Below are 69560 nucleotides of genomic sequence, written 5' to 3' on the forward strand. Positions count from 1 at the left end.
AAAAAGGAGGACCTGAGAGGAAACAGGCATACAACTTCTAAACATGTTTGAAATGTTAAAAATGATTATCTCTTACACACACACACACACACACACACACACACACACACACACACACACTTGTCCGTGTCTCGGTTATATATTCTCTTCTTCAGATTCTGTTCAGAGGCTCTGGGCCTCTGCCCTGAACATCGAAAGGAGGGGCTGTGTGGGTACTGGGTGGAGGCTGCTTGGCACTGGCTGTCCCTGTAAGCCTTCGGACTAGACCTCCAGCACAAGGCTGTCTATGACAACCTCCTGCAATCATGACTCAACTCTTATAATTATAGATGCTGATTATAAGATTATAATTGTAGATTTATATACTGAGGTCATCGCTCCATTATCCAAGCCATTGTGCCATGAAGTTACTAAAGGAGCCATCTATCTCTTCCTACATTTTTGGCTAGTTCGTTGGTGAGAGAGAACATCAAGACCCTGGAGAACCATGGTGACATCCCATAGGGAACAACACTGTTGGGAATGAACGAGAAGCACTGCCTTCCTCACACAGACTCTGCCTTTCCCAGCTAATATCTTGTTAATCCTGAGCCATTTCCTTAGCATTAAGTTGCTAACCTATTCCCTGTGGTCACCTCTTCAACAGATTGCCCGACACTAAACGCCATTGCATTGCCCACGGGAGTCAGTCGTTCTTCCCACCCAGAGAAGCATGAGATGCAACTATAAAGGACTGGAAACAACATGGCTCTTTGCTCCAGCCCCTCAGCCTTGCAAGAGGAACATCACACAGTGCATGTTATTTGAACTGAAAGACCACCCCAAGGGAAGGGGACTATTTAAGTATTGGGTCGTCCAGTTGCATATAAATAATAACCATGTTTTATCAAGTGTATAGACTGAGTATTTTTATCCATTCCAATCAGGCATTTGTGTCTCTGCATCCTATTTCAGTTGTAAAGGTCTGTCTTAAGTCTTGGACTTGTGGGGCTGGAGAGATGGCTCAGCGGTTAAGAGCTCCAACTGCTCTTCCAGAGGTCCTGAGTTCAATTCCCAGCAACCACAAGGTGGCTCACAACCATCTGTAATGAGATCTGGTGTGTCTGAAGACAGCTACAGTGTACTTGTATAAAAAAAAAAGTCTTGGGCTTCCATGATGGCTAGCTGGGGACATTGGTCAATGGCAGATAATTTGGGGGTCTAAGTGATGGGAAATTAGGAACAGGTTTGGACTTGAGTAAGGACATGACTTAAAGATTTGTTAGTTGGGGGCTGGAGAGATGGCTCAGCGGTTAAGAGCACCGACTGCTCTTCCCGAGGTCCTGAGTTCAATTCCCAGCAACCACATGGTGGCTCACAACCATCTGTAATGGGGTTGGGTGTGTCTGAAGACAGCTACAGTGTACTCGTATACATTAAATAAATAAATAAATCTTTAAAAAAAAAAAAAAAAGATTTGTTAGTTGGGGTTGGGGATTTGGCTCAGTGGTAGAGTGCTTGCCTAGGAAGCGCAAGGCCCTGGGTTCGGTCCCCAGCTCCGAAAAAAAGAATTAAAAAAAAAAAAAAAAGATTTGTTAGAAGTGATCTGGGGCAGGTGATCTCTCCTTTACCTGTTTTAGAGTAGGTTTCCCTATGGGCTCTACTCCTCTTACATCTGCCCAAGTCCCTAAGGTCTGAATATTGAGGATTCTTGACGCGGGACTTACTGTTATGATGCATTATGGGTGACAGTGTCAATGCTGACCTTTTGGAGTGGTGGGTGTGTTCATTATCTGTAACTCTTCCATTAGGTCTTTCATAGCACATGCGGAGGGTGGGTTGTAAGTCCATCCCTAATCCTGAGTGGTCTACTGAGTGTCATTCCAGTCACTATGGGCTCACAGCACTGTGTTTTATTTGGTTTCCTGAGTTCTGAAGAAACAAAGGTACTTACTTAACCATCCCAGAGAGCTATCTTTCACTTTACGTGTTCCCACAGGGCATCACCAAGCATGCATCAAACTGGATAGACAGAAGTATGTTGGCTGTGGTTACATGGTTAATAGTATTAATAGTAAAAAATACGATCTGTTGGGGCTGGAGAGATGGCTCAGCTGTTAACAGCACTGACTGCTTTTCCAGAGGTCCTGAGTTCAAATCTCAGCAACCACATGGTGGCTCACAACCATCTGTAATGAGATCTGATGACCTCTTCTGGGCACATCTGAAGACAGCGACGGTGTACTTATATACAATAAATAAATGAATCTTAAAAAAAAAAAATGCTATCCATTGCCTGCATTAGAAGCAAGAGTGTCACTAAAGTCTTTTTAAAGTGAGCCTGTGACAAGAAATTAATAGGTTTGCCTTTTGAAGTATCCAGAGTTATAAATAGTCTCAGATAGTTAGGGCTGCAAGAGAGGAACAGGAACATGTGACCTACATGACTATGGCAAACGCGACACCTAGGCACAGGACTGCGTGTTGAGACGTCACAGGATGAGAATGTAGGGTAGCTAAGTAAGGGGTGTTGAATATTTCCTGAGGATTGGTCTTTTTTTTTTTTTAAGATTTATTCATTTATTATATATAAGTACACTGTAGCTGTCTTCAGATACACCAGAAGAGGGCATCGGATCTCTTTACAGATGGTTGTGAGCCACCATGTGGTTGCTGGGATTTGAACTCAGGACCTCTGGAAGAGTAGTCGGGTGCTCTTAACCGTTGAGCCGTCTCTCTAGCCCCTGAGGGTTGGTCTTAAAGACAGCTCTGGTGCTTCCTGAACGTTCAGATGAGTTTGGCCAGACTTGGTAGACATCTCTTTGACTGCAGGTCACTTCTTGGTCTGAGTGTATGTTCCTAGACCCTTTGGGCAGTGTGTGGCTTAGTCAGGTCCTACACAGAGGGTTTGATTTCCTTCTCTCCAGAATTTGATCAGTACACAGTTACCCAGCTTGTGCTTTGGGCAGGAAACTTGAATGGTGGTGCCTGGGCTAATAGCCCCTGCTACCCAAGAGAGTATAGAGTAGAAGACAGCCCAAGGTGATGGTCCCTGAGAAACTGGCTCTTGGCTTTAAAGGTTGTGGACCTCCGGTAGGATTCAGAGGGATAAATGGTAGACCATCTAGTGTGGTGACAGGTCCATGTCCCTTCAAGAGCCAGTCCTAATTTTTAGGAGGGCAATGGGGAGACATTTTGTCAGGGTAATTTTGTTTCAAGTATTGGTTTGGCCCGATGCTTTTTAGAGCTTGATTCATCCTTTCTCTTTGTGGCGGTCTCAATAAGAATGTCCTCCGGTTGGTGCCCAAGGTACTGAGAGCCGGGCGTAGGCGTTTAAGAAAAAACACATACTCGGGTCATTCATGTCAGGAGAATGCAAAATCTTTTGCTTTATTTACCAAATATATACCCCAAGTACACGGGGTGGAAAATTCCAGGAAGCACAGTGGGAAAAAAAGGCTTACATCCTCAGGAACAAAGAAAGAGGAACAAAAGACAGGAACCAATTATCACCCAGGTGTACCTCTCAAGTGTGTCTCTTCAGGGCCAGGGCGTTCCTTTGTTAGGAACAAAAGGCTTCTATGTGCATCAGCAGGGCTTCAGCAGGGGTCAAACACTGTAGGGGACCCAGGAGGATCCGACATCCCCCATAAACCCATATGTTTGAATGTTTAGTCAGAGAGAGTGGCACTCTTTGAGAAGGATTAGGGGGTGTGGCTTTGTTGATGGAAGTGTGTCACTGGGTGAGCTTACAGATGAGGATGTAGCTCTCAACTACCGCTCCAGTGCCACGTCTGCCTGCGTGCTGCCATGCTCCGCCGTGATAACCGACTAAACCTCTGACACTGTAAACAAGTTAGTGCTTTCTCTTACAAGAGTTGTCTTGGCTGTGGCTTTATCTTTGCAACAATAGAACAGCAACTAAGACTGTCCTCAATCAGAGGAGAGGAGGGTCCCAGGGAGTATGGTGGCCCCAAAGCATTTCAAGGGCCTGGGTGAATCTTCTGACCAAGGCTGTGGTCCAATGGCTCTTGTCTGAGTCGCTTATTCCAAACCTAGAATTTACTTTCTAGGCGTATTTTGGTTACATTATCAAGAGCGGCCCCAGATATAGTAGAGAAATAACCTCATCCTAGTAAGTTAAGTGATCGGCTATTACAACATCTCAACTGTGCTGCTTTCGGCATTTCCATATGGACAGTGGCCTACGCACTCTGAAGAAGGCTTCACCCCTGGGTTCCCCTCCAGAAGGTTGAGGTGTTGCAGCTTGCTTAATTAGTTTTGAACAACTAAAGCATCCTTGCTATGGTCTAAAGGCTAAATACCCATGAATTCTAAGGTGGCGTCGCACACATGGGGGTCTTAAGTGACTATGTACATGATGTAATAATTCACATACATGGGGCTTAAGCTGCATCTTCTGTCTGGGTAAAAGGCGTTTCCTGTCTTTTCTCTTTTTTTTTTTTTTAAGTTTTTTTCTTTTTTTTCGGAGCTGGGGACCAACCAGGCCTTGCGTTTGCTAGGCAAGCGCTCTACCACTGAGCTAAATCCCCAACCCCTAAGTTTTTGTTTTTGTTTTTTTTTTTTTAAGAATTATTTATTTTATGTCTGTGGGTATACTGTAGACACTTCAGACAAACCAGAGAGGGCATCAGATCCCAATATAGATGGTTGTGAGCCACCATGTGGGTGCTGGGAATTGAACTCAGGACCTCTGGGAGAGCAGACCACTCTTAACCGCTGAACCCTCTCTCCACCTCCCACCCCAGAAAAAAAAAAAGTCCATGGAGCCAGGACTTACAGGCAGTTGTGGGTGCTGGAAATTGAGCTTGTGTTTTCTGCAAGAGCAGTAAGTGTTCTTAACCACCGAGCCATCTCTCTAAAAACCCCTCCCCCATCCTTTGGAGGGCCTCCCTTGTTTTACCATTGCCCCCTTAGCAAAGTCAGCTGCCAGATTCTTCCTCTTGATTTCAGGAGTTTGTTCCTCAGGGAGCCCAGGGTCATGCCTTGCTGCAATTTCTTTAGGCAGCATTAAGACCCAGAGGTCCTGTGCTGGAGAGATGGCTCAGCAGTTAAGAGCGCTGACTGCTCTTCCAGAGGTCCTGAGTTCAATTCCCAGCACTGGTGGCTCACAACCATCTGTAATGAGATCAGATGCCCTCTTCTGGTGTGTCTGAAGACAGCTACAGTGTACTCATATAAATAAAACGAATAAATCTAAAAAGAAAAGAAGATATCTATAGTCTGAGTGGTAAGTTCCTGTGGACAAGACAGCCTTCCTGTCAGTTATACCCTGTGAGTCCAGATCTCACCAAACCTGTGCTACACCAAAGGTTTATTTAGAATCAGAGTCAAAGCCCAGTTTAAAGCACACAGTTACCTGGCACTCTCCTTACATTGTATGTGTGTGTTATGTGTACTGTGTGTGTTGTGTGTAGTGTGTGTATTGTATGTTGTATGAATGCTTTGCCTTGCATGGATGTTTGTTCACCATGTGTGTGCCTGGACTCTGTGGCACTCAGAAGAAGAATACCAAATCCTCTGGATCAGAAGTTAAAGGTGGCTGTGAGGTATTGTGAGGGTGGCAGGAATTGAACCTGGGTCCTCTGCAAGAGGCTCTTAACCACTGAGCCATCTCTCTAGTCCCCACTCCAAGTCCAATCTGAAAGTGAGTTTCTCTTACGTCAGCTGGGACCTCATCTTGATATTCTATGCTGTCCAAACAATGCAATTAATATAGGTTAAGGCTGCACTCAGGGACTGGTCAGAATCAAGTAATCTCTATAATGATGGCTCTGTACCACAAGATCTGCGAGTCGGTGCCATCTCCCCACCCTTTGGTTTTTCACTTTGGCCTGTTAAAAGAATGGTGGCTGTCACCCACTGGATACATTTGGCCAGTCCAGAGTAATGGTGTGAGTACTTTGGGTGGTGTGCAAAGTACTTAGGTCGGTGTCGGTGTCCTCTGTTCTTGTGTCAGGACACCAAGTCCTGTCCTTTTATTAGTACTGATAAATAAATGAAATAGCCTTTCTAAGTACAGTAGGGCTAACACTAATACAAGGCAATAGGGCTGCTGCTGCCTCCTCCCCCTCCTCCTCCCCCTCCTCCCTTTCTTACTCCTCCTTCTCCCCCTTTTCCGTTTTTCCTTCCTCCTCTTCCTCCTTTTCCTCCTCCTCCTTTTCCTCTTCTTACTTTTGGTTTTTGAGACAGGATTTCTCTGTATAGCCCTGGCTATCTTAGAGCTTACTCTGTAGACCAGGATGGCCTTGAACTTAGAGATCCCTTTGCCTCTCCCGAGTGCTGAAATTAAAGGTGTGCACCCCCACCTGGCTTCAACAAGGATTCTTCGATGTTCTCTACTAACCTAGTTTCTCCTGGTTTCCAAGATGAGGCATCTGGTTCTTCTAGTTGTCTCTGACTTCATCACGTGAGTAGCACGTTCACAAACCCAATCCCTCCCTTTCTAGGAGACCTTTGCTAACATCAGTTGAAAAAGGGTCTCAGGTTGTTGGGGTCATATTTCTTGGTGACCCAGAATGGGAGATTCTCAATTTCCCTCTCATGTTTGACCACCTGAGGCCAGTGTTTGTTGAGTCTGACACAGGGTCTGTCGGAGTTGAAGGGTTTCAGACAATTGAGGAAGAGGAGAGGGAGCAGCAGTGGCTGCATCAGGGGGATCCAAGGTGTCAAGAATCCTGTCTGGGTTGGAGCGGGGTGGGGAACAAGCAAGCAATGGGGCTCATTTATACTCTCACATATCTGATCAGTTTCTATGGGAGTAGAGTTAGGGAACCTTTCCTCCAGCATTGAGCATACTGAGTTCCCTCTTGGGACACAGGGCATTTTTGAATGTACTTGCTCAATGAAAGGCTGGCAGGCCTAGTCCTCAGCTGAGCTGAAGTGGGGCTAAAATACTGAGGGTTTGAAGATCGGCTCTTGGGTCCAGGAACAGCAGCAGCAGGAGACTTTTGACATTTGCTGTGCCTTGAGTGTGGGTGTTTTCTGCTCAGTATTTAAGCACACACGAGCTTCAAAGAGCTACTCGGGGAAGTTGTACTCCGCCATTCCCTAGTTTCAGTCACCCATTCCTATGGAGGTTTCTTACACTCTCGTAGTTGATGACAGGTTTCTTGTACCCCAATTCTGAATGCTTGGTCTCTAACTGATGCCTTATGGGGCACTTTTCTGTGTTTGGCGCTTTTTTTTTTTTTTTTTAAAGACCTGTTTATTATATATGAGTACACTGTAGCTGTCTCCAGACACACCAGAAGAGGGCATCAGATCCCATTACAGATGGTTGTGAGCCACCATGTGGTTGCTGGGATTTGAACTCAGGACCCCTGGAAGAGCAATCAGTGCTCCTAAACACTGAGCCATCTCTCCAGCCCATATTTGGTGTTTCTTAGCAATGGCCATGTTGGCATAAAGTATGAGGTCCAAAGGGACAGCCAGGAGGCTGGAGTCACCAGGACACCCATGGGACTTCAGGCTGGGCTCCACACTCAGCCTTCAGGATGACCCAGCCACCATGGAGCACTACAGTCTCTCTTACTTTGTTCTATGCACAGAGTTTAAGTCACTACAGCTCTTGCTCGTGTCCTTCCTTGCACGGTTGAGAACCTGGTTCTCGTCTCCTTAAAAGAGTAAAATGTAGGGGCGGGAGGGGTGGCTCAGTGGTTAAGAACACTGGTTGTTCTTCCAGAGGTCCTGAGTTCAATTCCCAGGAACCACATGGTGGCTCACAACGGTCTGTAATGGGGATCTGATTGATAAACAAATTAAATAGCTTATGCTGGACGTGGTGGCTCACACTTTTAATTCTAGCACTTAGGAAGCAGAGGCAGGTGGATCTCTATGAGTTCCAGGCCAGCTTGCTCTACACAGCAATTTCCAAAGATCCTACCAGGATCTTTGGAAATCTTTTTTGATCCTACTCAAAAAAGAGTAAGTAAGTGGTGTGTGCTCGAATGCCTGTAGAAATCAGAAGAGAGTGTTGGATTCCTTGAATATGGAATTCTGGGTGGTTGTGGGTCACTGTGTGGGTGCTGAAAATCAAACCCATGTCCTCTAGAAGAGCAGCAAGCTCTTAAACTCTGGGCCGTCTTTCTAGATTTCAGTCTTGGGATTGTTTCTTCACTAGCCGGGGAGTACTAAAGACTCCAATTATCACTCAGCAGGGCTGTGATGCACACTTGATCCCCGCACTCACGTGGCAGAGGCAGGCAGATCTCCATGAGTTCAAGGTCGAGCCTAGTCTACAGAGTGAGTTCCAGGATAGCTGAGGCTAAATAGAGAAACCCTATCTTGAAAAAACAAAAACCACCTTGCCCCCGAAAGAAAGAAATTACCACTCAAATCAGGGGTCACAGCTCAGCAAGAGAAACGTCACTCGTGGGCGAAAGAGTAAGTATCTCCCAAAAGCTGGAAGACAAAAGCATACCCTCGAAACCGGCTATGGCTGCCCCTCACTGACTGAGACTCGGCCTCACAATATTAGCCAAGTTGAAAACTGTCAGTAAAGGAGAGAGACAAGGTACAAGGAGAGAGTGGTATGTTAAGTTAACCATTCCAGGAAGTTGTGTCAGGGAATCAGGGTGTCAGACATACGGACATTCCAAGAAGTAGATTACATCTGAGGGAACAAACACGCAGTCCTTGACTCGAGAGCCAAGGGGGAGGACCTGAGAGGAACCAGGCGCACGACTACTAAACTTGTTTGATAGAAAAGATTAAGTCGCTCACACCACTGGGGGATGTTCCGGGGGGGCCGGGGGGGGGGGGGGGGGGGGGGGGGGGGGGGGGGGGGGGGGTTGGGGGGGGGACGGGCAGGCCCCCCCCCCCCCGCTCTTCCCTGCGCCTGCGCGCGCTGCTTCTGTCTCCAAGGGAAGACCTGGAGGTGGAGACAGTCCAGAGACGAGCCAGCCCTGGACTTCACATTCATCTGTACCTGGGAACAGAGATACCCAGAGTCAGGGCTATCTGTACCTGGGTTCAGAAGTCAGCCCGGAGGCTGGCATGACTTGGGACTTGATGGCTTTGTTCCCTTTGCCCTGACTGTGCGCCTTGGTTGGAGGGAGTTATTAGCTGTCTTCAGACCTAGTGGATGCTGGGTGGATGCAAAGAGCTGGGTACCCAGCTCCTCCTGACCCCAGACATCGGGACTGACTCTCTGTTGGCACTGCCTGATGGGGCCGGCCTCACTTGAGCCCTGTGTGCCTAGGGTTATATGACTGTCTGTGTGCTGTAGACCACAGCTGGGAATACAAAGACAGTCCCATGCTCTACATGGTGTGAGTGGTCGACGTCAGATAAGACAGTTCACACTCCCTACATTGTGTGAGCAGTCAAGATCACATAAGACACATGGGGTACACTGGGGCACAGCAGGTGTAATCCTGTTCTCAGGGAAGAGGCCCAGGGCTCTTCAGGAACCCTAACAAGATTGCCTTGCAGAAGTAGCTTGAGTTCTGAGATTCTGCAGGAAGGCATCTGCCTAACGGTGTCTGAAGTTTGGGGTCTTCACTTGGCCTCTGACCCCATTCTCACCCTAGAGATCTTACAAGAGGTTCTTCTGTCCACAGGTGATGCATGACTTGGGGTGAAGGGGTTTAGCTAGCCTGGAAGCAAAGCAGAACCACATAGGCATGCCCTTGTTCCAGAATGGTTCTTGGATGCCCCCCAGTGGCGACTCGGAACAGTACAGGGGGATGTGAGGCGACCTTTCAGGATGGTGCCTGCAGTGAGCATTTTCCTCTCCTTGGGGGCTTGAGGATAAAGAAACTCACTGTGGCTCCTCCAGTGGGGGTACTCACTTCTTTGTTTTGGGGGTCTTGAATTTTGTGCATTGAATTATTTTATAGAAAAGGTCACCCAGATCTCATGGGCCCTGAAGGTGGGGTTGCAATTCTATACTGGGGTGCTGGAGAGGTGGAGACAGATGAAACCCTGGGATTCACTGGCTAAATCAGCTGATACAGACTAATGAGAGACTGTCTCAACAACACCCAGAACTGACCTCTGGCCTCCCATCTGTGAGTGTTCGTGTGTGTGTGTGTGTGTGTGTGTGTGTGTGTGAGTATGTGTAGGCCAGAGTGTGTGTGTATGGGTTGGAGATGTGTGTGGGAGTGTGTACAGGCCAGAGGTGTGTGTGTGTATGTGTGTGTGTGTGTGTGTGTGTGTGTGTATGTTATATATAGGCCAGAGGTGTGTGTGTGTATGTGTGTGTGTGTGTATGTGTATGGTATATGCATATGTATAGGCCAGAGGTATGTGTATGTGAGAGTGTACACAGGCCATGTGTGTGTGTGTGTATACAGATCAGAGGTCAGTGTTTTTTTCCAACCCTTTTGAGACAAAGCCTCCTGCTGGACCCAGAATGTGCTGATCACTAGATTACTAGATTGGCTGGCCAGCAAACTGCAGGAACTCTGTCTCTGCCTCTGGGTCCTTGGCATTACAGATATGTGTGTGCATTGTCATTCCTGGCTTCTAGGGATTGACACAGGCCCTCACGCTTGTGCAAAAAGCATTTTGCTGATCTTCCTGGTGTCACCTTCCACCCTCACCAGTTAATTAATGAGACAGGATCTCACTATGCAGGCCTGTTTGGCCTGGAACTCACTATATAAACTAGACAGGCCTTGAACTCACAAAGATCCACTTGCACCTGATCGCTGAGGGCTGGGATTAAAGATATGTGTCACCACTCCTGGCTTCCTTTTTTTTTTTTTTCGGAGCTGGGGACCGAGCCCAGGGCCTTGTGCTTGCTAGGCAAGCGCTCTACCACTGAGCTAAATCCCCAACCCCTAGTCTGGGAAACTTAAGTGAGATGCTGTCTCAAAATGAAAAGCAAAGTAGGGGCTGTGGGTGGGTGGAGAGCTATCCCAGGTTAAGAGAGCTTCCCAGAGGACCTGCTTGTAACTCCAGCTCCAGGGGAGTCAGCTCCTTCTGGCCTCAGTGGGTTACAACACACACATACACACCACACTCACACACTCACACACGCGAAGCCCATCCCCCCATATCATATCCAGGTCACAGGTGTGCCCTCCTTTTCTGATGTAGTCAAGCTGATAACGGAGAGCAGTCATCACAATTTGGGCGAAGTTATGTAATCAATTATGAGATACTCATTTCTGTTTGCTTTTTGGAAACAGGGTCTCACCAGATACTCTGGTGTCCTAGAACTCCTTGTGTAGACGAGGCTGGCCTTGAACTATTCCGCCTCCAGAGAGCTGGGATCAGAGGCATACACCGACAATGTCTGGCCACTTGCAAGTTTGTTATTTTTTTTTTTTTTTTATCAAATTTGAAAATTTTTTTTTTTTTTTTTTTTTTCCGGAGCTGGGGACCGAACCCAGGGCCTTGCGCTTCCCAGGCAAGCGCTCTACCACTGAGCCAAATCCCCAACCCCTGAAAATTCTTTAGATACTGTTTATCCATATAGTTTTGTCTCCTGCCTCCTCTCCTCTGGGATTCAAATTACATATGCATTGTGTTCCTTTTAACAGGCTCTGACTTCCCTCAGGCTTTTTTTTTTTCCTTTCTTTTCTTTTTTTAAAGATTTGTTTTATGTAAATACACTGTCTTCAGACACACCAGAAGAGGGCATCGGATCCCATTACAGATGGTTGTGAGCCACCATGTGGTTGCTGGGAATTGAACTCAGGACCTCTGGAAGAGCAGTCAGTGCTCTTAACAGCTGAGCCCTCTCTCCAGCCCTCTCTCATGCTTTCTAATTTGATTTTTTTTTTTTTTGAGATAGGGTTTCACTCTATAGCCCAGGCTGTCCTTGAACTTGCAGCAATCCTTTTCTGTCTCAAAAACTGAAGTGCTGTGATTAGAGGCATGAACTGTCATGCTTTACTCATGCTTCTCTACCGTTTAAAGCTCACAGGTGAGGTTGGAGAGATGGCTCAGAGGTTAAGAGCACTGATTGCTCTTCCAGAGGTCCTGAGTTCAAATCCCAGCAACCACATGGTGGCTCAAAGCCATCTGTAATGGGATCTGATGCCCTCTTCTGGTGTCTGAGACAGCTACAGTGTACTCACATACATAAAAAGTCAATAAATCTTTTTCTGAGCTTTCTTACTCATTCAGATTTTTTTGAGACAAGGTCCTACTTTGCAGCCTAAGATCGAACTCTTGATCCTCCTGCCCACACCTCCCTAGTGTGGAGATGCAGGCATGCAGTGTCCTTCCTCTTCCAAAGGTCTGGAGCAGATGGTGTCTGCTAATTCTAGCATCTGAGTTGAGTTCTGGATCGATGTCTTTCTCTCACTGGTGACTGTATTCCTTTGCTGTTTAATCTGGCAGTCGTTGAGTGGACGCCAGATGATGTGAATTTTCGTTGTTATGGGCTTTTTACCTTTCTGAACTTTCTGTCCAGCACTATGTGTACTCAGCGTTTCTACTTGAATCCAGTCCCTGCTCTTTCTACGACTGCTGAATTTGCCGAGTGGAGTCTACTTCAGGTTTCTGGGTTTCCCTTTGGTCATGGTCTCCTTCCTGGCACACCTGCTGCTTCATCTCTGACCACTAAGGAGGCCAACTCAACATACACGGATGGAGCCAGACCAGCTGCAGATCTCAAAACTAAGACAAAGGGGTTGGAGATTTGGCTCAGTGGCAGAGCGCTTGCCTAGCAAGCGCAAGGCCCTGGGTTCGATCCCCAGCTCCGAAAAAAAAAACTAGGAAAAAAAAACCAAACAATCTTATTGCCTATACAAAAGGTCATTTTCCTAGAGTCAGTGGCTCTGGTGTTCTCACTTTTTTTTTTTTTTTTTAAGATTTATTTATTTATTATATATAAATACACTGTAGCTGTCTTCAGACACACCAGAAGAGGGCATCAGATCGCATTACAGATGGTTGTGAGCCACCATGTGGTTGCTGGGATTTGAACTCAGGACTTCTGGAAGAGCAGTTGGTACTCTTAACCTCTGAGCCATCTCTCCAGCCCCCGTGTTCTCACTTCTGACACACGATAAGGATCTAGCACAAACTCCAGACGCAATGCAGGAAAGGAGTCTGGACAGCTTGAACATGGCAAACATTGCTCTGGCAGCCTCCCCTCCCCCTTCCCTCTGCCTTGCTAAAACCCGACAGACTCCATTCCTAAAGCTAGCCACCATGGACTATCCCTTATTTGGCCACTTCCTTCTCTTGAGGCTGACTACCAAGGTCCGGCTATCAAAAGCTCGCTTTGGTTCACTTAACTATCCAATCAATATACACCACCGTGTCCTAGCCCATTCTAACACAGAACTCCCCCTTTTCACTTATTAAAAGTTACACCTGCAAGGTCATTTGTTGGTGTTTTTCTGTCCGAGTCAGAAAGCAGCCACTTTTAACTTTTCTTTCCCCCACTTAAAAAAGCATCTCTCGGGCTGGGGATTTAGCTCAGTGGTAGAGCGCTTGCCTAGGAAGCACAAGGCCCTGCGTTCGATCCCCAGCTCCGAAAAAAAAGAACCAAAAAAAAAAAAAAAAAAAAAAAAAAAAAGCATCTCTCTGTGAGAACAGGTGTTTGGGTGTGGTTTGTGCCTAATCTGAAAAAGAACCTCTGCTGCGCGGGGAATCTTAATGCATACATGACTACTTGCTTTCCAGGTTTGTGGAGGGCCAAACCCGTGACAGTCCTGGAAGGTGATCACCAACTCAGGGTGCAGGGAGATTCTCCCCAAGACTATGTAACTGGGTGTATACAAATAGATGACATCGGGCATACAGTTCTACAGTAGCCTCATCAACAAGGGGCTTACTGCACACTCTGGTGACTACGGTCTGGGAGCTTTCTTTTTTGGGGGGCAGGAACTATGTAGACTAGAATGGCCTCAGATATCACCTGCCTCGGCAGCCCGAATGCTGAGATTAAAGGCGTGCACTCTCAGGCCAGACTCACTTCCCTAGGCTTGTGGACCGCGTGGTGGCTGGAACCAGACGAGAAGGGGAAGGTCTGGGGAGAGGAGCGGAGCCTGGGGTGAGGAGGGGCAGGACAGCAAGGACGCAGTTCAGTTCTCAGGATGGGTAGGGGGTTCTTGAAGAAAATGAAGGTGCAGCGGAAGGCCAGCGGTCCAGCTCATTTGACACGACATCAGTTTCCCCTTCCAAGGATTGTGCTTCCGTCCCGGCCTCCCCCCGCAGTCCACGCTCGGCTGTTCCTCTCCGAGGCTCTGGCGGCGGCTTCCCGGAAGCGCCCAGATCTGTGCTGTCCGCGTTCCAGCACAACTACCTGGCTTCCTCTGACACCATTCCTATACCCGAGGGCGGCCGGCGGACAGGACAAGTGCAGCCCAAACGGACGAGGGCGGAGGGGCGAGACTCCGCGGTGGAGGCGGGGCCTGAGGAAAGAGGCGTGACCTGGCTGGAGACGGAGCCAGGACTCTATGTGCTTTGTGCAGAGCTGCCAGGGCTTCTTTGTACCGGAAGCGGAAATAAAGGCTCGCAAATAGGCCTCCGGGATGGTGGATACAGTCAGCGTGACCCGGAAGCATTTCCTGACGAACCGCCCCTCCTGCCCATTAGTGCTGTGGAGGAGCGAGCTACTTCCTTTCTGTGTTCTCCGTAGACCCGTGAGCAGGTAGGCCGCGCGGCGGGCTGTGGGCGCGAACTGGACCGGGCCGGGTGCGGTTGGGGAGGTCGTGGTCGTATGGCCGGGAGCGCTCGGTACTTGGGTCTGGCTGGGGCTCGGAGTGCGGCCTGACTAACCTTATGACCCGCGTGGTGACTCTAGGGACGGCCTCGGTATGCAGAACGACGCCGGCGAGTTTGTGGACCTGTACGTGCCGCGGAAATGGTGAGCTGCGGCCCCATCTTGACTGTGCCCACTTTTTCCTACTCCCTTTCATCTACTGTTCTTTCGCGACTTATTACACGGACTGTACTTTTCTTTACTCAGCTCCGCGAGCAACCGCATCATTGCTGCCAAGGACCACGCGTCCATCCAGATGAATGTGGCCGAGGTGAGCCAGGAACCCGACGATGAGGGGGAAGGAATAACGAGGCAATTAAGCCTCTGAGTGCCTGGTTCTCGCGTTGGTGTTTTCTAAGATCGAGGGTAGACCGACAGCGTGGGGTGGGGTCGACTCTCCCAACCTTTTTGTCTTTTCAGGTTGACAGGAGTACAGGCCGATTTAATGGTCAGTTTAAAACCTACGGCATCTGCGGGGCCATTCGCAGGATGGTGAGTTTTACCACATGGACCTCTCTGCCTTTTAGTACTGTTGATGTAAATATTTGCACTATTATGGTGGTGGTGCCCCTCTCTAGGGCACAGATTTGGGTCTAATTGTGCGTGCTCTGCCCTGCTAAGCAGGGAGCCAGCTCTGGGGATACTCAGGTATTTATTTTTAATTTTAAAGGGCGAGTCAGATGATTCTATTCTCCGATTGGCTAAGGCTGATGGAATTGTCTCAAAGTAAGTGGGGGAAAATGTCACAATCGGGTTGAGTGGCTTGGGACTTCCCAGGAGATACAACTTTTAATACTGCTTTTTTCCCTTTGTTAGGAACTTTTGAGCCAGAAGAAATCGGGAATAATTTGTTATAAATAAAAGTGATAATAAGTACCTGTGACAGCAAAGTCTGCTTTTACTATGTTTTTATCGTGACTAGGAAAGGAGACAAGCAAGGAAGTATGTTGCAAAAACAAGTTTTACTTTTAACAAAAACATTTAACACCTTCCATTCAGAACCTGCTGGACATACATAAGCAGCATTCTGAGGTCACACACACAGCTGTGCCTGTTGAGTGCTGAAGGTACAGCACCAGGTCTGTGGCATTGGGTCACAGTCCAGCTGGACACCGTGGGCACACCTCAGATTTCTGGACTTAGTCTAGGACAGACACTGTGTTTAGCCTGTCATTTGGTTTAAAGGTTGGCTTTGTTGTAACAGTGCTTATCATACCACATGTCAGCAGCTCTTAGCATTATTGAGGGCAAGGAGGGAAGGACTAACAGCACACCAGCTTGGTAAGATCATAAATATAGCTTAAATTATCACTGTTGCCAGCTTTAACATAACTAGAATAAGCTACCAGGATACCCCCAAGGATAGCCGACCAGTCAGCTGTATCTAAAGTTCATTTTAAGTAAGACATCACTGTCTGCAGATGGCACCCAGGTGCTCTAAGGACAGCATGCTTACACCAGCATAAGCATGGGCAGGGTAGAAGGCTAGAATTTACTATCCTTCAAGGTCTCTGTTTAAGCTACTAACATCCATTAGGTAGTTGAGTGGTGTCAGGCTTGAGAGGGTAAGCATTTCTGGGATGAGTGGCTGTGGAACCAAGCACTTGAGAGCAGTGGGACTGGCATCTGCCAGGCTGGTGACCAGTTGTAGGGAATAACAGGCCTGGGAAGGTGGAGGATGGCTCTTGTCTGGTGCCAGCAGGAAGACAGTGGCACAGTCAATACACAGGCAAGTTGGCCTGGATGGCATCTACTTGTGAGGAGTCACTGATGTGCTGTTAGGTGGCAGGGTCAGTACCTTCCTGCTTGAGGATCAAGTGTGGTGCAGAGTCAGCAGCAGGCCTTAATGGGCCGTCTTTTCTGTTATAGAAACCAAATCTCAAGTTAATACCTTTTCTCCATCATGATATTGCGCAGGAAAGTCAAGAGCCCGCAGTCAGCGGTTGTCTTAAATGGTCCAGTACCGCAGGGATAAGTGCTGGCCGGAGGCAGGGGTTGGGGTGGGTGGTGTTGGCCAAACACTGTATGTGGTGGCACAGGGGTTTCACAGTGGCAGATGCTTTAACAAGGTCCAGTGTGAGCAGACTGCCCTTTCCTGCATCTTGACAAAAAAAAAGTGCTGATGGGGGAGCTCTGCCTGGGTGGAGGCACCAGAGACAGAAGCCTGGCAATTCCAGTTCAGAAGGTCTGGACACCTAGGTCTCTACAGGAATGGTTTCATGGCTAGGCAAAATGAAAGCTGGACCTCAGGATTGACAACATAAACCAGGCTGGTCTCAGGCACATGAAAAGCAAACCAAGCCCCACGCTGTTCATTTGCTTCAGGAAAATCCTCAACAGGGCCTCAAGGTGAAGATGGGGTGCACTCCAAAATAAGAGCAGTGCCTCTTTCCAAGGGAAGCTAAGAGCTGCCCTGGGCTGAGGGGCAAGTGCAGTTACTAGAGGAAGGACAGGGACACTACTAGTCAGTGCTCTAGCCAAGCTACTCGCCTTCCTGCCAAAGCAGGCTCCCTGTGGGGTGCACTGTTCTGGGCTAGAACTGCTGGGTGAGGCGTCTGTAGTGAGGTAATACTTGGTTCTCCGGGAGGTACAGGGCCAGTTCCAAAGCCACAAGCACCGTGAATTCAAATCCAATGAGATCCTTCCTGTTGAACCGGAACCTTTCCTCCAGCTTCTGCAGTGAAGGAAGCAAAGGGTCGGTGGGTTAGCTCCATCTGTGGTCCCCATCTAAGGCTCAGCGCCTAGCACCCACCGGATTGCTCATGCTGTGCACACCTCGCACTCACGTCAATAAGCTGCTTCACTTCACTCTTGCGGAGGTCACTGCTGATCTTGGCAGCCAACAGAACACAGGCGCCAGCACACAGTTTGCGGTTCTGTTTGTTGAGCTTGCCCTGCAGTGCAAGCTTCTCAAAGTACACGTAGGCCATGGACACGGTCACAGGCTCCAAGCTGCACTCTTCAGAAAGGTTCCGCATCTCCCGTTTTAAACTGTGGGTGGGATGGGAGCCATGTCCCTGGGGTAAATCTATGCCACAAGACTGTGATGAAGCAGCAGCCACCCTTCTATGGCTATGCCATGGGCTAAAAGCCCAGAGCCAGGTTAGGTGGTTAGGGAGGGATTAAGGGCTGCCTAGCTGGACCTTACCTCCTAATTTTGCTCAATGTCAGTTTGATATGAGGGAACTTCTCCCTGAAGGTCTCGTTCATGTCCTTTTTGAGGTCTGCAGGCTTCACATACTCTATAACAGTGGTCTGTAACAGAAGTAGAGGTAGGTGGAGAGCAAGATGCTTGAGTAGATGCTCTGTAGCATGGGGCTTCAGAGAGGTGCCTGCATTGCTGAGGATAAAATGGCTGAGTTTGTCTGTTCTCAGTGGACAGGCCCAGCCTGCCAGACACTCAAGAGCTGACCCAGGAAATGTCTAGCTTGTTTGGTTGTCTTGCTTTGGCACACTGCCCTTGTCTGTGAGCCTGCCCACTACCTGTTGGTGCTAGGTGGGGACAAGGCACCCTGGGATGGCTGTTCTGAGTTTCTGGTGCTCATTCAAGTCCTTGAACCCTGGACTACTGGGCTGTGGAACTCACCATGTATGAGGCAAAGATGAGTACACGCTTGTGCTTCCCACACGGCCACTGTGGGTCATCCAGGAGGTTGGGGTTGTATTCTACTGCATCTCCCCCGTCGCTTCCTGTACGCAGAGGTAGCTACTGATACCCTAGATCCTGGTCAGAACCCACCTCACCCTCTCCCACTGCAGCCAATTAAGAGGCATGACAGCAAGGCTCCCAGGTCTGAAAGGGGCTCCAGATCAAAGGCCAGGGCTTGGGTATAAGAAGTGATGGCTGGACAGAGTCCCCTTCCCACACTGATCCTCTCTTCTGCCTGACTCAGGCAGAGCCTAGGGCCACATTATCTGGACTCCTTTCCTCTGAGAAGCATTACTGCAGAGGCATGAGTGTGGCTTATACTGCTGTCTGTCCCACCACTGTGCCTCACCCAGTGCTACTGCCTCCCTTGTGCCATGGTGAAGGCACCTGGGCTACCTAGTTCTGTGCCAGCTGGTGTTGACTTGGTAGGCACAGGTTTGTGTCTTGAACCTGGTGGAGCCCGGGGAATGCTGGGCCGAGGCTGGGGCAGCAAGCCATGGCTGTCATTCTTGTGTGTGACCAAGGCATTAGTGGGATACAGGAACTTCGCATAAGACACAACCTGGAAAACAATCACATCAGAGCTCAGTCCTGCTCCCCAGGCCAGAAAGTACACCAAGTTCTGCTTCCCTCTGCCCTCCTGAAGCCATGCTGCTACCCAGTGGGAGTGGGTACTCTCAGGTCAGAACACTAGCTTCCATTCCTAATCTGTGGTCTGCAGCCAGGCTAGTCTGTCTTGGAAGACTCTTGGCCTACTGGTCCAGAAGCAAGGCTATACGTGGAAAACCCAGGGGCAAACAGGTTACCCTCAGCTGGCAGTGGCCATGTATGGAGTACTCTTAAGCCCTTTCTTAGGGTGGCATGAACCAGCTAGTGACGGAAGTGGCTTGATGTGCAGCTCCCATCTGCCTAACTCTGCCGGCCATTGGCTGGCCACAGGGCTCTTGCCTTTCCATCTGCTCCCAGCTCAACGCCTTCCAATTCAAAGACCATCTCAGAAGAGACAGAAACGCCGCCGCCGCCAGATGGGTGCCTTTGCTTCTGACTGTCCACCCTCAGGTCACTGCAATGTACAGGAGGAAAGGGGGGGAGGAGGGAGGAGGGCTGTATCCCTCTGCCTGTCATCAGTGGGTGGATGTGCAGCACCCACAGGGAGTCCACAGGCAGCTCAGTCTGCTCATCCACCCACAGAGTGCTCAGCACAGGGGAAGGATGGTCATGACCTTGGAAGTGCATGACAAGGTTTAACCTAGGCAGCCTGTCTCTCACTCCTGCCCTGTCATCCACAGGGCAGGTCATCTGTCATAGCACCTGGGAGTCACCACTCTGGAACATCCCTGAACACTTACCTGAACTCTGGCTTAAATTTGCTTCCCAGGTGCCTCAATCCCTTCAACTGCGGTCACACAGCTCAGCAGCTGGCCTGGGATCCTGGGAACTGGCTATCCCCCACTCTGCACAGGAGGTCTCTCTGTGCCGACTATTGTTCTGTGGGGTCACACACAATACTGCCCCACCCCAACAGCTGTTTCCTTCTTCCCTGAATTACACTCAGGACACAATTGCCTGGGCTGGCCACAAGGTTTTAGTAGCATATTTGAGAGAGGTTCAGGAATATCTCCAGTCAACCTATATATAGTTTGACTATATATAGCCTACCTATGCATACCTGTATATAGCCAAACTATCTATCTATACATCTGCACACACATACCCACACACATATAGTTTGAACAGAATCTGTGGCTCTGGGGAGTAAGAGCCTGGAATGCAAGTTCCTGGACTATGGTGGGAGATGAAATGCTGACCCCATGAGTCTAAGAACCCAGCCTACAAAGAGATTGGCTGCCTTGTGGGCTGGGCTCAGCTGGACCAGGGCTGATCTGTGTCCACAGCATGGGCTTCTCTTACCTGATCCGCAGGCCCTCTCCATAGGGCAGGACTGAGAAGGCTGCACACAGGGACCGCTTGGCACAGATGAGTACAATCCTGTGGGAGGCCCAGGTCAGAGCGGGGCAGGAACTCGGTCCTGTCTACATTTGGGTGATGGGAAACTGCCAGAGCCACCGAGTGGACTTGGATTCAGGAAGCCAGGCCTGGCATCTTAGCACTTGGGCCAGATTCACTACAGTTGCTTAGGAAGCTTCCTGTTCCCAGGTGCAGGGCCATAGAGTTCATATTTCTTGGGAGCACAGGTTCCCCAGGAAAGGGCAGCCTCATTTGCACAAAGAGAGGGCAAAGGAGGGGGCCAAAGTTCATCAGCAACAGGCTGCAGGGTCCAGACAAACGCAAGGCCTACTGCTACTAGAGAGCAACCATATCTAACCCAGAACTCAGCTACCCAAGGGCTTATGGCTGGAGCTCCGGGATCCTCAAAGCTGTAACCATAGGCCACCCTACTGTCTTAGTATTTAGGATTTGCAGGAAGCTACTTCTGGCCAGGCCCTGCAGAAACATTCCCTGGGGATTTACTAGGGTGAACTATAGTGGGGAAGGGGGACTCTGGGATCAGAGTGACTGGTAATGTGTTACCAAGGGACATAGCCAAAGCACTGCTTCTGCACCAGTGCAGGGCATACACAGTTGCCCAGATTCTAGCCTAGCTCTGTTCTGGGGAGCCACAGACCAGTTTGAGTTAAGCCTCTCCAATGTCCCCTGATATACCACATCTCCTTCTGCGTGTCCCCAATGTCAATAACCATGCCTTATCCTGTATATGCTCCCCAAATATGGCCGCACCTTACATCCTGGGCACATGTCAGGGGTGGGGATCAGGGTGCCTTCCCTGATCTCTATTTCCGAAGATTCATGTCCAGCTGGTGGCCCTTCCCTGGGATTATACAGTGGTGGCTTGCTGGCCTGGCTATGCTAGCCAGTGTTCAACTAATATAGAGGGTCTGGGGACAGGCCATGAGCAATGGAGCAGGAGTCCCATAAAATGAACGTGCTGCTGCCAACAAGGGCTGGATCTCATATTTTCGGCCTCCAGAGATATGGCCTGGTCCCACAGTGTAGGGAATACAGTGGGCAGTCCCAGGCCAGGTCCTATAGGATCTTACCTGCTATTCTTTGTATCATACTGCCTCATGTTCTTGATGAAATGGGTTTTCTTCAGGCCTTTGTGTCTTGGTGATCCAGATGCATGCTTGGTTCTGTAAGGTAAAAAGCAGGTCGTTCTTGCCCTCCTTGGACCTTCTTGTGGCTCCTGGGGTCAGAGGCAGTTGGAGCTCAGGGCCTTGGACCAGGGGCAGGTAGGGTGTATACCTCTGCACCGAGGCACATCCCACTGCGTCTTCCAGAAACTCAAGGGAACAGCGCTGAGATGTGACTCGTCTCCTGTAGGAAGACATCATGGCCTCAGAAGAGACAACACACAGACTCCAGGAAGCCTTTGCAGCAGGTCCCTGAACAGGACTGAACTAGTGTGGGAATGTGCGGGGTTGGGGTGGAGCTGCCATGAAACTGAAGGCTTCAAGACCCTGTGAACCAAGGCTGTGGCATGGGGAAGTCCTCTTCCTTGTTACAAGGTTGCCAGTCTTTCCTAAAGAAAAGCATCTAGTGCATGGCAGTCCCAACACACATGCCCACACGCATGCACATATACAAATACATATATACACACATGCATGCACATACACATGCACACACACAAATACAGCTATATACACATGCATGTACACAGATACACTCACACACAGAGACATACACACAGATACCCCTCCTAGGAGCTGCTCCTGGGTCTAGAACATTCTTTTTCAAACGTGCAACTAAGAATTTCCTTCTGAACTTTGGGCTCTAGTTCCATGATACCCATCAGGAAGACCTGTTGGTGACTGTCCCTAAAGGAAGGTAACAGCTCTGCCTTGGGAGCGCTGATGCCTATAGGTCGGTCATGTTGGCTCCTGGATGCCTGTGCCTGAATCCAGGGGACCAGGACATGGGAGGCAGTTTCCTAGCACTGTGTGTGAGAGCAGCTTCTTCAGGCTGAGGAATGAGATCCCACCTTCACAGCAGGACAACAAACTCAGGTCTTTAGTCCCATGGTTTGATGACTGTCAGTTACAGGCCATCTGGCTCTGACAGGACACAGTTAGTGAAAGTAACAGCAAAGCTGTAAGCTCCCAGTGTGGGGAGGGAAAAAGTGGTCTGTGGTTCTGAGCTTGACGCTTGCCCCAAGGACTCTGCCACTGATAAGCTTGTGCCAGGCGCCCCTGAAGACACAGACATGCAGTGCCTCAAGCTGAGGCGGAGGCTGAGGCAGACGCTGTGACTTCCTCGCACAGCCCTTAAGAACAGGGGGGCCTGTAGCTTTTCATCTTTATTCTCCTATTATTAGCCAAGTTGTACATGTTATTAAAGAAAAAATAAGGAATAGCTAGGCACAGTAGTATGGAGGATGGTGAGTTTGAGGCTAGCCTGGGCTACACGAGACCTTATCTCGTTTTTTTATTATTATTTTAAAAACAGAGTCTCATGTACTCCAGACTGGCCACAAACTCAATAGGTAGCTGCAAATGGCCTTGAACTCCTAATCCCCCAGCCTTCACTGCTCCTTGTTGGGATTACAAACAAAAGCAACTCTTTCAAAAGCCATTCACCCACATATCATAACTTCCTGTAAGTCACCAGGATGACTGTCTTGGCATGAATCATTGTGACAAAGGATCACAAAATGTCATGATTCAGTCACATCTTGGCACAGCATCTGTGTGTGTACACACATGTGTGCATTTGAGTACATGCATCTGATGTTGAAGATCTCGAGTCTCACACATGGAAGGTGCTTTACCACTAAGCTAGACTCTACCCCCTATCCCCTAGCACTTACTTGTCAAATGCATCTGACTCAGCTTGTGTTGTGGTGCAGGATGCCTGGGCCATAAAGGATTAGTGATATATGTCAAACACTCTCAGTAGTCCTCACTCCAAGAGAGTCCTAGATACCTGTCTAGGGAATTCACCAGCTTATTCACACAGTCTGAGGCTTCCCAAATAGAAGCTGGGACACATGAGCCACTCTCCTCATGCCTGGACCTCAGCAACTGTGTGGGCATTTTCAAATAAAGAGTTGACCTACGTGACTGTGGGATGACTGCACAAGAGGCAGCCTCCCTCACACCCAGCACTGCTAATAGTCTGCCTCGTGCAAGAAGTGTGGTTCTTCTGACAAGCTCAAAGCAGTCCAAGGGCTCTCCAGGCCACAGAGCTACCAAAGCACAGACACTGGCTCTCCTCTCTTCCTGTACCAGGGAGGACCCATGGGTAATCCTGTTCTGCACCAAAAACATTCTGAAAGTACAACAGATGAGGTCCAGTACTGCCACAGCAGTGTCGGGAAAACCACCCACTTAGAACAATGATGATGGAGAAGGCATTGCGGGGGATGGTGTGGCTGGTAGTGGTAGAGATGTTGATGGTGGTGGGGCTACTGCGGGGGGATGGCGGTGAACTGTGATGTGAGTTTGACAGTGTTGTTGTTGGGGATGCTGTCAGTGGTGATGGCACCTAAATGCCTCAGTTGTACTAACTGCTGCTACGTGTACGCACAGTATCCTTGTGCCTCACTTTGTACCAAGTTCATCTCACCCAGTGGGCACAAGGCACAAAGCGGCTATGTCATAGTTAAGAAGCCTCCAGTGGGGGTTGGGGATTTAGCTCAGAGCGCTTGCCTAGCGAGCGCAAGGCCCTGGGTTGGGTCCCCAGCCCCGAAAAAAAAAAAAAAAAAAAAAAAAAAAAAAAAAAAGAAGCCTCCAGTGGTGTTGGAGGCCAGCAAGCAAAGGCCAGCAGGCAAAGGCATACCGAAGACACAGAGATGAGGTGGGCCTGACATCCAAAGACTTCCAGGAACCTGGAGAGGGAAGCCCCAGGCTGGCATTGAGCCAGAAGGCCCAGGCAGGAATGCCAACAAGGACTGAAGACCAGGACAGCATCCTTCAGGGCTCTCTGGCTGAGTGGATGCAGAGGGATTCCCAGACAGGAGACTCAGTCAGTCCCCAGTGCAATATTTTCCCCGAGAGCTTCCAATCACATCTGCCTGTCCATCCTTCCAGATTTACGGTGGGGAGCTTTTTACAACACTAAAGGCTTCACTGACTTGTGGATGTGTCTGATGCGACCAAGCCCAAGTTCCTTGATCCACTAGGTCAAGATCCTCTAGCTGGACCTGGAAATCCAGCCATGAGCCTCTGACATGCCAAAGGTCTAAGGGACTGCAGCTCAGAAATGCCAATCCTCAAGGACAAGAAAAGTATTGCCACATCAGGCATGGGATGTGACAGGAAGGGTCTACAGCTGAGCTACAGCTCGGTACCAGAAACCTCTAGAAGTAAGAGCCCCTGGGCCTTTAGAATTGGCCCCTGCAGATCTGATCATGCTCCATAAGACCAGGTCCTTCACATGGGGATGCTGGTGGGAGTAAGTGCCCCACCCTCATGTTTGTACGCTAACCTTAGGACCTCAGAACATAACTGAGCTTAGAGACATGGTCTTTAAAGAGATTACCTGGGGTGGCCCTTAATCCAGTGTGACTAGTGTCTTTACGATTAGGGCACAGATACACAGGGAGGACCATGAGATGACAAGGGAGGACAAATCTATGAGACCAAGGGTGAAGCCTCGAAGGGAGCCTGCCACACACCTTCTTGGGCTTCTGGCTTCTAGAATGTGAGAAATAAAAGCCTGATGTTTGGGGCTGGAGAGACAGTTCAGTAGTTAAGAACCATGATTGCTCTTCCAGAAAGCTTAGATTCAATTCCTAGTACCCACATGGTGGCTCAATATCATCTGTAACTCCAGTTCTAAGGGATCAAACACTCTATTTTGACCCCCGTGGACACTAAGCAAGCACATGGCACACAGATATACAAGTAAAACATCCATAAATATAATTTACAAGCCCACTGTCTGCAGGGACTTTACAATGGCTCTAGAGTTCATTTATGTAAGAAGGTACTCCCAGGGTGCCCTGCAGGATTGCTGTGCGCTTATGTAAGTACACAGGTCCTTGAACTACGCCAAACTTCTGGCAGTAGCATGGACATTGGGAAGCTGCATCTGGTCAGCACCACACCCATACTGGTCCTGCTGCACCACTAACCGAGATCCCCTTTCAGCAGGATCGTGGACTTACATTAGGTGTGGCACGGTCAGGACCTACCTGCCTGGTAGGGCCATGGTACCTGCCCTTGCCTGTGCTTATTGCCGAAACAGGAACAGAGCCACTGCCTCACACCAACACTTCAGAGGCTGTGACACTCACCCATGAGTGAGTGGGGGTGGCATAGAGAGCCCTGGCTGCCCAAGGTCACACAAACAGTGCAGTTCAGTCCAGTCCTGGTGGGCTCCGAGGCTGCCAGTGGTCCCTGTCCATGGTTCTCCCTTCTTTCCTACACGGCCACTAACATCCATCAAATGACCAAAGCCACACGCGTTTGCAGAAAACCAAGCAGTGTGAACTGGAAACACACCTGGTGCTTTGATGCCACCATGATGCCATCTCCAGAGGGCCCAGAGGGCCCCGAAGCCACCAGCTGGGCCTGCGTTAGAGCAAGACACCACCCCAGAGGCTCTGCAGGAGAGTGGGCCAGGTACCGTGTCTACAAACATAGTCAGAGGGAAAGGCCAGGGGCCTAGAACAGGATTAGACCAGTCAGAATGGCAGGTTCAGACAACCATGAGTGCTCACTGTGTGTTGGGTGGTGGGGCAGATCTGCCTAGAGAGGAGCAGCCAAGGGCTGGAAGCACAGGGTTGGAAAAAGCAGTGGGCCTGAGGTGGAACAGAATGTGGAACCCAAGGGAAGAGTCTGTTCTGAGGCTCTGAGGGCCATCTGCCCGGCATGGCACTCCCTGAGGTAATTATCCAGGCAAAGCCAGGTGGCTTATCACAGCCCTGGGAGTTCATCTAGGAGTCCTCAGAGACAGCGTGGGAGAGCTGGGGCAGATCTTCCCTCAGGTGCCCGGCTTGCTCTTCCTGCTATTTTCTGGTCCCTTCAGGGATGGCAGCTCCCTTGGGAGCTTGCACAATGTTCCCAGTTGGTTTAACATCTTCTTCCCTGTGGTTTTCTCCTCCCTCACAGCATGTTGTTGGTAAATCCAGTCATCAGAACTGTACTACTAGACACTCCCCTTACTCAGTTTCAGATAGGGAAACTGAGGTACAGAGTCATTCAGTTGTCTGAAATCAAATAGCTGGCAAGAGAGGAATAGAGGCCATGTGTACAGTTCAGCTACTCTGAGGAAAGGCCAGGTTCTTCTGGGGCAGACCCACAGACAACACAGGATCACACCTCTCAGTGTGCCCTGAACTGACCCTCTGGGAGACAGTTGTGCTGACCAGCATAAGGGTGGACATGTGGGACGTCTGTGTATACGATGCTTGATAGGACACTCCATGTAACAATGGGTGTCTTGGTGAGGAGATGGCTGAGGAGGATATGAGGAAACCCAGGGGCTGTTCTGGAGTGTACGGTGGCCATGTAGTACATATACCCACAAACATACATGGGGAGCTGCACACTCAGATTCCTGTACTGTTCGTGTGTGCCTGGTACCTCAATTTGAAAATGGCTAAAAGCAGACTTTCTGTTGCCTCAGCTGACTCTCCAGACACCTAAGCAAGTCCAAGTGTTGCAGACCGAGCTCAGTGCCTCGAGCTGTAGACAAACACAGGACAGCATCTGCTCTAGCTCCATATGCGTGACCGCATGGCAGCTGCTGGAGCCCTCTACCTGTGGTGTGGGATGAAGAGGCCAGTGGTCAGGAGTGAGAGGGAGGGTGCTGAGAGGGCTTACCCCTTACCTGCTTAGCAGTTCAGCTGTCCAAACAGCTGAGAACTGCCCCTTGGCAACTTTGATGCCACTGAGGTCCACAACCTCTTCAGTACTGACCTGAAACCTAACTATAGACCTTAAAAACAGCATCTGGTATGTGACAGGCTTCCTTACTTGGTGACTTGGGAGATGGGACCATTTCCCTGTGGCTTCGATTCTGTGCCCATTAGGGACCTAGGAAGAAGGGACTGGTTGTGCAGGCCTGGGCAGACCCAGGAACCACCTGCCACATGACAGGTTGCAGAGAAGCTGCAGTGCGGAGCCCATCCTGAGCAGCATGCACAGAGGTCCGGAGCGCCTGCCTGCTAAGGAAACACAGCCACAAGAGCATTCGTGTGGCCCCAGCTTCACAGAGGAAGGGCCTCAGAGGCAGGGGCAGCAACTGGGCTGCCCTAGAGAACTGACTACGCCAGTGGTTTTCAGCCCCTGGTGAGTGGATTCTGGGCAGAGACTAATACCAGGGTGCCAAGTGGCTCAATGGCTTCTCTAAGTGGCTTAGGTGCTACTTAGGGCTGGCCTAGGCCCCTCCCTCTTCCAGATCAAAGCAGAGCAAAGCCTCCTGCCTCTAGGCTATGCCCAGCTCCTGAGGGTGGTGCAGTCGACTGCAATTTGCAAAGTCATTTGCCTGTGGGGACTTTCCCTTCTCCTTCATTTCTCTGTCGAGTATTAAGCAGGGCTGTTGAAATAGTTCCCCAAAAAGATCCATCAAGAGCCCTTGTTAGGGGCCTTACTTAGCTGCAAACAGTCTAGGAAGGGATGAAGGAGGGCAACACGCAGGGAGGAGACAACAACAATATGGAGACAAGAAGAGGGATCAACACAGCATAAGCCAGCAGCACGCAAGGCTTGTAAGGCTGCAGCATGGTCAGAAGCACCCCTAGGTTACAGCCTTACCTTCAGTGATTGGCATCCAGGGCTGGGGGTGGGGCTGGGGGTGGGGCTGGGGGTGGGGCTGGGGGTGGAGGGGAGTGCAGCCGCTGAGAGCTACCGGGTCTGAGTCCTTTGTCACCATGGCTTTGGAGGTGCCCACACTGGTTTTCTGAGCAGAAGGCAGCAATGTGCAAATAACTGGAATACACACTTTGAACCTGACCATAGATCCTAAAGATGAGCCTATGCCAGGCATGCAGTAAAAAGACAACAAACATCTCTGAAAGCTGTGTAGAAAACCAGCAGTGACTCTGCCTCTTGTTACTGAGTCCTCAAGGAGAAAGAGCTTCTTGTCAGCCTATTCTACAGGGCGGGAGACTAAGGCTGTAAGAGACCTACTAGCTGCTCAAGGTCACGGGGCTACTGGATGGAGGAAGGCTGGTCTGCACTCACTGTGACACAGCCCTCAGGAGGCTCTCCTATCCACAGGCTCTTCCTGCTGAGGGCCCGTGACCACAGAAGGGTAGCAACTCCCAACAGCAGGGCAGCAGTGTCAGGAACTCAGAAGCAGAGCCCCAGAAGATGTGTGCCACAGGCAGCTGTCCTGTGGTCAGCAGCACAGGGATCAGAATGAAGTGGGGCAGAACTGGGAGGGAGGGCTCGGATGGCTGGCTGAAAGAGCTAGGGCGGCCGGTACCAAAGGGAGCCTCACCCACAAACATTTCAGCCTGCCTTTCACAAAGGGTCCAGCTAACACTCTGGGACAAATGACCCCTTGTCCCCAGTGGATCCCTCTATGTCCTGTGGAGAAGTATGACCTGGCCCTGCCTGTAGGCTAAGGTGGTGACCTCAGAAAGTTGAGGCCCTTCCGTCCACAGACATGTGATGCAGGGTCAGTCAGATGTCAGGCAGCTTTTCCCACCACACCTGGGAGCCACCCGGCAGGAGCTCGGATGTATAGCAGTGGGGCCTGCCTGGAAAGGACTACAGTATCCAGACCTAGCCCCCATTGTCACTCTTCAGGTGAAGGCAGAGAACGCAAGAGGGGGCTGAGACCAACACGGTGCCTCGAAGCTAGAGCCTTCTGGGAAGTGGGCATAGCCTGGGGGTGGGGGGAGTGGTTAGGAATAAGAGCTGCCCTGGCTAGGCTGAGGGATCCTAGAATTGATCCAGGCAGGGGAGGAAGAACATGTCCATGTTGCAGGCCTGAGTCCAGCAGGTGTGGGACAGTGGGGAGGGAGGACTGGTCAGGTATACAAGGCTGAGAAGAGATGAATGAGACCTCGTGGGTAAGAGACTGGCATACACGCTGACTTGGCCACACAGCAGGTAAAAAGTGTGTGAGTCCTGGTGTTTACAGTACTGATGGAGTGGCCAGGGGAGGGATGCGTCCAGAGTCAGTTAGGCTGAGGCAACTCCGAAATCCATGTTCAGGGTACTCTCAAGATGAAGAACTGACCCCATATCCAGGAGCTGACAGCTTTAATGAAACTATTCCCTACATCTGGAGGCTGACCAGCTTCCATTAATCCCAAATTTGTCCCCTGTATTCTGGACTGATGCTACCACATCACCTCAGCCCCAGTCAAGGGCAGACGGGACTATAAGTCACTCTTGACTCTTGCAGGCTGTGGTGATAGGCCCTCAAGTACTAGAATAAAGGACCCTTGGACCCTGGCTCCTGCACTTGGGCTTAAGAACCCCCTTTCTTAGTCACCCAACGCCTTGATCTTGGGCTGGTCATCTTGACCCTATGTCCTGGGCTGACCACTCCGGTTCACCCAGATCTCTGACAGCTAGCTGGTGGGTCCCAGGTGACCACACCTCTCTGTGGGGTGAATGGACCCACCTCATCCCAACCATGTCCAGGTCTGCCGAGCTTGTTGCTTACCCAAACCCACAGGTCAACTACCCTGTGAGCTGGGAGGAGGGACCTGGCTCACCACCACCGGTGCTCCGGGCTGCCAAGGCCATAGGTCATACAGCCAGCGTGCTGGCTAGGCCTCTAGGCCACTCCGACCCCAGAGTGCAGCCGCCCCTACCCAGCCCACTCACCTTTGGCGCTGCCCGTCCAGGCCGAGGCTGGCGGGCGCCGTCGTGGGGCTGAGCAGGCCCTGGGGCGCGGGCCTGGCTGGCAACCCCGGGAGGCCTCCGGGTGGAGCTGGCGGCGGCGCTGGAGCCTCGCGGGCCTCGGTGGGCGGTGGCGGCGGCGGCAGTGGCTTCTCGCCTCCCGGACCCAGGCTCGGTGGCCGTCCATCTAGGGAGATGTTGTTGAGAAAGAAGAGGGCGGCCTGGCGGCGCCCGGAGTCCCCGCGCCTTCGCGGCACGGCCGGCGGGTTCGGGCGGCCGGCGCGGCCTGGCGGGGCCGGGGCCGGACCGGGGCTCCTCCCCCGCGGCCGCGGCCATGCTCGAGTGCGCCGCCGCGCCGCGCCGCCGCGCAGCTGCCCATTGGCCGCGGCGCGCCTGCATGCAAATGAAACCCCCTCACTACCGCCCATTGGCTGCGGCGCGTCTATATGCAAATATAGTTCCGGGGTCTCTGCCCATTGGCCGCGGCGCGCCCATATGCAAATATAATCCCGCGGTTCCTGTCCATTGGCCGCGGCGCGCCAGCATGCAAATGAGGCTCATTTGAGCCCTTCCATTGGCTAGCGAGGTGTACCGCGCCCCGGCGCTCCTCTGGGTCCTAGAGATACTTGTCCTCTGTTTGTTGTGGGTTTGGCGTGGCCAAGAGACGCTACCCTTGGCAAGGTCGGTAGGTGCACCGAACCTATGTCCGGTTCTCCTGTTCAGTACGTAGTGTACAGGGCACCCAGCAGTGAACGCTCATTATGAGCTGCGGACTCGTGCGGGCCAGGCGTGGCCACTTGCTCCAGGGTGTTTCTTCAGCGCTGAGGTTCTTCCGGGCAGGTATCCATAAGCCCACAGCTTCCGGGCTGTGCCAGCCGGGCCACCTGGCTTCCGGCACTGACTGCGGAGGACACCCATCTATGTTCTGAGGACAGCTTGCATCTTCTTGGGTGCCTCAGTTGCAGCATGGACATGGTCTTGAGACTTCATGATATTGGAATTTCAGTTTTCTTCGTGGAGGGTAGCCAGGACTTGAGTATACAAACCCTTCTGGCTTTCTACCGTGTATATGTCTGGTGAAGCCTGCCTTCATCCTAACACCATCTGCTCTTTCTAGCTCCCAAACTACGCGGAGTTCTTGTTTTTAAAGTGGGACCTTGGTGTTTGGTGAATCATTGAGGATGCACAAGGGAACATCTCCCTGATGTTCTTTCTTGTGTATGGTTACTGCCGGCTCTGATTCTGTGACTGCCGGCTCTGATTCTGTGACTGCTGCAGTGGGTACTGGACTGGAGTTGGTTGAAGGACAGGGATCCCTAGGGAATGGCTTCTTTGCTTGGGAGGAGAAGCCATCGGTGGTCCACACTGCCAGTTCCCTCGGTGCTTTCAAGGTTCAGGCAGGCTGATTCTGCCTTCTCTCCTTGGTGTCTTCTTTTCATTCCTGCACAAGTAAGCTTACCCTTAACTCTGCTCTGCCCTCTCTTCCACTGCCTGTTCCAAGCTGGCCTCTGACATCCTGTCTAGTAGAATGCAGGTCTTCGTCCATTTAGTTGTGGGCACTTCCAGAGAGTGTCATTTCTGTCAGGGAGCCATGGTATCTGCTGACCCGGAGTGGTGTCCTTCACACCCAGGCTGCTGTTAGCAGTCACTGTCTGCAAGGGACCACGGGTGCAACTCACCTTTCTGAGTTTTGGTCTCCGGTAGCATGACGGACTAGGTGTATGCCTAAGCTGCTTTGGGATGGTAATTGAGAGATAGTGGTGTTGGTCCTTGCTGCTAATGTGTACAGGAGGGACAACAAACTCACGGCTGACAGAAGCCACCGTCAAACAGGGATGGCAAGGAGGACCACTCCCAGCAGGGTGCCATAGGTGTGGAGAGAGCCCTAGAGCTAGACCCCAATGTTGGCAGGCACTGTGGGACCTGTGAGGTGCTTGAGGAACATTTAGGCAGGACTTGGCCTCTTCTTGCATGTGGTGCTGTGGTTTGTTCCCTCACAGATCAAATCTGGCCAGGAAGTTGGAGTGAATAGAACATTACCGCTTGTGTTTATTCAATTTCAAAGCTCAAGAAACTTGCAACCGTTTGAACACACACACACACACACACACACACTCTCATGCATGCACCTATGCACCCATGCATATACACATACATCCCTGGCTGGCTGTCCCTTGGAATTTAGTCCTTCTGGCCTCTCAGGTGGCAGGTAGAGAGATCTGCTCAGAGGAGAATGGTACCTCGTCAAGCCCGGACCTCACCCAGCCCCAGTGACAGCTTCTCCAGTTCTGGCAGTTTGATGCTGTAGTTCTTTCTACCTGGCTTGGCCAGCTCCGGCCTTTCTCACTCAGTTATGGTCAAGTGAGTTCTCCTTGGCCTTCGCCCTGACCTTTTGGTGAGCATCTAGATGCTTGTAAGAGCGTGCTAGGAACTTTGCCTGCTCGGCACACTCCTATTCACCCCTCAAAACCCAAATTTAGGCTTCAGGTGCCACCTTCCTTGACCTCCCTGAGGCTACTTCTTCCTTCCTTGATACCCCACACTGGACCCTGACTGGGCGCTCTGTAGGTAGAGCTCGTCTTTGTCCTGGAAATGGCAACTCTTAAACTTCACACACACAGGGATTCCCCTAAGTTTCTTCAATAACGTCAGGATCCAGTGACCCAGGGCTGAATCTTAAGCTCAGAGACATTGAGACACCCGCTTCACTAGCACCAGGTTAACAGTGAACAGGGGGTCTGCAGAACATAGGGGCTAATTTTGCTCTGTCTTCCTGTCCTTGGATCCAGCTAATCCTGGATCACCTGCCTAAATGGGTCAGTGCATCTGACCTCAGCTCTGCCAGATGCATGTTTTGGCATTCACAGTTTTCTCTGAGGCCTCTCACATCTGACCAGGTACTCTGCGCATGGCCTTCTTTTTCTTCCTCTTTGCAGGCTGCATTTGCCAAGACTCCACAAGGGGGCGCCCACGACCGATGACTGAAGCTTCCTTCCTGGCCTGGAAAAGTCTGCAGGGTCTGGGACCTCCGGTCGTCAGGAGGTGGGGGCGTTGCTCAGAAAATGAAGCAGAGCTTGGCTGGGACTTCCCTATTTCCTGTCCTGCCTCCAGGTGTAGCCCCGCCTTCCTACAAGGTTGGAAATGGGAGGAGCTGCCCCCGAGACCTGAGAGGAGACCGGGTTCACCAGCCCCTCCGGACATAGGCGGAGTTCCGAGCTATCTTCAGGTTGTGTGGCTTGACTTGTGCAGGCAACAGTCTGTGACAGCTACCTCTGGGCAAATGCAGCGTCCCTCAGTCTGAAGAGTTAGGATTCCCGATAGCTGTTAATGGGGGAGAGGCTGTAGTCCTCCGTGTCCCTTGGGCTCCTGGGGCCATCTGCTGGTGTCAGGGGTTCCTTTGGTTTCCTCTTCCCTTGGGATGGCTTCTTGGGGGCTGTGGGAGAGGAGAAGTTAGAGTAGACATGGCAGTAGCCAGTTTTTCTGTCTTCCTACTTCTAGGCTCAGGAAAGCTCAACTTCGTGAAGTCCGTTGGCCACTCTTGTTCCCAACACGGTAGTGGATGGCTGGAGCGCGGGAGGAGAACCACAAGAGTACAACCAAAGGGCCACCCCTCACACAGAGCCTAACCTCAGAATCTCTCTCACTGCCACTGTGTAGCCAGGGCTATGACCTCAAGGGAGGGGCATCTGGTCTGGGCAAGTAACACCCAGCACCTTCTGAGATGCTGGGTTTATGCGGCAGACCTGTGGCTTTGGGCCAATAATCTCGTCGAGCCTCAGTTTCCCCCGAGTGTCAAGCAGCGTCAGTTCTAAGTGCCGGTCAGAGTTATTAGCCCAAGGCAGAGATAGCTACATACCCCTCCCACTCCCCGTGGCTCAAGTTAATCCTGGGATGTGTGACATCCTGCTAGGCAAAGTGGGAGCATGACCCTCACAGGACATGAGCCTGTTCTTACTGGCTGCCAGACAGTGTCCAGGAATGGAGAAGTATCCACCCAGTTCTATCTGGGAGGGCTAGGTGGGCTGTCTTACTCAGTGAGAAAGGTGGAAGGTGAGACACCCGTAAGTCAGTGGACCACACCCCAGCCCATGTGCACATAGCAGGAAGTGCTTGGAAATGACACAGAAACCCTGGCCTCCGCTCGGAGCAAACACAGGCTGCGGTCAGTCCCTTTCCGGCAACAATGGCTTATTGTGGTGGCCCCAGCCCAACCTGCTGAGCTGTAGCCTGGGCAAACATAGGGTACATGCATGTTAGCTTAGGTGTTCAAAGACTCGCCATTGTGCGCCAGAGCAGGAAGTGTCCCGATACTCTTACCCAGGACCAGGCTGAGATTCCTGCTATCTTATCAGGCAGAGCTGAGCTCAAAGACACCGCCCTGGGCAAACATATGAGCAACCCTAACACTGAAGGAACACATACCCCAGAGCCAGCTGGATGTGCCTCTGTGGCTGCCCAGAGGTGCACACGAGGTTCCAAGGATGCCAGCCCCAGGGAGCTGCTTACAGGGGGACGGTAATGACTGTCCTCAGTTCCCCATCTCCTTCTCTGAGACAGGGGCTCATATTGCCTGGGTCAGCCTTGAGGCAGTTGAGGATCATAATGTAATTTACACTGTTCCCTGTGGCTGGGCGAGGCACACCTTTAGTCCTAGCGCTCAGGAGGCAGAAGTAGGCCAGTCTGTGAATTTGAGGATAGCCTGGTCTACTGAGTTAGTTCCAGGCCAGTCAGGGCTATGGGGCAAGATGCTGTCACAAAACAAAACAAAACAAAACAAAACAAAACATTGCTCCCTGTGGAAGATGCCATTTCTTTAAGTGTTGGGTACGGGGATCCAGAGCCTCATGCATAGTAGGCAAGCTTTCTGCCCACTGAACTGCACCTCAGCCCCTCTCAGCCACACTCTTATTCCACTCAAGTTTATGGTGCTGGTCCTCTCAAGGGCAGGAAGCTAAAGCCCAGGTTTATCTCAAGGAGGTCATTTGACCAGGATTCATAGAGGCCTTTGCTGGAAGAGGCTCAGGGCTTCCACCAGGCTCTGCCTGGAGCCCAGATGCTATCCTCCAGGTGGCTAGAGATGCACCCACCACATTCCAGGTCCCATTTTCCTGGTCCTCCCTGGAGTTAGGTACCTTTGTCCTGCAGGTCCGATGCCAGCTTCCTCTTCTGTTGCTGACCCCGTCGATGGTCCTCAGCGTGTCGTCCCTCCCCTGCTATGCTTGTCTCCATACTTGATTCAGAAATCAGGCCCGCCTGGGCAGAAGGAGACACATTCAGGTCAAAGAACACCCTTTCCTGTCTGGGCATCTGCCAGGAACCTTGAATGAGGGGCTGAGGACCCACCTTGGTGTCTGATGTGTCTGACTCTTCCAGTTGCTCCAGCTCTGGCCTTTGTGTGACCGTCTTAGGCTCTGAAAGACATGAATGAGGTCAGCCAGGCTGGTGGTCTTGGGCATGCAGCCCCAGGACAAGAAATAACTCTTCAGATGAGGACGTAGAGGGGCTGCCCCAGGGATCTTACTGGAGTTCTGAACCCAGGCTCCCTTGCTAGGTAACCCCCCTGCTTGGCTCCTACAGCCCTTTAAGTTGGAGCCTTCCCTTAGAACATCTTCCAGACGTCACAGCTTCTATCCATAGTGGAAGAGACCCCGTGAGAGGCCAACACTTCCCACTGGACCCAGTGCCCTGAGTTCTAATGTTACCCGTGGTTCCATCAGCATCAGGCCTCTGCAGGTGAGGTCCTGGCCTTGGCCTTCCTCCAGGCTCCTCTGCAGTCCTTCCAGGAGAGGTCAGGCCTGCATGGATCCCTGGGAGAGTTTGCGAGGTATCCTGGGAGAGGCAAATCAATGATTGGAGTCTGTCTGTCTTTCTGTGTTTCTCTGTGCATGTGGGTGTGTGTGTGTGTGTGTGTGTGTGTGTGTGTGTGTGTGTGTGTCCATCTTCAGACCGTAGGGGTGTTTAGTCCTTTCCATCTGAGTGTGAACAAGACAGCTAGACTGCTCTTTGGTATCAACTGATGGGGCAGAGACAAGAAGGCAGCCCAAGGAGGTGTCACACCATCCTGCAGTGCAGCTGGGTAGAGGCTGAGGACAGGGCTGGGATCCTTACCTTGGGAGTAGAATATTCTTCAGACTCCTGAGCTCTGGTCTCTGTGCTGCCATTGCTGAGAGTATGGGAGCTATGAATCAGGGGTCTAGACAAGGCGGACAGCTGGGGGCCAGGAGTAGGACTGAGTGGCAAAGGTTGGCCAGTCGACTTGGAGGTGTCCCGACACCGTCCTCTGTCAGAGAGGTCCAGAGGCTTGTCTGGGGGGGAGTCCTGAGTGGCTACGAGTGTCTCTTTCCTCTGGGAGCTACTTTGGCCTATGGGCGGAGAATGCCACCCATCAGGCTGGGCCTCTGTGCTCAGAGCTGGCTTGGGGGCCTCACTGTCAGAGCTCTCAGAATCTGAGTCAGCTGGTGGGGAAGATGGCATCTCTTCCGGTGCAGACGGGACCCTCAACCTGGCAGTGCTCGCCCGTGCCCTTGCCCGCAGATGCTGCTGGACCAGAAGCAGGTGCAATGCTCCTTCCAGCCGTGGGTCCTGCACACCCACCAAGGCACTAGGCTCCTCCCATGCCTCGGCCTCTCTAGCCTTCAGGCCCCGGGGCAGGGGGCTATTGGGAGCTGCAGCAGGAGCCAGGGGGCTGCTGTGGGGGCTCTGTAGGTGCAGAGACAGATGTCGGTTCAGGAGGCAGAGGCGATCAGTCTGAAGGGAGTGCTTCAGGGTCTCATAGGCTATGGCTGATGGCCGGGCAGCACGTAAGAAGCTAGGAGGAAGAGAAGAGGGATGTTAGTGACCCTTGGCCAGCAATGACTGGCTAAGGGAGCTCCCAGAGGGAGGATAAAGGCATGTCACTTCATGGAGGAGAAAGCTGAGGCCCAGGAATGTCAGGCAGGCCATCTGAGGTCACATGGCCACGGGAGAGTGCGTGCTCTCAGGCCCTGGCTCTGGAGGTCACTAGATAGAGAAAGTGGTTGATTTGGCCAAAGAGGACCCAGGACTGGGATACTGGGTCCTCCTCCTCTGTCTTAGTTAGCTTTAACTGTCAACTTGACACAGCCTAAGGCCACCTCAAAAGACAGTGTCTGTAGAGGGATGGCCGATGTGATTGGCCGATGAGAGGAAGATTGTCTCGACTGTTAATTGAAGTAGGAGAGCCCAGCCCTTGGTGGGTGGGTGGATAGATGATCCTAGCTTGTATAAGGGAGCTAGCTGGCGTCCCCTCCATTGTTCCTGCTGTATTTCCTTGGCTGTGAGCAAGTCCCCCAATAGGGGTAGTGCTACATAGGGTAGCAAGCACACCTGTCTTTATGTTCCTGCTTGAATTTCTGCCCCGGCTTCCTTCAGGGATGAGGCTTGACCTGTGAGCTGAAATAAACCCTTTCCTCCCTTGAGTTGCTTCTGGTCAAGGTTTTTGTTTACCACAGCAACAGAAAGTGAACCAGAAGACCCTATGGAGGGAGCACTAGCTACCTGGAGTGTCTGATTTCCCACAGCCCCACTGGCTCTGCTAGGCAACAAGACTCGGGCTTTACATAATCTTCTGAGGTCCTAGTCAAGGTGCGTACCAGTGTCCTGACCCACTCCTGGCCTGGTCACTCAGGAGCTGTGGGAGCTGTAAACCGACCCAGATGACCAGAAAAGTCAATCCAGGAAGAGGTAGGGAACCTGGAGGGATGCTTAGCATCAGGACTTCCCAGTCTGCTCCTCTACTGTGGGGCACCAGCAAAGAGCTGTTCCCAGGGGTGGGCGGGGCCTCACCTGTCCACAGGGAGACCGTGTTCATATGTGGGGCTGGACGGGCTGCTCCTCATGGATGGCGGCGGGGTCGTCCCATTGGCAGTACCACTGTCTGGTGGGCAGGCCCTGGAGCCAGGCCGCACCACAGCTACCGTTGAGTGCAGTTGGTTGGAGATGCACTGAGGGGTCTGTACAGGATGGGTAGGTCAGCATGGCGGGGCACCTCAACCAGGGTTGCCTCCCCCACCTCGTGTGACGCTCCGTGAGTGTGCCTGTCTGGCCTGGGGGTGTGAAGCTGGTACGGGGTACCTCTCACACACAGCGGGGTGATATGGCCAGCCTGCTTGCTTGGAAGGCACTCAGCGTTGGGGATAGGACAGGAGGTACATCCTCACCATGTCCAGGGTCCGTGGCTCCAGTAGGTTGGCAGCTGGGGAGACTCTGGCCACTGGGGATGTCTTGTGGCTTGACAATTTATCTGTGGGAGGAGCAGTGACAGGGAGCTAGGGATATGCTGTGGGACAACCCCCCACCACCAAACTCCTGCTCAGTCTCCCAGCCCCTCCCCTAACCCTTCGAACCTGTACCCTGCTGCTCTTCCTCAGCCTCTTCCGAGCCTCCTGGAGGGTTCTCAGTAGCACCCTTCCGGTTACTGGGGGAGGGGAGTAGCAAGGGTGACGGGGGCTCTGAGGTGCCCTCCCAGGTCTGCGGTGTGGTCTTGTCTCTGGAGAGGAACAGGGACAACGACGATGAGGATTCAGAAGCTATAGCCCCTGAGGCAGCCAGGCCCCTCTGTGGGGCAGGGGCCTCCCCACTCACCCCAGATTCCGAAGCCTCTTCACTTCTTCCTTCAGGATCTTGTTTTCCTCCCTTAGCACATTCATCTCATTGGCTGCAAAGAGCGTTGGCAATGAGCATGGCTGTGGGGCAGGGAGGGGACAGGGAACTCCCACGCTACCAGGAAAGCCCTCCTTGTCTTGCTCTACGCTGGCACATTGCAGGAGGGAGTATAATAATACTAGGGGAGGGATAGTGTTAAGTGAGCCCCAGCCTGAGGTTTGCAGAAGGGATGAAACCTGTATCCCAGCTTGTCCCTAGGCTTTCCCCAGGAAGGTCAGGAGAGCGGGGATGCCCCGGCCTAGGAACTCATGTGAGAAGAGACACGAGTCACTGGGAGTGTGTCTTTGTGTCTCTTTCTTTCCCTGTGGCTCTCTCTGGGGTCCCCGGACTGTGGGTGTGGCTCACTGAGGATGCAGAGATGCTGCAGGCTCTGCAGGTGTGCACTTTCCAGCTCTAGCTGCTTCTTCCTGGCCAGCTCCTGGGTGACCATGCATCGATCGCACAAGCCAGCCCGCAGCCTAGGGATGGGAGAAGCCATACCGATCAGGGCGGACACTCCTGCCCCATTGATAGGAGAGTCCTGCCTTTCCCAAAAGTGTCCCACGGATCCCCAGGCCTGCCTCCTGCTGGGGGCTTAGCAACCCATTGTAATTCTGTTTGGAAAGGAATCTTGGGAAGGAGGTTCTCTTAGGGTTCTGTGGGTCTGGTTTGGTCTGTGCTAAAGGCACTCAGGCTGGTTCTGGGAGGAGCCATCTCACCTGTTCTCCAGCACCCGCAGGTTCTCCTTCAGTGCTTTCTGCTGCTCCCGGAGCTGGTGATTCTTGGCAAAGAGCTCCTCTACCCTCTGTGCGTCTCTGTGTGGCAAATAACTGAGGTGGGCCGCTGGTCTTGGTACCCAGCCTGGCCTGGGTTTGGGTTCCCCTCCCTGGCAGCTCCCTGTGGGGACCTGCATAGCCTTGTCTTTGTGTTAGCTTAGCTGTGGCGCCTATGGACTTTGGTCTAGTTCAGCTACTCTTAACCTGTGGGTTATGACCCCTTTGGGGTGTGGAACGACCCTTTCATAGAGTTCTCCTAAGACTATTGGAAAACATTTTACATTAGGTCCGTAACAGTAACAAAATTACAGTTACGAAGTAGCAACAAAAATAATTTTATGATTAAGGGTGACCTCAGAATGAGGAATTGTATTAAAGGGTTTGCAGCGCTTGGAAGGTTGAGAACCACTGGTCTAGTCAGAGACCGGACACAGGAGGGTGACCTGCAGGCCAGTCACAGCCATCGAGGCCGTGTGTTGGGCTTTGCAAGTCCTGTCACTGCTGCTTTGGTCTTCCTTGGTCCCCAAGTGGAGGGTCACGTCAGACCTCTTGGCACTGATGTCTCAATGGTCCAGTCCTGGCTCTACCACATGAGCATAGTATGTCACCTTAGTCAAGGGACTCGCTGCCCCCTCCCTGCCAGGCTAAGCCAGTTTTCCTTCTTCATTTGGGATGCTGGGTGGGCTGCCATCCTGGGGCCTTGTGGGCAGTGTTGGTGACCATGGCTTGTGGGAACAGCTGCCCTCCTGTCCGGGCCTCTGGCTCGGCTAGGCTGACTCACCGGCACCGTTCTGAGTTGAGTTCTAGAAGCTTGTTCTGCAGGCCTGGCAGAGAAGACAAGGAGGTGCATGTCAGGCCCAGTCTAGTTGCCTCCTATAGCAGAGGTAGGGTGGAGGCATGCCGTGGAAACTCCTGCCCCGGTTAGCACACAGAATCATCTCTAGACCCCTGGGATCTGTCTATCTGCCTGACTCTTGGAAGCAGCCCCCAGAAAGGATATGCAGAGGACACCCCATCTGCACCTTTGCCTAGGTGTCCTGATTTCCTAAACTGTGGCTCAGCATCTGATTAGAGGTTGGCAGAGACCCTGGTTCCAGAAGTGGCTGGCCATCTGAGAGGAGCAGAGTATCCGAGAGGGGATACTTTTTAAGGCGTAGGGAAGGGGAGCTATATATACCCTTAACTTCTCCTGGACCTGTCTGCTGGGCACACAGAATGGGATGGGTAGATCTGGTACCTGTCTTTCCCTACTAGCTAGGTTCTATTCAGCCCTCGAATCAACATAATCTCTGAGGGTGGGGCTGGCCAGTTACTCTCTTAGCAGTTGCAAGTTCTTAGCCCCCAGGGTTCAGCAGTCTCTGCCCCTCCCTGAGTTCCTGTGTACCCAGCCAAGTTCCTTAGGTATAATGAGGGTTGTCTGCCAGCCCAAACCAATTGCCAAAAAAAAAGGTCCACTGCTCTGTTAGGGAGTGGCCTGGTCTCCTCTCGTGCTGACCCCAAGACTCTCTCAAGCTCAAATCCTATTAAGCCCTTGTATCCCCAAGCCCAATGGGTAGGCATTATTTCTGTTGCTTCTGAGACATTTCCCATAACACTAGCTGTGTGATCCATGGGCTTTCACAGCAAGTCCCACGAGACCCTCCTGCTACTGTCACAGTTCTTTGGGAGCCAGTGAGGCTGATCCCAACCTGGTTAGGCTCTGGGATTCCGGGAAAGACAGCGTGACTTCTTCCCTGAGGCTTAGGGGAGTGGCTGGCTTCTTTGACCTTCACGTGGCCCTTTCAGAAAGGCCTCCAAGGTCTGAACTGAAATCGAAGTGAAGTGGGTGGAGGGAACCCTGACCAGTGGGGAACTTAGTGGGGCTGGAGGAAAGGAGGTGTTCGTTCAGTGCTAGAGACACTTCCTATGGCCTTAGGAACCTCTAGAGTGAGCGGCCTCTCCCTCTGGGTTATGGGTTATTTATTAGGCTAAATCCGCCAGCCTTCTGAGAGGGCACAGCAGGGACATGCTTGGGGCTGGATGTAGCTTTGGTTATGAGGTGTTATAATGACCCCTCAATATGCCCCCTCTCCTGGTCCACACAATAGGGTGTGGTCTGAAGATATTTTGCACGAGGCAGTCCTACGAGTCAAGTCTGAGCCCAGGCTGGGCATCCCAACGCTTTGTGTCCTTGGGTCAGGATTCTGTTCTTCCGACAGACTTACTGCGCACCAGAGAGGATCCCTGGAAGTTCCCTGACACGCCAAGACCCCCAAGACCATTTTCCTGTGAGCGCAGTGGAACCTTCCACTATTCACTCACCCAGGACCTCTTTCTCATGGGCCTCTCTCAGTCTGTTCAGCGACTCCATGAAGCTGTCCATGACTCCTTGTAATGCTGGCCGCTCTGCACTGGCTGTGAGGAGGCCTGGGACCTCTACTGCTCTTCTGTGTCCGGCCTGCAAAGAGGGGAGTGGGAAGAGGGTTGGCTTAAGTAGGGGCAATGGGCTGGAAAGCACATCTGCTCCCTGTGAGGGGCCGCCTGCAGGAGAGGCCGAGAGTGAATAGCTAAAGGCTGGGGGATGGGACTGAAGTGATTGATACTAGGATATGCATGGGGTCAGAGTATTAGGTATAAGCCTTGGCTTCTCGAGGCTGGGCTAGGAGTGGGGAGAAGGAACCGTTGGGGACCCTGAAGGGAAATGGATCCTGTTTCAAACAGTGGCTCCAGTGGCCCTACAGGAACTCACTGAGCAGAACTCACTATGGTATGGGGAGAGAAACCAGGAAGAAGATGGGCTCCCAGACTGGTTTTACAGACTCACCTGGTGTTCAATTGCCCCATAGCTGGCTACCTTGATGGAGGTGACAGTTGGTGGCTCTGTGTTTGGTGGGTGAGGAGTATGGGAATGAAGAATTGGGAGGTCCCTCACCCGGAGACTGTCAGCTGAGGCTCATCTCAATGAGGGGCTTCCTTGTGGGTTAACTAATCACCCCAAGGGCCAGAGGCTGAGGGCCCCAGTCTTAGCTTACAGGGCTCTAGCTGCCTTTTTCCTCTCGTGAATTCGATAGTTATCACTTTCAACAGAACCATCTAATCTTCAAGACATCCCCCTTCCAGTGGGAGAGCTAAGGTTCAAAGAGCTTCCGTCTCCACCTCTTTCACTGGGGGAGAGAAGTAGATTTGAACTCAGACCCTTGCTCATTCACCCAGTACGAGCCTGGGTGTTTTCCATTGGGTCCGTATGCTTAGGACCTTACCTTGCTGAAGGCCCAGAAGGTGAAACCAGCTAGCTGGGACAAACAGGGCTAGGAAGGAGCTGAGCCGAGGCACCTGTAATTCCACCCAGACTCGCCCAACGGGTGGTTCTTCCCAGGCCCCTAGCACCGGCTCTATGGGTTGAAGCAACACTTGCCAAGGAATCCTGAGGTGCTTGTAGGCATGAGAGAGGCCTATATGGGATCTGGGTCTATATACTTCCTTGTTTGCGCATCGCGGCCCATCTCTACACACACCACATGGCCATAACTCTCCAGGTCCCAAGGGCAAGCCTGCATGTTCTGCTGTCCACTGGCTTAGTTCCCTCACATGTGGATGGCACAAGCTATCCAGGGACCCATGGCCATGACAAGACCAGGCAAGGTTATCCTGATACATATCGGGTAACTGTGCTATAGGCATGACGTGACTTCCCTGGTAAGCAGATGGCAGAGATACATATGACTAAGATAAAGTGGACCCTACCATGCCTGGGTTGTCTCTGTGTCTAGGTCCCACCATTTTGGAGAGAGAGAGAGAGAGAGAGAGAGAGAGAGAGAGAGAGACAGAGACAGAGACAGAGACAGAGACAGAGACAGAGACAGAGACAGAGAGACATTGAGAGAGACAGAGAGAGACAGAGACACAGAGAGAGAGAGAGAGAATGTGTGTGTGTGGGGGGGGGCTAGTCAGGAAAAGGAAATGGAGAGTCTATCACTTGGAAGCCAGTGTCACAGGTCAGCAGAGAAGCTATCCCAGGATGCCTGCTCTGTAAGTCTAGGCTAGTGAAGGTGGCTAGCAGCTTGGGAATGCAGGGAACTCTCTGGGCAAGCGTGGGTCTTTTCAGAAGCCAAGGCCGCATTTTGGATGCTGGCGTAGAGAGCTATGAAGGGGATCGAGCCTGCAGGAGTAATAGTCTAGGTGCCACTTTAAACCCAGGAGGGTGTGAGGCCCTGGGCAGGGGGAAGGGGACCCCCTCGCTCGACATCCAGGCTGGAAGGTCTGTGAGGCACTGCGTCCTTGGGAAGGAGGGGCTCGAGGGACAAGGCTGCTGGATCAGCCTCCGTTCCATTTGTTGCTGCTACCTGGGCAGTTGGGGAGGCAAGCACAGCGTTGGGAGCAGCTGCCACCTACACAGACATTACACACCTTCAGGCCAACTGTGCCTCCCTTTGTCTGTGAGGAGTCAGCGACAGAGGTGGCGTTTGTTCAGAACCAAAGCTGGTGCGTGGAAGGAGGCTGGGTGTGAGGCTTCTGTGTTGACGAGTGCTACTCAAACCAACTCAGTACGGTTCCCCAGAACCAAATAGAGCCTGTCCCTAAGCTGAATGCTTCCCCTGTCAGAGTCTGGGAGAGCACAGTGAGGGAGCCTGAGAGACAGCAGAAGCCTTTTCTCACATGTCCTCACAGGGAAGGCACACGGGAAGCTCTGCCTGCCTCCCAGGAAGCCTACTTGAACCTCAAGTTCCCTCCCCTTCTCCCCTCATAGTTCCTCACTTGCTCCAAGGATCTCTGCCTGCTTCCCAGGACCCGTACATGTCTCAAGGGCTCCTATCCACAACTCTAGGTCCCCATCTACCTCCTAGGGCACCCATTTGCTTCGTGAGGCCTCCAGTACCCCAAGGGCCCTTACTACACTCTCAGGAGCCCTACCTGAACCTCAGACCCTTCACCTGCCCCTCACAGCTCCACCTGAGTGACCTCTGAGAGGAGGTAGTCAATCAGCAGGCCAGCAGGCTGGTGTCCCAGAAGAGAGCTACTACCCCAGCCCCGAGTGCTACCCTGGGCTTTGAATGTGGTTCTTGTCCTTCCTGTGTGGAGTCGTGGGTAAGTCGCTTTATCCCCTCAGTCCATGTTTCCTCATCTGGGGGGTAATGACACACCCTGCCCTATATTGTGTTTCTGTGAGACTCCCACCGGTATTAAATGTTCCAGGCAGAAGGCAGGTGGCACATATTCTATGTGTGCAGAGGGAACCCTGAACCTCTTATCTCTCTCATGTATAGCCCCCAGGCAGCTAACAGTGCCCTCCCTCATTGTGCCCGAGTCTCACAAAAAGACCTTTTGTAGGAAAACGAATCCCTCCCATTTTCAGAGAAGAGGCCTGTCACCAACAGTGGTCAGTCACAAAGTGCTTACTAGTCCATGGGTCTTGGTGACCATTCCCAGGGAAGGTGCCATCCATTCCCTATAGATGAAGGCTCATGGCCCCAGCTGTAGCTCCCAGTAAGACCAGTGCCATCTGGCTCAGTGGCCATATCTGGACATTGTTTTCTGGGGCAGCTGGAGCCACTGGACTCCTCCTGTTACCTGGCCATGTCACTGGCGGGTAATGCCAGCTGGCTTTGCTCCCTCTCAGGAGTGCTAAGTCAGAGGAGACCAACGACACCCACCCTGTGTGGCTGTCCCTAATGCCTGGTCCCCTCTCTTTATCAGACCCTCAAGGGAAGAGGACTCTTCAGCAGACCCTGGTTCTGTGTCTTTAAGGATGGGCTGTTGGTCTATTCGCCTGGCCACAAAAACCAGCATCTGTATCTCACTAGGCATTTCCTGGGTCAGGTAAGTTAACATCCCCGCAGCGTTTAGCCAAGGAAGCCAAGCGGCCAAGTAACACCACCAGACGTGGTTGGAGCCCACTTGGCCTTGGAGAAAGCACTGAGCATTGCACGCTATGGAATCAGTCTGCAAGGCATGGGGCAGACCAGCGTCAAGAAGGCAGAGCTGAATTTGAACCAGAGTCTAGCTAGTCCATCTCTTCTCATTCTCTGTGTGGGACATTGCAGTGATGGGCAAAGCATCCCACAGTGACTTCAGACAACCTCCTTGTCTGGCTGTGCCTCGGTTTCCCCATTCATACCTGGTAGTGGTGACTGCCTGCCTACTATGTAGTGGGAGCTTCCATGTATGCTCCAGAGGGCTGGGCAGGGAACAGAGTGCTTTTAACCCATGTGCTCCCCACATCTCATCATGGCCACCCATGGAAGCTCCTATTTGATAGAGACTGAGATCAGAAATGTTACCTATCTACAGTCATTAGCTCACAAGAGATATGGCCTAGGCACAGACAGGCCTCCCGGTCACTGCTTTGGGCCGTAGGATCTCTCTGACACATAGGCCCTGATAGACAGGCAGCCACCACAGACAGAGCAACACTTTCAGTTTGAGAAGCCCACATCTGAGTCCATGCCCAAACCAAACGCCTTAACTTCAGTCCATCCCCTGCCTGCCACACACACACACACACCTTCATAGGGTTAGGGATGGCTGTGTACACACAGGCAGGTGGGCACAGACATTTGCATGTCCCATCCTTGTGTGCACACTGCCTGCCTGGGCACAAGTAAAAGGATAAGACAGCTTAGGTAACAGGCCAGGTAGCAGAAGGCCCTGAAACCTGACTCCAGCCTCCCCAGGCCTGGGGGCAGGGGACAGAATAGGCTAGCGAGTGATCCTACTGTCTTCCGCTGCCTGCTGGAGTATTTCAGCCACTGTCCCAATCTTAGGGCCTGACAATGTCCCCAATGTCCCCGAGCAAGCTCCGAGCTATGGGTGGCTGGACCTGGCCTTGTGCTCCCTTCATTTCCATGGCTGCAAAGTCCCCGGACCCACGAGGAAGGGGATGCTGAGTGGCCCAGGACACAGTACTGACCACCAGCCCATTTCTAGGCCCTGGAACCCCTTGCAGAGGTCAGGACCACAGTGTCATGCCAGGCCTTGCTTTTGCTGCATCCAGACCTCTGCCCAGGAAATTCTTGAGTCCTCCTCTTCCCCAGGACCAGGCATCAGGTAGTCTCCATACCACACACAGGTGAAGGCAGGCCAGCCTGCCTGTCCCTGCCTCCCGCCTCCCGCCTCCCAAGCCTTCTGCTTCCTGTCTCCGGCCTCCTGCTCTGAAGCCCAAGCTGGGTCTCCAGCCCCCATGGTGAGCACCCCAATGACCCCAGTCCACCCAGCGCCTGGAAGGGCCCTGCCTGCTGTAACCGTGTACTCACATGGCCACTTGGCCAGCCTTGGACCTCCAGGGGCCTCGGTCCTCAGTGATTCCCCACCTGGGAGAGATAGGAGCAAGCCGTAGGAACTTGCAAGACAGAATTTTGACCAAACCCGCCTGACAGGTTTCTGATTCTCCCAGCCGGGAGCTGCAAGGAGGCAGGGACGGCCTAAAGCTGCCAGACTGGTCCGGCCATCTCTGGGAGAGTGGAAGAACCGGCTGGCCAGGTGCACAGAGCTGGATTGTTTCTCCTTAATCGGAGCTGCCTGGGTGCCTCAGCTTGACCGTCTCTCCGTCCGGAGCATCCTGTGGGGTTCTGGACGGGAGTATTGGCTAGCCAAGAGCACACCCAGGGTGTTTAGGTGTTCATGAAGGAAGGAGAGATGCTGCAGGCCTTACCACTGGAGGGTCAGATGTTTAGAGAACCCTTATGCTATACACATCCAGCTTGCCTTGGGCTGACCTTGGGCAGGTGAAGTTTTCCTGTCCAACCTTGGTTTTCTGGTCTGTGGTCAGAATGACATTGGATAGATACTGTTCAATCAGCTGACTCTGTCTGTGCCTTGTGGATAAAAAAGCAAAAGTAAAACAACAACAACAACAACAACAGCAACAAAAACCAGGATGTGAGCCTCTAAGAGACTACTATTCAGGGACCTCACTGGGTCTGGGGCTGTGAGTACCCATGGTGGCTTCCTTGAGACAGACGGCTGGCTTCTGCTCATGGTAGAAGTGGTCAGGGGTTAAGCCTCAAGTTGTGGGTATCACAGTGGATGGGCATCTCTGGGTTTCAGGATGCCCCAGTCGGGTAGACTCTGGAGTGACACATGGGATGGGGGATGGCTTGGTATGAGGTACATTGGCTCAAGGTGTTAGGGGGGCCAGGCCCTGTGAGGTCATGCTGTTTTCCTTCTGGACAGTGACATCATGTCTACACTCCTGCAGGAAACAGTGTCCTCTGAGGCCATGGGTGCTCACAGCCCTGTCCCCGTCTCTCTTACTCATGTGCCTTTCACCATCCCTTACACCAGCTTGTCTGACTGTGCCCAGAAGCAAGGGGGCTCCCTCGCACATGGGGCCATAGAAGGTAGGTAATGAGGGTCTGTCAGAGCTATCACGTTGACTAGGAGAGGAGGCAGTCTTGGGTCTTGAAGGGTAGAAGATGTCCTGCTGCTGGTGGCTGGCCCTGAGCTCAGGGTGAGAATGAACTGTCTGTAGCCCCAGGATGACTTTGTCTAGGCTCCAAGAAGGGAGAAGTTTTAGGTCATAGAGCATTAGAGATGAGTTCCTTACCTTCTGGCTGGACCTTTGTGAGAAGTGTCTGCCTGCTCAGCGTGTGTGTGTGTGTGTGTGTGTGTGTGTGTGTGTGTGTGTGTGTGTGTGTTTGCATGGGCTCCACAGGTAGGAATGGACATGCTTCCTTGGGCTCAGCCTGACGTCTGAGAAAGAGCACTTGTGTGTAAGTAGACGGATGCTTAGCTTGCTTTTGGCTAATGTCTGAAGTGGCCCCCTACCATCTATGTTGACTCTCAACACTGAGGCTGTAAGTTCTTGGGGATTTCAGTGGCAATCGGGACATAAGGACAGAGCCCCATGAATAACAACAGTGCTATTAGAGTGCTTATAGAGAGATCAGAGAGCTCCTGCCCACTCCACCTGACACAGGGAGAAGGTTGTCATCAGATCTGCTTTTGTATTTTCTTCTTCCGGGACCATGAGAGGTACACTTTTGCTTCCTGTCAGCCCTAGCCCAAGACATATGGTGCAGCAGCCTATGGCTAAGCCAGATCTGGTGTACAAGTCTCTGCGTTTGAAAGTGGCTGGTTGTAGTTCCTCAGCTCGTGACTGTTGGACAGGTGCTAGTTTGTGTTGTGTGTATGGGCTTTTTCTGGTGCCCCTGTGGCAGGATCTTCAGGCTAGAGGTTCTACGCGTGTATTTGGAGGCTTTGTGTACATGTCTAGGGGACTGTGCATACATTCCCAGGGGCTGTGTGTGCATGCCTGGAGGTTGTGTGTGCATGTCTTGGGACTGTGTGTGTACATGCCCGGGGATGGGTATACATGGTTGGAGGTTGTGCGTACAGATCTGGCGGGCTCTCTGTGGGGAGGGAAAGTCACATGCTTCATACCAGCAGTGTAGGCTTAGCTCTGGACCAAAGCTGAAGTTTGGACCCCACAACTCTGACCTGCTTCCCTTGTCCCAGGTCCTGCCCCAGCCAGTTTAATCCTAGCTCTTTAGTGACTTGGGTCACAATCTCTCCCAGGCCAGGGACTTGTCTTAACCGGATGCTTTGTAGGCAGCTCAGAAGAGCCCTGAAGCAGTGAGCTGAGCAGTCCGTACCTGAGCAGACTGCTTTCTCAGAGTCCACACACTGGCCCTGCAGCCCAGCAGCCAGTCCCACGTCCCGGCAGCTGTATTTATAACCAGTCTCAACTGGACTGGCCAGGGAATAAACAAAGGAGCCAAGCTCTGAAATGGAAAAAAAAGAGTCCTTGCCGACCCAGAGGCAGGGTTCTGAGGTCCATGCCTCCGCTCCGTATGAGTAAGTGCGGAATAGGTAGGAGAGAACAGGACTTCCTCTCACAAATGGCGTCTTGGGTGATGGGACTGTCAGTTTCTCGGTTGTGGTTGTGTGTGTGGGAGGACTCATATTCCTCCTGTACATCAGCTTAGTTTACTGCAGCTGTACTTTAATGGCTGATCTTTTTTTTTTTTTTTTTTAATGATGTTGGGGATAGAACTCAGGGTCTTACACGTACATTCCATTCCGGTCTGAGGTTTCCACATCCTCTGTTTTCTCCCTCTCAGGGTGTCAGTGGGCTGGAAGGATGAAATGGAGTCTGGATCAGGCAGGATTCCGGTCTGGCTGAGAGTGAGTGGGGGTGGGGGTGGGGGTGGGAGAGGGGGGGTGGAGGTGTGGGGATGTGGGGTGGGAAGGGTAGGGGTGGTGGGGGGTAGGGTGTGAGGGTGGGGGGTGGGGTCAGGGCGCGGTGAGGCAGGGGTGGAGTGGGATGGGGTGGAGAGGTCTTTTCCTGAGATCTTAACCTTACAGCTCTTTAGGCAAAGGCCTTCTCTGAGACCGTCAATGAAACAGCTCTCTGAGATGATCTTAGCTTGTGCACATTTTTTCATTTGGGGTGAGACAAGGGTTACATAGTTTTGGGAAAGGGGGTGAGAACATTCAGCAAGGGCAAAGGTCATCGAGCGAAGGCTAGGGTACGGAGATCCCTCATTAGCATGGAGAGGCATCTCAGGAATCCCGTGTGCGGGGCTGTTCGACCTTCCTCTGGTGGTGTCCGGGATCCTCCAGAGAACCGGAAGCTCAGCCGGGGGCGACCCAGGGAGTCCGATCTTTTACCCCGGAGCTCCCGTCTTTCTGGTAACCGCAGACTTCGACCTTAGCAGCAGGGTTTCCCTATACTGGTCCACCCCTAAGCTACATTCCCAGCTCTTAAAAAAAAAAAATGGAGGAGGGTGGAGAGATGGCTCAGCGGTTAGGAACACTGAGTGCTCTTCCTCAGTAAGCAGCAACCACATGGTGGCTCACAACCATCTGTAATGGGATCTGATGCCCTCTTCTGGTGTGTCTGAAGACAGCTACAGTGCACTTACATAGAGTAAATAAATAAATCTTATTTAAAATATGGAGGAGCTGGGAATACAAAGCTCAGTTGGCAGAGTGCTACGAGCACAGTGTCATGCATGGAAGAAATCCTGGCTTAGCGCCCAGCACTGCATACAACCAAGTATGGTGGTGCAAGACTCCGTGAGTTTGAGGCCAGCCTGGGCTACGGAAATTCATGTCTCAAAAGAAATGTTTTTATTTTATTTTATTTTATTTTTTTAATTTGAGACTGGTATATAACTCAGGATGGTCCTGAACTTCTCCTCTTCCCCTGGCATTGCAGGTGTGCACCAGGCCTAAGTTAGTCCCCCTCCCCCTCCCTCCCTCCCCCTCCCTCCTTCCTTTTTCTCCCAGCCCCCTTCCTCCCCTCCCCACACCTTCCTTTTTTGTTGAGCTGGGGCACTGCTATGTGGTCTAAGTTGGACTTAAACCCCTGGAATCAAGGAGTCTCCATCTCTCATGCTCCTAAGTAGCCATGACTACAGGCGTACCCCACCATACTAACTAATAGAATCCGGACTTTAAAAATTAGTAAAAGAAAAGAAGACCAAGGGATGTAGTTTCGTCGGAAAAGCGCTTTCCTAGCACGTGGGAAACCCTAAGTCTGATTATCAGCACTGCATAAACTGTGTGGTGGGTCATGTCTCTAATCTCACCTCTTCGGAGGTAGAGGCAGGAGGATCAGAAACTCAGGGTCATCCTTGTTTGCCTAGAAAGTTTGAGACCAGCGTAGCACATCTGAAACCCTGGCTCAAGGAACATATAGAGTAGTGCTAGGGTCTTAGCAAACACAGCCTCCTCTACAGCAGACTTCCTCCCTCTAGTGGTCCTGGCTATACCTGGGCCAACATTCACTCACTGTGACATTGTGTTAGCAACTAAGAGGGGGATGGTACTTAGAGACATAACACGGGATTGTATCTGTTCAACCGCTCACTCCACCTACTGGTGACATCTATCTGGATCCGAACACCACCCAGGGACCTCTGACACCTTCTCCTGTGGTCATGTGTGGGCTGTGTGTTGGAGGACGTCAGCATGGTACCCTCTGTCCTCACCAGCTTTGCTGGAATGGTTGCTGTGGTGACAGTGAGCCTAACAACTGCCTCGGTCCAGTTTTGCTTTCCCCCACCAACTTTTTCTGATTTACAGGTGGGGAAACTGAGGCCAGAGAAGTGAAGTGCTTTACCCAAGGACCCTCCCTTATGTGAGGGGACCCTAGAATGAATGGTGGGACCATCCAAGGGTACATCCACAGTTAACATCCTGCAAGGCGGGGTCAGGCCTAGGGCTCTGGTTCTATTCTCACTGCTCACCCAGGCCTTTTGTCAGTCTTGCACCACTGGGTTCCCTGGTTCCCAGTCTGCTACCCAGTCTGCCTGGAGCTGTTGGTCTGGGGTCCACCAGAGGCTGTGGGGTGGAGCAGAGGGTGGGGCAGTTCTGTAGCCTCTGAGTGGACGAGGTTTGTTTCAGAGAGCGTTGGAGCTGGTAGGTGTACTGCTAGTCCCACCAGACCCTCTCCCTCTTCTCAGTGACCCTGAACTATTTAAGGCTCAGCTCCTCCTGGTCACCTTCAGGGCAGAGGCCATTCGATGTCCAGCTCAGTTGACTATATGACTGATGAGGTCTCTAGCATCATGTCTGTCTTAGTTAGGGTTTCTACTGCTGTGATGAGACACCATGACCAAAAAAAGCAAGTTGGGGAGGAAAGGGTTTATTTCCCTTACACTTCCACATTACTGTTCATCATGAAAGGAAGTCAGGAAGGAACTCACACAGGGCAGGAACCTGGAGGCAGGAGCTGATGCTGAGGCCATGAAGGGTGCTGCTTACTGCCTTGCTTCCCCTGGTTTGCTCAGCCTGCTTTCTTATAGAACCTAGGACCACCAGCCCAGGGATGGAACCATCTACAGTGGGTTGGGCGCTCCCCATCAAAAAATAACTAAAAAAATGCCTTACAGCCAGATATTTTAAAAAGATTTATTTATTTATGTTATGTATGTGAGTACACTGTCACTCTCTTCAGACACATCAGAAGAGGGAATCAGATCTCATTACAGATGGTTGGGAGCCACCATGTGGTTGCTGGGAATTGAACTCAGGACCTCTGGAAGAGCAGTTAGTGCAGTGCTCTTAACCACTGAGCCATCTCTCCAGCCCTACAACCAGATTTTATGGAGATTTTCTTAATTAAGGTTTTCTCCTTTCAGATAATGCTAGTTTGTGTGTCAAACTGACATAAGACGGGCTGGAGTTGACATAAGACTAGTCAGCATGACTTGCTTGGTCGCCAACATGAGCCCTTTCTGTGCCTTCGTGAAGCACCGACCCTCTCCTGGCTCTGAGGTTAGTGGAAGTCTTGCCAGACCCTTCACCCTTCCTGGGTGACTTTGAGCTAAGCCTGAAACTTGTGGATCCAGAAGACGCCCTGGGGGTAAGGCCTGCAGAAAGCATTCTTGGAAGGGGGCTGGTCCAGGAAGCCAAGTTCTCCTCATTCATTGCCTTGGGACCTGAAGTGACTTTGGTTGCTGTTCTGAGAAAGTGTGTGACTTACAATGACTCAGGGGTCTTTTGCATTGGGTAGGGTGTGTAGAAACCCCTAACCCACAGCTTCTTACTCCTTGCCCCCTTTCCATATTCTGCACAAGTTGGAGTCCAGAGAAGTCTGCCTCTAGAGACTCCATGGTGCCTCCTATCCTCTGGAGAGGGGCGGAGTGTAGCCTTAGGGCTCTTCCCGATTTACTATGTCTACCCAAGATCTGAGCAAGCTCTAGACACCTCTCATCTATTGACAAACCTATCCACTCATCCATCTGTCTACCTGTGTTTCAGGGAATGGCTGGTTCTAGGGTACAATGTTGGACAGTGTTGGGACAAAGCCTAGGTTCTGACAGATCACAAGGTCTGACGACAGTGTGTGTGTGTGTGTGTGTGTGTGTGTGTGTGTGTGTGTGTGTGTGCATAGACCCCACTTACCCCTGTGTATCCTCTTCATGTACACAGGCCAAGTGTTCACACACATGAACACAGTCCTCAATAGTTTGAATTGTAAATGACAGAGCCGAGCCCACTGAGAAGGAACCTTGATTGAGAGATTGCCTAGATCGGATTGGCCTAAGGGGGTTTGTCTTGATTGTTAATCAATATAGGCAATCTCAGATTATTGTGGGTGGCACCGTAACTGGGAAGGTGATCCTGGGCTCTGTAAGACAGCGATCATGAATGTGTGAGAGAGCAAGCAACAATCCTTTCATGGCTTCAAGTTCTTGTTCTGACTTCCCTCAAGGATGGACTGTGACCTGGACGTATAAACAAAACAAGCCCTTTCTTCTCTCAACGCAAAGGAAACTAGAACATACTCTGTTACTGTCTTAGTTAGGGTTTTACTGCTGTGAGCAGACACCATAACCAAGGCAACGCTTGTGAGGACATCATTTAATTGGGGCTGGCTTATAGGTCAGAGATTCAGTCCATTATCATCAAGGTGAGAACATGGTAGCATCCAGGCAGGCATGGTGCAGGAGGAGCTGAGAGTTCTCCATCTCCATCTGAAGGCTGCTTGCAGAATACTGGTTCCAGGCAGCTAGGATGAGGGTTTAAAGCCCACACTCACAGTGACACACCTACTCTAACAAGGCTACACCTTCTAATAGCACCACTCCCTGGGCCAAGCATAGACAAACCACCAGTTACTTTTGCACATACACACATATCCCCTTGCCCTTGGGGGCCACTGGGAGAACAAGGAGCCCTACCTTCCCAAGGTCAGGGCAGCTGTGTGTGAGGTTGGTCCTCACCAGGTTCCCCCTCTCTTTCCTTTCTTTCTATTTTTTTTTTAAATTAAAACTTACGGTCTGGCGCAAGGCCCTGGGTTCGGTCCCCAGCTCCAGAAAAAAAAGAACCAAAACCCAAAAAAAAAAAAAAAAAAAACCCCAAAACTTATGGTCTGTAGAAATGGCTCAGCAGTTAGGACACAGGGTGCTTTTCCGGAGTCCCTGGGTTCAATTCCCAGCATCCACACGGTGGCTCTTGTACAACCATCTATAACTCCAGTCCCTTGGCCCCTGAGATTCCAGGCACACAAGTGGCACCCAGGTGCACATGCAGTCAAAACAGCCATACGCATCAAGTAAACGAACTGTAAAAACTTGCAAATAAAAGCTATCTTTTCTTTTTTCTTATTCTCTTTTGGTCCTGGGGATTGAACCCAGAACCTTGTACATTGTCATTGCAAATACTGAGACTCACCCCTAGGTCTTTTCTCATTTTAAGACAGAATCTTGATAAGTTGTCTGAGATGGCCTCATTTGGTTTTTGTTTTGTATGGTGTTGGGATGGATTCCAGAGACGCTCACACCTTAGGCTGAGTGTTCTACCACTGGGCTATATTTCTAGGCCCAGCCTTGAACTTGGATTCCTTCTGCTTCAGCCTGGCTATCTCTCCTAGTTACAATTAGGAACTAGACGCTTGTGCTGTCACATGCACTGTGTCCTCCAGGGATGCTGTCTCCTCGGTGTCCATCAGTAGAAGCTGGTAGAGTGCTGGGCTGTGGGGTTCAGGTCTTGCAAGATTGGAGAGCTCCATGGCCTTCCTGGAGGAGAGGGCGATGTGAGTCTTCAGGGACACAGGCCAGTTCACGGGAACAGTGGCTACGTGTGAGGAGGCCCTGAGTGTACGGTTAGGAAAATCTCCATCTTCCAGGTTGAGAGAGGGCGTGACCCATCTCCTCTGTGCCTAGCCAGGCCTCAGAGTCCAGGCTTGGAGTTGTGGATATTGGGCCAGGGGCTGGAGAGATGGCTCAGTGGTTAAGAGCTCTGGCTGCTCTTCCAGAGGTCCTGAGTTCAATTCCCAGCAACCACATGGTGGCTCACAACCATCTGTAATGGGATCTGATGCCTTCTTCTGGCACACCTGAAGACAGCTACAGTGTACTCACATACATTAAATTAATAATATTAGGGGCTGGAGAGATGGCTCAGCGGTTAAGAGCACCCGACTACTCTTCCAGAGGTCCTGAGTTCAATTCCCAGCAACCACATGGTGGCTCACAACCATCTGTAAAGAGATCTGATGCCCTCTTCTGGTGTATCTGAAGACAGCTACAGTGTATTTATATATAATAAATGAATAAATCTTTAAAAAAAAATTAATAATATTAAATTGAGGCAGGCATCATGGGAGGTTTTGTACTAGTGTAGATTATACCCTGCCCTGTGGGAGTAGGCCAAAGAGATTGTAGCCATAGGATCCCACTGAGTATGCTCACTGGTATCTGTTGACAGCCTGCTACTGTGCTATCTGTGCTGTGTGCAGACTGCAGAAGGGGCGGTGTGCCCTCTACTGATTGCCCACTGTGTGCAGACTGGAGGTGAGGAATGGGATGGCATTGTAGAGTGCCTACTGTGTGCAGACTGGAGATGAGGAATGGGGTGACATTGTAGAGTGCCCACTGTGTGCAGACTGGAGGTGAGGAATGGGGTGACATTGTAGAGTGCCCACTGTGTGCAGACTGGAGATGAGGAATGGGGTGACATTGTAGAGTGCCCACTGTGTGCAGACTGGAGGTGAGGAATGGGGTGACATTGTAGAGTGCCCACTGTGTGCAGACTGGATGTGAGGGATGGGGTAACATTGCTCAGTGCCCACTGTGTGCAGACTGGAGGTGAGGAATGGGATGGCATTGTAGAGTGCCTACTGTGTGCAGACTGGAGATGAGGAATGGGGTGACATTGTAGAGTGCCCACTGTGTGCAGACTGGATGTGAGGGATGGGGTGACATTGCTCAGTGCCCACTGTGTGCAGACTGGAGGTGAGGATGGGATGGCATTGTAGAGTGCCCACTGTGTGCAGACTTGTGAGGGATGGGGTGACATTGTAGAGTGCCTACTGTGTGCAGACTGGAGGTGAGGAATGGGGTGACATTGTAGAGTGCCTACTGTGTGCAGACTGGATGTGAGGGATGGGGTAACATTGCTGAGTGCCTACTGTGTGCAAACTGGAGGTGAGGAATGGGGTGACGGGGTTGGGGATTTAGCTCAGTGGTAGAGCGCTTGCCTAGGAAGCGCAAGGCCCTGGGTTCGGTCCCCAGCTCCGAAAAAAAAAAGAACCAAAAAAAAAAAAAAAAAAAAAAGGAATGGGGTGACATTGTAGAGTGCCCACTGTGTGCAGATTGGAGGTGAGGAATGGGGTGACATTGTAGAGTGCCTACTGTGTGCAGATTGGAGGTGAGGAATGGATGACATTGCTGAGTGCCTACTGTGTGCAGACTGGATGTGAGGGATGGGGTAACATTGCTGAGTGCCCACTGTGTGCAGGTCAGGAAGGCACCATGAGATTCTTTTTAGTAGTTCATATAAAAACCAACTAAACAAACAAACAAAAACTGTTGGCCATTCTGACCACACCAGCTTGGAAGTGCTTGGGGAGAGAAAATGGGTATTGGTTGTGGTAGCTTCAGGGTGCCTTTGGTGGTGCAAGGGGGCAGATTACATTTAATCAAACCGAAGCAGAGAACAAGAATAGAAGTACAAAGGACCAGAGGATGATGCAGGAGACAAGAGTGGGACTCCAAGGTTAACATATACGGTGGGTGAGGGATTGGGTAATGGGGAAGAGCAGAAAGGGGAAGGACAGAAAGGTGGCTACTCCCCACCGCCACTGCTCCTCTGCTCTTTTGGGTTGGATGTCAAACTTCCTCTTCCTCTTTCTTGGTCTCACCTCCTCCTCCTGTTCTTCTTCCCACCTCCCCTTGTGCTAGGTATTGAATCCAGGACATCAGGCATGCAAGGCAAACACACCACTACCAACTAAGCCACATCCCCGGTCACTCAAAATCATTTATGTCCTACAAGATTTTATTTCTGGCTCTGGACACTGAATGACTGCTGATACTGCTGGTATCTCCGTGTTCAGGAAACTTTTTTCCCTTTTCATTTCCTGTGCATTGGTGTTTGCTTGCATGTATGTCTGTGGGAGGCTATTGGATCCCCTGGATCTGGAGCCAATGATAGTTTTGAGCTGCCATGTGGATGCTGGGAATTGAACCCAGGTCCTCTGGAAGAGCGTCTAGTGCTTTTAACCTCTGAGCCATCTCTCTGGCCCTTCAGGAAACTCTTGACAGTCAGAGTCGGCTTATGGAGAGTTTCAGTATATATATTGAGAGTAAACTCCGGTATACTCATTTGTGACCCTCTTTGAAGGCTGATGTTGGTATCCTCTGCTAATGTATTCAACTAAAGTATTCAGTCAGCAGGTGAGGCATCACAGCAGAAGTCTGGGCAGCTCTGGGACCCTGTTCTGTAGCTGGAGAGTAAGTCAGAGTGGGCAGGTGGTTCAAGGTTCAGAGAACATAGGTGACCCCTGGCCCCAGAAGGAATCCTCTGGCCGCTGCCAATGTTTGAGACACCAAGGCTACCCGTGAAGCTCTCATAGCCCCCACCCTGATTTCCAGAGCCAATTGGGGGCAGAAACCCCAGCCCAGAGGTGAGGCGGCCTGGGGCTTTTATCCCTGAGCAGGGAGGGCTGAAGATAAGGCTTCAAAGGTAAGCACACCTTTAAAAGCTGCCTGGCCACTGATGTTTGTGTTACTGGACTAATAGGATAAGAGGCTGGGTGGGCTGCCGTACCAAACCAGCTCAGCCCTGTAGCCCTAGCCCCCAGATAAATGTGTCACTTATTAATATGGCCCCAGACAAGGGAGTCCTGCAGAGCAGGGCTTCTTTCAGTGAAGTTTAGGACCTCTATCTTCCTGCAGATCTGCTTCTGGCGGACTGTGTGGGAGGGGGCAGGGGCGGGAGCGGGAGCGGGGCAGGGGCGGGGCAGGGGCGGGGCAGTGGCAGGGGCAGGGACAGGGGCAGAAGCAGGGACTTTCTCATGGCACCTGGCTACATATCCAACATGAGACACATCGCTGGGGAGGCCACTGGAAGGAAGAAGCCTCTCTCTCTCATCTGCCCCCCACATGACTCTCCGTTAGCACCCCTTTTTATGGCTACCTTTTGATAACACAGGCTTTGCAAGGATAGTCTACTTTGGCAAGCACCGAAGCCGAGTATGACCAAAGTCTCCTTTTATTGTCCCTCTTGTCTCCTCCCAGGGTTCCCTCTGCTTGGGATGAGCTTGATCCTTCTCTGCTAGTATGATAGCCCCTCTAGCACGAACCATTTAGAGACATTTCCTAAGGCCACGAAGTCCGCACAACCACGGTGGCTCTCTGATTACAAAATTCTCCTCACCCGGAAGAAAGCCTTAGGTCTACCTGCAGTCACCTTTCCCCTGACAGCTAACTAGACCTTGCCTATTGGTGGATCTACCTGCTATGGGCCTTTCATCTAAACACTCTGGTCTTTTTGCGCTTAGCGTGGCTGCCCTCCGTGGTTGCCCTCTGTGGCTGCCCTCCGTCTCAGGGCTAAAGACTCTGCGTGTGGGCGACATAATATTCTCATTCCATTATCAGCTGTTGCTGTCAGGAGGACTGTTATGACTAGGCCTGGTGGCACACGCCTTTAATCCCAGCCCTTGGGAGGTAGAGGCAAGTGGAGCTCCGTGAGTTCGAGGCCAGCCCAGTCTAGTCTACATAGAGCATTGTAGGCCAGCCAAGGTAACGAAGTGAGACCTTGTCCCAGAAGAAAAGTAAAAGAGGCTTTAGTGGACAGCAGAGGACGACAGAACAGCTCAGGCCCTCATTGAGCTCTCGTCTCTGCATTCTGGGGGCCGAGGAGACAGGTATGTGCCACCTGGCGACTTGGGGCCAGGGATGAACATTTTTTTTTTGAGGTGAATGTTTGTTTTTAACTGTCTTGGTTCAAATACAAACCTAGGTGTGGATGTGATGTGTCATGGTGACTCTATGCTTAATTTTTGAGGAACCATCGAGAGGCTAAAGTTTTCTTTCTTTTCTTGTGGTACCTGGCAATGAACTCAGGGCCTCCCACATGTTAGGCAAGGGCTCTACCACTGAGCCACATATCCAGCCCCCTCAAATAAAAGGATCTTTAAAAAACATTTATTTTGGGCCGGTGAAATGGCTCAGCGGTTAAGAGCACTGACTGCTCTTCCAGAGGTCCTGAGTTCAATTCCCAGCAACCACATGGTGACTCACAACCATCTGTAATGGGATCTGATGCCCTCTTCTGGTGTGTCTGAAGACAGCTACAGTGTATTTTTTTTTTTTTTTTTTTTTTTTTTTTTTTCGGGCTGGGGACCGAACCCAGGACCTTGCGCTTCCTAGGCAAGCGCTCTACCACTGAGCCAAATCCCCAACCCCGTGTACTCATTTTTTAAAAAAAAATTATTTTATTTTATTATTTTTAAAAATTATGTGTATGCATATGTTTGTGTGTGGGAATGTGTATGCAAACGCAAGTGCCCACCGAGGCCAGAGGTCTGGTTTTCCCGCCGCTGGACTCACAGGTGGTTTGTAAACTGTCTGTCATGGGTGCTGGGCATCCAGTCTAAGTCCTCTGCAAAAGCAGTGTGTGTTCTTAACTACTATCTCCTAACCACTGAGCTCTCTCTCTCTCCAGTTTCCAGCCCTGAGGATAGTCAGACTCCTCGGGCAGCTAAACGGAATGGCTGAGAACCGTCAGCAGTCTTTAGGAGTCTGCCTAGACACTCCTGGAATGACAGGAAAAAAATTTGAACCCACACTTACCTAAAAATATTCAATTGGAATAAAAGTGTGAATATGGGCTTATAATCCTGTACTCGGTAGGTGGAAACAGGAAGATAAGGGATTTTAAGGCCAGTCTCTGATACACAGTAAGTTTGAGCCCAGTTTGTGCCGTGTGATCGTCTGTTTCAAAAATCAAAACAAACAAAAAGAAGTGAAAATGCTTAAACTGGCGGGTATTTTTCTTGGTTGTTAAAGTTTTGGAATCCTAAGTCTTTTATTTTTAGTTTTTTTGGTTTTTAGAGACAGGGTTTCTCTGTGAAGCCCTGATTGTCCCAGAACTCCCTCTGTAGACCAGGCTGACCTTGAACTCAGAGATCCACCTACCTCTGCCTCGCAAATGCTGGGATTAAAGTCGAGCGCAACTATGCCTGACTAAGTCTGGCCCAAGTTCTGGCAAGACCTGCCAGCTGCACCCAGTCTGACCCCTCCTGTCTTTTTTTTTTTTTTTAAAGATTTATTTATTTATTTCATGTATGTAAGTTCACTGTCGCTGTCTTCAGACACACCAGAAGAAGGCATTGGATCCCATTACAGATGGCTGTGAGCCACCATGTGGTTGCTGGGAATTGAACTCAGAACCTCTGGAAGAGCAGTCAGTGCTCTTAACCACTGAGCCATCCCTCCAGTCCCTGTCTTGTCTTTTTTGTTTGTTTTTGTTTGTTTGTTTCTTGCCCTATTTCTGGAGATCCCAGTGTGCTGGGCTGACCTGTCTTGCCTGGGGCTCAGGGGTTGGGGCAAACCATAAATGGTTCAGTCACATCTGGCCCCTGTAGTTTCAGTTGCTGTCAAGGAAGGAGAGGGAGATGATCCTGGGCAGTGTCGGGGTCACTGGAAGAACATCCTGGGGCTGTGCAGACTCCTTTCTGAGCAGCTTCTTTTGTTCCTGACTGGTTGGGGCCAGACCAGCACCATCAGGTAATAAATATGGCAGCCTTTCCGAACCTCCTTGTGGACTCAACTCTAGGAAGCGTGGACTTGTTTTTCTGCTCATTTGTCCTCTGGCCTGGGGCTGTGATGGCAAGGCTCCCAGGCTTGTGTGTCTGCCTAGAGTGGCCTCAGCTTCCTGGAGTTGGAGGAACTTAACGAGCTTGTGATGGGAACTGTAAATGGCTGTCGGTCGGGATAACTTGATCTGTGACTTCGGAGGAGGGCAGTCGGAGGGGACAAGGAGGTGTTAGTGACGAGGGAGCAGATCCGAGGACCGGGCTGGGCTGTCTGCTGGCACGTCACAGATAGTAAAACTGCGCTGCCCCGCCGTCCGCCGTGCACGCGGAGATGGCGTCGTCTGACCCAGATGTTGTAACTAATGCTGCGTGGCAAGGGTCTGGTGTCAGCAGGCCGCGGTCCAGGCACCGAGGATCCCGAGCACATCATAAAGATACATTAATGGCCTGCGTGTCTTTAGAGAAATACTGATGTCGTTTTATGAGAAACAAGAGTTGAAAATATTAAAGTCAGGATTTTACAGCCTAAAAACAATTAAACAATAGAGATATGGGAAGGGAGAAGTTGTCTCTGCCCTTGGGTCCCGGTGCCCTGGATGGGATATGGGGTGTGGCCTCCCCTCTGATGACCCTCTCAGTGAAGCTCAGACTCTGGAGGAAATGTCCGCCTGGAAAGCAGAGGCCATCGTGATAATGTGGGCAAGCACCAGGATATCCTCGGTCAGGAGAGTATACATCACGGGAGCAGAGCACCTTGAAAGCCTGGCTTTCCCGGATCAGAGTGAATACCGAGCGGGTTGCATTTTGTTCTTTCCAGTGGGAAGGTCTATTTGCCATATGCTCCTTGTCTGAGGAACGTTTATTTTATCCTAAGGTTTTATCTTCAGGATTAGCTTGAGTGACCTGCTAAAAAGGAACAAATTTGTCTTGGGAGGCACTGTGTACGAGCAGAGTGCTGGCAGCACAGCCACAGCCCTGCCGCGAGGGCCTGTCCAGAGCTTTCCGCTCTGGGAACTGATGGCTGGCTGCGGTTACTGGAGCCCTGTGTCTTTGTGCTATGTGGAGTCTCTACATCGAGGTGGAGCACAGGAGGTCTGTTTTCAGCTCTCTCTGAGCCATGATGTGGAGCCTAGGGGTGTGGGCACATGAGAAGGTTAGGCATTGCCAAAACTTGCAAGCCACTTGATTATGTATACGGGGGCTTGGGCTGCACTTCTGTCACACACCAGAAGAGGGCATCAGATTGTATGACTCTAGTTACTGAGGTTTTGGAGCATCCCTTTGAGTGCTGGGGATTGAACTCAGGACCTCAAGAAGAGCAGCCAGTGTGTTTAACTGCTGAGCCATCTCTCCAGCCCTATAAGTCAGTGGCATTTACAGCATTCTCTAGTTCTGACACCATCTCTGGTCATCTCCAAACACTCCATCACACCAAAGAGAGACTGGAGGCTTTTCAGCAGTTGCTCCCCCTCCCTTCTACCCCTGGTTTACCTCGCTGGGCACGTCGTGTGACTGAAGTTGTGCAGCATGAACTACGGGGGTCTGGCTTCTTTTTCCTGGCGCCACGTTCCTGGGCTCATGCTTGGCTGTGTGAAGCACTGTGTCCATCTACTCCTCCCTCCAAGGGTGTGACCGTCATCTCTACTTCGGTGGGGTGAGCATTAGGTACAAGAGTTGTGGTGAGGGGCTGGAAAGATGGCTCAGTGGTTAAGAGCACTGACTGCTCTTCCAGAGGTCCTGAGTTCGATTCCTAGCATCGACCTGGTGGCTCAGAACCATCTGTAATGAGATCTGATGCCCTCTTCTGGTGTGTCTGAAGACAGCCAGAGTGTACTCATATAAAATAAATAAATAAATCTTAAAAAACAAAAAAGAGTTGTGGCGATACCTGTTTTCAGTTCTTCTGGTGTTTTGAGCAGGATTTAAGACTTTCCTTCTCTCTCTCCTCCCAGGAGCCTCCTGTTGATTAATAGCAATCTTTGCCTAGTGACAGGCATGATAAATGACTTAAAGAATGTCATACCTGGTCTGGAGTGATCAGGTGCAAGTGTTGGGATAGGCAGGTGACCTTTTTCCCCCCTCTAGAGATGTGACCACTGCCCAGATAATCTCTTTGGACAGTTTGTAGAAAACTGCACCCTCTTGCAGCTTCTTCTCCCGGCTTTCCGATCAGGATGCTATTCGGTGTTGTTTCAGTTTATGGCTGATTAGTACTCCCTCTTGTCAGCCCTTCGCAGTGGCTTGCCTGCTTGCCTATTGGTGAACCCTTGTGAGGATAAGACACTGATGGTGGGGGGTTGGGGATTTAGCTCAGCGGTAGAGCGCTTGCCTAGCAAGCCCAAGGCCCTGGGTTCGGTCCCCAGCTCCAAAAGAAAAAAAAAAAAAAGACACTGAAGGTGAATGTACACGGTTTTTCCTTGCAGTCATTATGAGTGGAGTTTGCATAGACGTCTGTGCACAGGGCTTCAGTGGGTATGGGTTTTCTTTAGAAGGTAAATCTGTAGCCACAGGCAGGATGGCTCCCTGGAATGACATAGTGCTTCTTGGCAATGACGTCTTCCACCTTCCCACCAGAGACCATGAGGGACTGGCTGCCTTTCTACCATCTGATACTTCCTGTCAGCATTTAGTCAATCCTGTGGGTATTTTTCCCCAATGTAAAGGCCAGAAAACGAACTCAGAGTGGCGAAGTGAGCTGTCTGAGACTTAGAGCAGCCAAGCAACACCAGTGTTCCATGCTGGGTTCCTCAGTACCTGTGTCTCTGGCCAGGCTGTCCATGCTGGCAGTGGTGCCTTGGGATCCCCTGTCCACTGCTGCCTCCTACAGTCCTAGTGTCCCCTGCTGCCCGATGACTCTCTGTGCCTTGTCTTCACTTTGATTTTTCTGTGCTGTCCTCTCCCCAGGGCCTTTGCACATGCTGACCTCGCCTCTTCACTCTTCAAGAACGGCACACTTGACCCATGTGTTCCTTGGGCATTCGTGAAGGAAAACTCATTCGAGCTGACAGCAAGTGTCGGGATCTCTGTAAGGGCTGGGTAGGACAGATGCTGTGCCTGTGTAATTGGCCGTGAGGTCTACCTCGGAGCCCATCTGGTGACATGGAGCACAGCGTGGGCCCCTCACTTGCCCTCAGCATGCCCTCCAGGACTGGCAGGAAAGCCAAGCATCCACATCAAACAGAGGTGGCACTGCCAGGGCCCTCCAAAGCCCAGAGGAGCTAGACATTGTCCAATCACGGTGAAACTTTGAAAGTTTGAAACCATGAAGTTTTGGGAGGGAGGGGAGTATCCCACACTCTTGGCCCAGGTGCTGGAGGTTTTGCAGGACCTAGAATGTGCCCTGGTCTCAGCATCTGCTTCCAGACCTGGGGAATCTGGGTATCCTCCGGGATGCATTCCCTCCTCAGGCATGGCCAGGCTGGGCTTGGCCTGTGTGGTCTGCAGCATCGACGCTTCTTTCCCAACACGCACGGTTACATAAACGACGATAACACTTCATAAACATTTTTCTAACATGCGGAATGTTTGACATGATTTCAGCTATTTCAGAACTAATAAACAATTGTCCATGTCATGGGGTGGACAGGGAGCAGAAGCCACAGAGCTTTATGGAAGATCAAAGGCTGGAGCAAGGGCTCTTAGGAGAGACAGGGGACAGGGGAGAAGCCCCACCTCCCTCCTGTCCGGGTGGGCAGGGCCATCGGGGTGAGCTCCAGGCCTCTGAGGGAGTCTTGGCCAGGCCTGGCTATGTGGTGTCCAAGGCTGCTCAGAGGACAGGCAGGAGGGAGGACTCGGGCTGGTTATGTCTGTGCCGGCCCAGCGAGGGGCATCCAGGGTGCAGGCTGCGAGTTTGGAAGTGCCAGTGAGCTGCTGAGTGTCTGGCCAGCTGCCTGGTCTCAGAGCCCACAACAGGCATTAGAGTGCTGGCAGCCAAGCCCCGAAACCCCGCATGCTGTGAACCATGACCTCCTTTTATTTTTTGGACAGGGTTTTTCTGTGTAGCCCTGGCTGTCCTGGAACTTGCTCTTTAGACTATGTTGGCCTAAAACTCACAAAGATACAACTGCCTCTGTCTTTCAAGTGCTAGAATTAAAGGCATGTGGCACCACACGAAACTGTGGCATTCTTTTTAAAATACATACTTGTGGGCTGGAGAGATGGCTCAGCGGTTAAGAGCACTGGCTACTCTTCCAGAGGTCCTGGGTTCATTCCCCAGCAACCACATGGTGGCTCACAACCATCTGTAATGGGATCCGATGCCCCTCTTCTGGTGTGTCTGAAGAGAGCTACAATGTATCCTATACCTGAAATAAATAAATAATTCTTTAAAAAATAAATAAAATACATACTTGTTCTCTAAGAAGGGGCAAGACCCACATTCCTATGGGGCTGCTGGCTGTGGGGCTGCTGGGCCAGGGCTGCCTATTAGCAAGGAGTCTAATAGATGTTACATAGTATCATTGGTAGAGATCAGGGCTATGGATGGGCTATGGTAGAGTTACCATGCTCCTTGTCCCCTGGGGAGATGTAGAAATGGAGGAATGAAGAGGGATGGGACCCTGGCCTGCTCAGGGAGGCTTCCTTACCCTGGACTGGAGTCTGAGACACGTATATCGAGGGCCACAGGGAGCTGGAAGAATTGCATAGAGGGTGGTGGGACCTCTGTAGAAAGGCTTTGGTGCTTCTGTTTGGGGAGGTAGCACTCCGGTGGCTAGGTCACAGTGGGACAGCTCGGGGACTTAGTGAGGGTCACTTCCACTCTCCTGGGCTGGTGTCGGGATTTCCATCTGCAGGTCCACCGAGGGCTCAGAAGGAAGATGACACTTCCTCAGTCACTCCACTCTGTCTCAGGGATGAGACACTGACCAATACCAATTGTTTACCTGGCACATTCATGCTGATAAGGGGATACTCGTCTTCTTGTGTGGTCCCTCTGGGTTTTCTGCTGTGGGAGCAATTGCTTTTTCTTTTATAGAGGAAGATATGGAGGGCCTAAAAGCTGCTGGGCTCTGCCCAAAGCATCTGGAATAATGGAGCCTCTGGCCTGGTGACAGGGTAGGAGTGTGAGTGGCTGCCCAGGAAGGACTAGACATGCACGCACAGACCAGCAGCATATAGTCTGTGGGTCACTTGTTCTCCAAAGGGAGGGAGGGAGGAAAGAGGGAGGCAGCCAGGCAGGCAGGCAGGTAGGGGTGAATAAGGTGTGTGTAGGGAAGATCCCTGGCTACTGTTCCCCAGGGCTACGACTCTGGCTTGGAGGATCCCTCTGAGAAGCTGGGCTTGTGTGTCCACAGCTGAAGGTCACACTTATTCACACTTGCTGCCCTATGCTTCCCCTCTGGGCAGCAGCTGTGCTCTGAGCATGATGCTGAGTTCTTGGGGATGCAGGTTGGGAATCCTGTAGGTCTTTAGGCAACCCTTGTCACCCCAAAAACAGGCGACCACATCTCCTCATGGTTTCTTGCCTCCCTGAAGTCCATTCCAATACAGTATCAATATGTCCTGAGGGAGATCATATCTCTTGCCTCTTCTAAAGCCTCTGTGGTTCCTATTTGCCTAGGAGAAAAAAAGCCAATGTATTCTGGACACCAGCAACCGCTCAACCCAACCCTCACTTCCGTGCCTCAACTTCCCTGGCTGTACTTGTCTCTCCAGTTCTGCTTGCTTTATGCTGCCTTTCACCTCTTAAGCACTTCCTGCCTTATTCCCTGTGGCACAGCTCCAGCATGGAGAGCTGCATCTCTCATAGCTGCACTGAATGCCCAGAGTGTGACTGGCACCCAAGACATGGGGAAGTCCTTGCCTCTGGCACCCAAGAATGTGACCTTATTTGAAAACAGGGTCTCTGCAGATAGAATCAAGGAAAGATGAAGTCATTGTGTAGAAGGCAGGAATGGGTCTCTTCATGCTGTTTGACCGTCAGCACTCACTGTCCAGCTGCCATCCACAGGGGAAGAAGAGGAGGCAGAGGAGTTTTTGTGTTTTCAAGTTGTGTGGGGGGGGGGAGGGCAGTTGCTCAGCATGTATAAAAGTTAGTCTGGCTTTGGGGTATCAGAGAAGCTTCCTGAGCTACAGTGTCTACTCTCTAGCCTTCAGAAGCTATTGTTTCTGGCTGTGTGGAACAGAAGCCTGGTGGTCATCCCTGGCCATTTGCAGCCAGTCCCGTGGAGGATATCCTGCGTGCCTGAGAGCTCTCTCACCCTCCTGTACAGGCAGTGCCAAGCCTCCTGGAATCCCCTGAGTAGACGACCATGCTTGTGTCAGGTACATACCCCACCTAGGGTCAATGGAGCCACCAGACGGAGGTCAGCTTGGAGGCAGGTCACATGTGGACACTGTGTGGAAGTGTGGGCTCTTCTCATTATGCTCACTCCCAAATTTCTCCCAGCAGGAAGCAAGGAGGCCAGTGTCCTGGTTTGCTTGCTTTCTCTTCTAAACTAAGGAGATTTTAGGGGAGAAAATCTGGGGACCCAGAGCACATCCTGCTTTTAAAACTAGAATCAGAAGGGGCTTGGGTGTAGTTCTGTGGCATTTTCCTGGTGAGTCACAGGCACTGGATTTGAGCTGCAACACCACACAACAAATAACAACAACAACAACAACAACAAAAACCTTAATAATTTCCAAGAAGATTCCTGGGCTGTTTTTAGGTCCATCCCAGCACTCTGCACCACCACAAGGAGGCCTCGATCGCCAGGGCTTCATCGGGGAACCTCACCTGTGCAGCTCTCTTTAACATGGCGCTAAGAATGCAGGTCCGTCTGGGTGGCTTGGTATCTGCAGGGCTGGTGCCCAGGTCCCTCAGGTCCTCTGGCTCTGCCTGTGGCTTCTGTCTTCTGCAGAAGTTAGCTGGGCTGAGGAATCCCTGTTTCCCCCACAGCTGTCTCCCAAGTTCCTTAAGCTGGATCGCCCTGGCCTTCTCCTCAGAACTGTTTTACGGAGTAGAGGCACAGAGAGGATCAGCGGCTTGCCACACAGCACTGCTGAGGAGAGCTGGGGTTTGAACTGGTGGATCTGGCTTGGGTCCTGGCTCCCGGCTACACTACACAGGACCTTCTCTGGGCACCCTGCTATTTGAAGAACCCAAGGGGGTCAAGACCTGGAACTTAGGCCTTCCATTGTGATGTTCTGGCAGTGGGCGAGGCACTGTGTGGGCTACTCACTATAGAATTTGTCAGCTAAATGTGAGGCCAGGGCAGGTCCTTCCTCAGCAAGAGCCTAGCTTTCTCTCCCTCCTTTCTTACCCTCCCTCACCCAGTCTCTCTTCTCTCGTTCCCTCTCTTCCTCCCTTCCTCTTTCCTCCTCCCTCCTTCCTTCCTTCCCTTCCCATTCCTGTCATATACACTCATCCTTTGAGTACTTGCTATGCACCCAGTATGTCTCCATGATGCCCAGCATGACTGCTTAACCCAGCAGGTGGCAGGGGTACAGAACTGCTGGATCCTGGCTAGGGTTTCCTCTGCTCCTAGCTACTGCTCAGAAAACAGGCCCAAGAAGGGGCCCGGGGTTCCCTTATCAGCATGGCCTCCCAGCTGCCAGGCCAGCCTCCTCATAGGAAAATATGAGTCTCTCTTCTCCGGCTGCTGGCCAGGGCCATCAGCAGACAGCTCAGCCTGGCAGTACAGCCTGGCACGACCCTCACCCTGCCTGGGTGGCCAAAGCATTTTGGGGTGCTGGCTGGAAGGTCTCGTGGAAAACACACCTCATCCATCACTGAGGTGGGGGATTGCTTTGGAGGTCTCATCTTCCCACATGCTCATGCCGCCCTTCATTCTCAGTGGAGGGATGGTAGCAATGAAGTCTGCTGGCCAGGCTCGGGGTGAGAAGGCCCTGTCTGCTACACCTGAGTTTCAAGGAGAGAACTGAGCACTGCTGGCTCACTCCTCCCCCTCCCCCACTTTCCAGTTCCCTTCTCTGCTTCCCAGCGCAGCCTCTACTCCTCCTTCAGCTCTTTGACCCAGACCCTGTTCTTTTAGCTGGACCAGCTCCTTCAGCCTCACAGGGATAGACCTAGGAACCCAGCTTGACCGCACATGCCACTTGTAACTGTCCTTGGTGTGGCTCATCTTACCTTGATCTTAGTTCTGGCCCAAACATGAGGACTGAGAAGAACCTAGCCCATATGGGTGCTGGTCTCACACAGCATGTGACCTGAATGGCCCAGAGATGCTAAATTATGTCATTTGTTACTTCCTAGGGAGACAACAGGCTGAGATCTTTTGGATGCGCTGGATTAAAACATACTGAAAGATTATTTCTTCCTTTTTCTTGATGTATGTATATGTATATGTGTGTATGTATTTATGTGTTTGGCTCCCCCTAAGACCATGTGTCTGTTCTGAAATTCTGTATCCTCTTTAGGGGTGTAGAAGCATTACCCTCACCTCCGTCTCTCCTTTACATAGTGTTCTCCCTGACAGTGTCTGTGTTTGTCTTCCCTTCTGACAGATTTCTGCCACGTTGAACCAGGACCATTCCCAGTCTGCCATGATCTTGTCTTTCCTCTCTGTAACTGCAATGATCCTGTTTTCAGAGGTCATTCCGAGGTTCTAGGGATTTGGAT

At 51.5% G+C, this 69560-nt stretch overlaps 3 protein-coding genes across 3 annotated transcripts; 1 reads left to right on the forward strand and 2 right to left on the reverse strand.

The window, feature by feature from the left end:
* The first annotated feature begins 14461 nt into the window (after positions 1 to 14461).
* Rps21 (ribosomal protein S21) lies at positions 14462 to 15556 on the forward strand. The gene is made up of 6 exons (XM_032904936.1): positions 14462 to 14560; positions 14714 to 14776; positions 14879 to 14942; positions 15092 to 15163; positions 15342 to 15397; positions 15488 to 15556. Exons 2-6 carry the CDS (start codon positions 14727 to 14729, stop codon positions 15495 to 15497), a joined length of 252 nt encoding a protein of 83 aa, XP_032760827.1. The 5' UTR covers positions 14462 to 14560; positions 14714 to 14726; the 3' UTR covers positions 15498 to 15556.
* A 1408-nt stretch (positions 15557 to 16964) lies between these two features.
* Cables2 (Cdk5 and Abl enzyme substrate 2) lies at positions 16965 to 30487 on the reverse strand. Its single transcript, XM_032902659.1, is given in 11 exon segments — positions 16965 to 17345; positions 17458 to 17662; positions 17820 to 17926; positions 18258 to 18361; positions 18717 to 18882; positions 19269 to 19383; positions 20232 to 20309; positions 21380 to 21472; positions 21585 to 21656; positions 30074 to 30409; positions 30411 to 30487. Coding segments are annotated over 11 exon segments (1494 nt in total). The 3' UTR covers positions 16965 to 17204.
* Positions 30488 to 35212: 4725 nt separating this feature from the next.
* On the reverse strand, positions 35213 to 41956 carry Rbbp8nl (RBBP8 N-terminal like). Its single transcript, XM_032904937.1, has 12 exons — positions 41827 to 41956; positions 40307 to 40349; positions 39469 to 39564; positions 39116 to 39228; positions 38690 to 38762; positions 38452 to 38594; positions 38266 to 38348; positions 37892 to 38058; positions 36197 to 36896; positions 35791 to 35917; positions 35432 to 35499; positions 35213 to 35341 (listed from the first exon to the last, which is right to left on the reverse strand). The coding sequence occupies exons 1-12, from the start codon at positions 41885 to 41887 to the stop codon at positions 35213 to 35215; spliced, it is 1803 nt and encodes a 600-aa protein (XP_032760828.1). The 5' UTR covers positions 41888 to 41956.
* Between the last annotated feature and the right edge of the window lie 27604 nt (positions 41957 to 69560).

This window comes from Rattus rattus, chromosome 5, assembly GCF_011064425.1.
Source record: "Rattus rattus isolate New Zealand chromosome 5, Rrattus_CSIRO_v1, whole genome shotgun sequence".
Taxonomy (NCBI): Eukaryota; Metazoa; Chordata; class Mammalia; order Rodentia; family Muridae; genus Rattus; species Rattus rattus.

Coding starts and splice junctions, on each gene's coding strand:
- Rps21 (XM_032904936.1), top strand. CDS start 14,727: ATGCAGAACGACGCCGGCGAGTTTGTGGACCTGTACGTGCCGCGGAAA. Junction 14,777..14,878: donor CTGTACGTGCCGCGGAAATG/GTGAGCTGCGGC, acceptor TTCTTTACTCAG/CTCCGCGAGCAACCGCATCA. Junction 15,164..15,341: donor GCGGGGCCATTCGCAGGATG/GTGAGTTTTACC, acceptor TTAATTTTAAAG/GGCGAGTCAGATGATTCTAT.
- Rbbp8nl (XM_032904937.1), bottom strand. CDS start 41,887: ATGGACAGCTTCATGGAGTCGCTGAACAGACTGAGAGAGGCCCATGAG. Junction 38,349..38,451: donor GGAAGAGCAGCAGGGTACAG/GTTCGAAGGGTT, acceptor CTCCTCCCACAG/ATAAATTGTCAAGCCACAAG. Junction 35,500..35,790: donor TGATGCTGATGGAACCACGG/GTAACATTAGAA, acceptor CATGTCTTTCAG/AGCCTAAGACGGTCACACAA.